The sequence below is a fragment of the Pyrus communis genome, chromosome 13 (genome assembly GCF_041283825.1).
Source record: "Pyrus communis isolate YQ-2024b chromosome 13, ASM4128382v1, whole genome shotgun sequence".
Classification (NCBI taxonomy): Eukaryota; Viridiplantae; Streptophyta; class Magnoliopsida; order Rosales; family Rosaceae; genus Pyrus; species Pyrus communis.
Genome location: NC_142577.1, coordinates 20,595,196 through 20,656,143, shown reverse-complemented (window position 1 = coordinate 20,656,143; position 60,948 = coordinate 20,595,196). Strand labels below are relative to the sequence as shown.

Genomic DNA, 60,948 nt, shown 5'->3' with positions numbered 1-60,948 from the left:
GTCTAACGAGGACCATGTGGTTCGGGGGCATCCTCGTCTGTTACGGAATACAGATGCTTCTCGGAACTTAGGGGATGGGGATATAGGTTTTGGTTGTTTTTTTTTTTTTTTTTTAAACTTTTGTTTAAATAATTATTTTAATATTTTAAATTTGTTTATTAAGTTTTTAGTCACGTGGCACAAATGTGGCAGCCACATCAGTACAAATAGGGACCCCATATTTGCCACATCATCACTTAACGATTTACTTAACAGATTTTCTAACGGATGTGTGAAATTGAAATAAAATGATAAGTAAATGTATGAAATTGAAACGTTTTAAAGATGTTGTAATGAATTGAAATCGACCTCAAACCTGAGGGAGTACAATGTAATTTACCCTAGAAATATTGGTGCGATTAACATTGGGTTATTAATAAGGGGCATATTTGAAAAGAGGATAAAAAATTGAGTGGAATATGCAAAAACCATTGGTTACCAAACGTCGTCGTTTGACCTTTCATGTTATAAACAAGAAAGATCCTCGCGTGTGACAGCGCGCAAGACAAATGAGAAACCCCTTGAACCAAAATCTCATTTTTGCCCTCACCGCCTCAAACCTTTCCCGCCAAAATAAACCGTCAAATTTTCATCTCGTTGAACAGCTCCGGCACTGTAAAGATTCCGGCTCCGCAGAGTCACTGCATTCCGCCGCTATAAAATCCGGTTATTTATATGACACTTTCACCATAAACCATGTCATCAACTGTTATGTCAGGCTCCGAAGAATCAACTTTGCAAGCCAACTGTTTGATGAAATGCCGGAACCAAACGTTGTGTCGTGGACCTCGCTCATGGCTGGTTATGTCGACACGGGTCAGCCTGGAATGGCTCTCTGGCTCTTTGGGAAGATGCCCGAGTGTTCGGTTATTCCCAATGAGTTCACATTCGCGACTGTGATTAATGCGTGTTCGATCCTTGCTCATCTCAGAACTGGGAAGGAAGTTCATGGGCTTGTTGAAGTTTTGGGTTTTCAATCTAACCTTGTTGTTTGCTCTTCGCTGGTTGATATGTACGGGAAGTGCAATGATGTCGATAATGCTCAACGGGTTTTTGATTCGATGAGTTGTAGGAATGTTGTTTCATGGACTTCAATTGTTTGTGCTTATGCACAAAACGCGCAGGGGCAGGAAGCGCTTCAACTTTTTCGAGAATTTATTCATTTGACGTCAGAGCGCCCAAATCATTTTATGTTGGGTAGTGTTGTCAATGCTTGTGCAAGCTTGGGTAGATTAGCTTCTGGGAAAGTTGCACATGGATCAGTAATTCGGGGTAGCCATGATTCGAATGATGTGATTGCAAGTGCACTGGTGGACATGTATGCTAAATGTGGGTGTGTTGAATATTCTGATAAGGTTTTCCGGAGGATTCGGAATCCTACTGTAATACCCTACACTTCAATGATTGTGGCTGCAGCAAAGTACGGACTTGGGAGAATGTCTCTTCAACTCTTTCAAGAAATGATCGATAGAGGAATAAAACCAAACGATGTCACCTTTGTTGGGGTCTTGCATGCTTGTAGCCATTCAGGGCTAGTAGATGAAGGCCTCCAACACTTGGAATCTATGTTTGAGAAGCATGGAATATTACCGAATGCAAAGCATCATACGTGCGTCGTTGATATGCTTGGTAGAACTGGCCGGCTCAACGAGGCCTACGAACTAGCCAAATCTATCCCAGCAGAACCAAACCAAGAGGCCTTGTTGTGGGGCACACTTCTTTCGGCGAGTAGGCTTCACGGAAGGGTAGACATCGCTGTTGAAGCTAGCAGACGGCTAATAGACTCTAAGCAACAAGTAGCGGGTGCATACGTCACATTATCAAATGCTTACGCATTGAACGGAGAGTGGGAGAGCTCTCATGATCTTAGGTCAGAAATGAGGCGTACAGGAGTGCAAAAAGAACCGGGATGCAGCTGGGTTGAGGTCAAGGACTCAACTTATGTATTCTATGCCGGAGATGTGTCATCCTGTGCGCGAGGGAGCGAGGTGGTGGCTTTGTTGAGGGATTTGGAAGGGAAAATGAAACAAAGAGGGTATGTAGGAGGGAGTTTGGGACTGGTCTTTGTGGATGTGGAGGAGGAGGCCAAGGAGGAAACTGTAGGTTTGCACAGTGAGAGATTAGCGTTGGGATTTGCGTTGATAAGCATACCGAAGGGAGTGATCATAAGAATAATGAAGAACTTGAGAATGTGTAGGGATTGTCATGAAGCTTTCAAGTTAATTAGTGAGATTGTCGAGAGGGAATTTGTTGTTAGAGATGTTAATAGATTTCATCACTTCAAAAGTGGTTCTTGCACTTGTACGGATTTTTGGTAATTTGTATCCAGTTTGTGTTTATATCCTTAATAATTACGGATATTTAATATTGATCCCCGGAAGGCAGTTTTTCTCTATGCAGAACGTCCAGTCTTTCTTAAAGACATTGCGAATTGAAGAAACCTCGCTTCTCAATTTTTCGTTGACCGCGATCTCATTTATTGACATGGTTGCTTAAACTTTAAGGAAGCTAGCTTCAGTTGACTCAAAGTAAGCGCTATATGGATTGAAGCGTTCCACTTAAAACCTAAATAATAAACGACACCAAAGTTGAAGAAAATTGAGTAGATTTTTTCAAGACGTCCCAAATAGAGAATCTCTTTCTCCCAAAGGACACATGAAAAACCCATGAATTCTCCAAAAAGTAGCAAAAGACGTCTGGCCCTTGCATTGCCTTGAACAAACAACGGTTCCAATCTCCAAGTTCGGATTAAATTTCTGCCACATTCACAAGCAGCCATCTTTGCATTAACAGTCTAATGCTCATCATGTCGGAAAGTTTTCAAACAGAGATCTCCTACTCCGGCAGTCCAAGAGAGCTGTTCAACCATAGGGGTCGAAGCCTCAAGAAAATCTTCAGGAAAGAAAATAAATTCCAGAACTCAAAGGAATTAAAATACCGGAGGCAACACTGAAAAGAATACTCAATGTTGGAGTAAAAAGAAAAACAAGAGAAACAGAAAATACATGTAAATAACCAGCACCTGCTGCTGCCAGCGACCAAAGTCAGCACCCAGTCTTCTCCTTCCTAAACCAAGATCCCGCTTTGTGAATCAAAACCGGTAGAGTAACACTGATTCGATAAAACCTGTATCCTGTGGAAAGTATCCGGCTTCCTCATCATAAAAGAACAAAACTTGATATTAATTCAAATCTACATATTTAACGTTTCAAGGCAAGAATCAAATCAAGAAAAACCTTGCCTATCTAGCACAATTGATGTACTACACCTACATCACGGAAGAAAAACCGTTATCTTACTACGTTTAAAAATAACAGAAAGAACTATTCGTATATAAGCTGATAGAATAACAATCAACTGAGAGAGAGAGAGAGAGAGAGAGAGAGAGAGAGAGAGACCAACACCACCATGGAATTATGGGAGAGTGGTTACTGAAAGTGGTGTGCACAGGTATGAACACCCTCAAGCATGGCTACCTAACTTTATCATTAAACAAATCAAAACGGAACTCAGCCATTTAAAATTGTTGTGCACTGAAATTCAATATAAAGCAGCCATATCAATCACCAACATGGATAGATCTACAATTTTGCGAAACATAAAAGGTAGAACCTCATTCGCTCATTGTAAATCTAACGCTGATAACTCAACAATCAATGGCGACATTGGCAAAATCAAGCTTGCAAAACAATGAATGACACCACATGGAATACAAGTGAAAGTAGCATGAAAACCAACAAGTTGAGTGCCACGGAAAAAATGAACTCGTTCACTCAGTTGATGCGGTAAGCAAACCAGTCTGACCAACACCAGGACCATTTGAACTGAAACTACAGTCACGGCTCATGAACCACAGCATAAGATATTATTACTGATAATAGAATAGCAAACTGCAAGCTTAACATAAACCAAAAACAACAATAACAAAGCCTTCTCCCACAAAAAGGAAAAATATATTTCTAAGTTACTCGTTAGCAACCAACTCCAACCGAGAAAAAAGAACCCCTTGTAAATTTTTGAAACTAGATATAGAACTTCAACTCTTAAATCTCAGTGTATCACAAGCAGATAGCATGAATTGCAAAAACAATTTCATGTGTCCACATCAAAGCATCACAAGTTATTGATGCAGAAGTAAACTGACACATCCTACCACATACAAGGCAAAATTTATTATTAGAATAACACATGAATAATATAGGGTAATTCTTGCAAAAGAAAAACATTTGAAAACCTGTTTTTCTTACACTTGGAAGTCTTGAACTCACAGGCAGCGATGGTCCTAGAGTGCACTCCACCATGTAGGTCACAAGTCTGAACTTCTCAGGGGTTGCTCAACCAAAGTTCTTTGATTATCACCTACACCAACATAAAAAAGTTCCAAGGTAACTTCAACATATTGAAAAATACATTACTCGAAAGACTCCTCCCTTGTTGCCATTAAAGTGAAGTAAAATATTACATACCTGAAGATTTCATTCATGCATCGGTCCTTGGAAAGTTGGCACAATCAACGTATACAAAAGCTTAGGCTTTTGTTCTACAAGTATAAGGGGAACCTTGCCCAGGAATTTGGTTTGCATTCCATCAAAATTTTAATAAATAGTAACAAAACAGAAAAATGCTTGATAGAGCATTGACCAGTCACCACTATATCAGTATTCAACCTTCTCAAAATGGTTGCCTAAGAATATTCTTCCAATCCCTATAGACATTTTTTAAACCCTCAAGCTCCAAACTACAGGAGCCTAAAAAAAATATGTAACTGAACTATTACAATATCTCCCAGCTGTGCTCCCGAACAATGAATTCCTCTTTTCCCAACCCATGAAAACTTATGGCTGAGCATGATGTGCCCTTATCGGCATCAAAAATAGACTTAACTTGCAAAAAAATACATTACAAAAGTTGGTAATCAATCTCACTTTGTACACATGTACAGAAGAGTAATGAACTGTCAGTAACCGGCCTTCTATGAAAATTTTCAAGTGAAGGCCCAGGCGGGCATCCTTTCTCCTTTTTTATTTTCCTGATGCCTGCCTTCTTAGGAGAGAAAGCATGAAAACGTTCAATATATACAGGGTTGACTTAATCTCTGGCACCACCAAATTTGGATTGACTTATGGCCTCCATTGCAAGCTTAACCAGACGGATAAGCTCCTCTAAATCTTGGAAGCTGAAATCAATGACCCTCCTAATAGAAGAAATAGAACCATTCTTATGTGCATCTCCCAGTTCTGCGCAAGCAGTTGCAAAAGCATTCTGGGATTTCCTCGAGGCTTCCATTGCAAAATTTACATCCTGTGTCTGCAAAATAATATATACTCATCTTAAAACCATTACCATACACTTAAATCTGTGCGAAAATATCTTACTGGTCTTACATGAGACGGGATGACCTATGAATTTATAATCCAACTAAGTATTTTAAAAAACAGAAGTGAAAAAGAAACTAGTATGAGCCTACTGTCGAAACCCTGCCAACTAAAAGTCCTAGATATGCATTGAGTTAGCTGTCAATTAAGAAATAATCAACTTTCAAGATAATCACAAGTCACTCAAGATGCTTATAGGAAAAAAATAGGCTTGCTTGGAAGCTTTCATACAATAATTTTTTTTTTCTTTTTCTTCGCTGAAACTCCAATAACAATTGGCTCATCTAGGAAAACATGCAATACCCAGTGGCTGGAAATTTTAATTCAGCTTCCTAACACTTTTATCCGGTATACATCCATGATTCATAGTACTGAATCTTTGGTCCTGAATAAGTGAGTATCAAAATACCTTGAAAGAATAATTCTTAGCAAGTTCATAAAATTCATATTGAGATTGAGTGCGAGACTGAATCAACTTACAAAGTCAAGCAGCCTGACAAAATTAGAGCGGTTATGAGCAGCAACAACATGGTTTCCAAAAACATGAGAACCAGCTCCGTTGGACAATATAGACTTGTCTGCCATCACTTGGTTGTTCAAGTTATCTAAATCTGATGCAGAAGACGATGGAGACTCACCTGAACAGAGAGTTTAAAGACAGAAAAAAAAAGTTGAGTTGTTTGATATTCTTTCTCAGTAGAAAGGTCAGAACACACCAGATTTGGACCTTCTGCTGTTTTTATCAACAGAAGCTATCAGGTACATTTTTATCAGAAATGACAGATAGATAATGGTAGATATTACATTATTAGTTATATGATAAGTATGGTTCTGCAAATAACAGTAACAGACAGTATCTCTAAAGACTTGACATTTTCAAGTAAACATGTACTGAATTGTAAGTGATAAAAGCAAGGGGACCACATGATTGTTCAGTAACATAAACGATCAAACTAGAATAAATAACCTATAACTTGAAATCGCAACCATCTCCCAGTGGAAGAACAAAACTGAAACTTGGCATGAAATCCAAAGATTATCACATAAATCATTCATAACCTCCTTACCTAGAGGAGCCATATTGAAAGTCGCTTGCAACTCATGCCGATCTCTGTTTGTACTAGAATGTTTACAGTAAACCACCCTCATGTATGCCACCTCCATGCATTTGTAAGCCAAGGCAGCAGAGGCCACTTCTTGGCGGCTTTCATATTCATGGGCACATAATCTGTCAATTCAAAAGGTTTAGCACAGAGAAAAACACCAGCTATAGGAATGCAGAAACAAAAACTTCAAAACTGTATAGTACATTACATATTTTATAAAATTAAAATGGGCCATCTCTGCATTAAATAATAGCTAATTGAATCTATTGGCTGAGAAAATGTCATCTGGTCAAGAAACAGGTATTTCTCTTAAAATTTAGAGCATTTAACTTACTCGCAAAGTTTAGCTGTAGTACTGTACACTTGCAACGTAGTTATATCTCCATGTTTGCCATTCTCACTACTGCAACTTTCTAAAAGCACGGCTCCTTGGAGATACTTCAGGGCAGCTTGGAAATAAGCCTCACTACTTTCAAAATCAAACCCAGAGTTCTAAACATAGTAAAAACACAGTATGAGTTAAGAGAACAGAAAAATAAATTTGTATCCATTATGTTATGTACTAAAGATGACTAAAAGTCAAATGAGAACAGGAAACCTTAAGATAATCAGCATAGTCTCTAAGCCTCTTGGCTTCTATCAAGGTATTAGTAGCAGTTTGGCCTGAGGAGTTTCTCACAGGACTTGGCGCACTGACATCTAATGCTCTCTGTTGATCAGGCATGAGATGTACCAAATTGCAATTAACTCCATTCTTGTTAGCAGCAGTCCCAGCCTGCTTTAGTGACTTTGGCACATCACCATTGACAATGGTATCAACTAGAAGCCCTTCAAACACTACTACTCTCTCAAACCCTGCAAAAGGTCTAGGGCAAAGAGATGGTGTTTCTTCTTTCCTTTCACCTTGGCAATGTGAAAACAATTGTGGTTTCCCACGTCTTGACTCATGTTGCATCTGACCGCCCTCATGATTCTGAATCAGGTTCTGTTGCAAGGCGCCCTTCCTATTGGGGCTCTGTGTAGAACTAAACTTCACATCTGACGCATCATGGTCCTTTCGTTTTAGTTGAGTTTCCACTCCACTGTCACTTGACCCATGTCCTGCTTTATCCCCCCTACCAATATGATAGTTTTCATCCTTGACCTCAACCCACTTAGTGCTACACTTTTCTGGAAGATCGTGTCTAAAATTATTCCCTTTTTCATGAACATTATTGGGTTCCATCTCAGACACATATCTTTGACTCTTCTTCGAGTAATCATTCACTGGATCAGAAACCTTCATCCTGTTCCTATCCAAATTAGAAGTGCCACTTCTAACAATGTCCTTAGACTGCAAACAGGAACCCTTGCCAGATTTTTGCACACAAACAGCATCTCCAGAGTAGTTCTTGTTCTCTCTATCATCTTCATGTGAATGATTCATGCCATGCTGATTACTGAGGCACTGACCATTTTCCAAACCATCATCATTACCACTGAGCAAATGGCTATTCCAAACTTCACAAGAAGGTTTGGCTGTGACATTGAATTCACCATTGGCATCTCCATCCTCGTAGCCTGCTAATGAAAATTTATGGGATTCAGCATGACTACTACACAAAATCGATTCCTTCTTGGTTGTCCCCAATCTATCAATATTAACAGTTCCATCCCCACCCCAGCATCTTTCGGAATTATTTGTTAAAGGAAAACCACCATAAGCGGAATCATCTATCCCCAAAGCATCTCCCCTCGCTGAAGTAAGCCTGTCTGCATTGGAGGTCCTCGAAGGAGATGAAGAAACTGATTCCACAGGTGAGCCTTTTACTTCTTCAAGGTTAACTCTAGTTTTATAGGAACCTGAAACCTTTGAAGAGCTTGAAGTGGCAGCCAAAGAAACATGCCCGGATCCCAAATCCCTTCCCAATAAATTTACACCATTGAATGTTTGTTTAGATGCATTCTTTTTACTATGTTTCTTGGGTTGCTGGTCTTTTACAATACTCCTATCCTTTTCCGCAACATGAATTGAATGAACTTTGGTGCCTGACATGACAATCTGGGTTGCTCTGCTTTTTCTATTTGATCTATCATCTCCATTGCCAGTACTAGACTCTTTACGATCAGACTTCAAAATCCTGGACTTCTTCTCCTTCCGATATCCGCTTTCACCACTTTCTTCCTTGGTATATACCTTCCCTTCATGCCCAAAATCTTGAAATGTCTCCACATTATTCTGAGAATCCTGCCACTCTCTCATCTTTCTTTTCTTCATGGAACTATCTCTAGTACCTGTTCTCACGTCCAAAGCCCCACCATGCAATGAGACCTGAATTTGGTCTTTCAATTTCTTTGCAGAAACTTGTAATTTGTCCTTGGCAGGCTTGGCTACATCCTTTGTGTCTTCAGAATGACAGAGGTCATTGTTTTTGGCGTCCTGACCATGTGCCTGGGATAACAGACCAGCACTTGAACCGACACAAACCTTTCCAATGTCAACATTAGAATTCGGGTTCGTATCAGCATGCCCCATATCTCCTCTCTTCGGTTTCTTAGAAGTTCCAAATGTATGCTGATCATCCTCCTTCTTGTTTTTCAATCTTACTGCCTTGGCATTACCTGCAGATATTGAACAACCCAAATAAATAGAGGCACTGGTTACTACTTTTGCACAAACATGTTATGGCAGTAGGAAGGGGAAACTTTACAGATAATCGCATACCTCCACTTGTTTGCTTCTCCTTTTGCTTAGGTATGCTTTTTTTGATTCCCAAGTTTTGCAGCTTGCTCATATGTCGAGAACTAGATTTCTTTATCAGATTTGATTCTAAAGGAGGCTGGTTTATGTCATTTGAGCTTAAACTTTTTACAGCTACTTGCAGGTGGTTCTTTGTAGAGTTCAAGAGACCACTTCCATTACCTGCATTTGGTATTTCCCTTGAACCAAGTATCTTCTTCCCTTGATTAGACATGGCATGAGAACTGAGATTCCGATCATAATGTAGGGCATCAACTGCAAGTACTGCAGATGCTGTTCCATTAGCATGAGTCTGCAGCTTATTTATACCTTCTGAAGATGGGATCTGGTATAATGCATAGAGTGCTTTGGTTGTTTCCTCTTCACTTATTTCGCATCGATTCATCCCAGGCCTACAAAACAATTTCAATACCACAGTGAAAAGGCAGCAAAACAGGCACACATACGCTCATGTGATTACTTGAATATCTGAGTGTGTGTGTGTGTGTGAGAGAGAGAGAGAGTGAAAAAGAAAAGGGGTGCAAATGTTATTGTCAACCCCAACAATGAGAAGGAAGCTTACAGCCAATTAAGCATGCTACACAACCACTTCTCAGGGAGTTGCTCCGGCTTAGTACCGTAGGGTAGAAGCCGCCACTTATGACAACTATCACAGCACACCCAATCTTCTTCTATAATGACAGGAGCTGCAGCTGTGGGTACGAGCTCCAAAGCCAGTCCATTTTCCTTTGTTCCTTGGCACAGAATGGGAGCATCTTTTGACAGTAACCTATTCTCGGACTTTTTGCCACTCAATTTTTCCTTCGGTTTATCCAAACATGCCCTCCCTTTTATATCAATATCAGCGGCAGGTCTTTCTGCTAGATCCACTTTATCCCTTTGTTCCAATCTTTTGCCCCCCACTGAGACTCTTTGATTACCTCTGACCTTATCCTTCTGTGACTTTGACTTCTGAATTTTTATATCAGATGGACGAACACCATGACCTCCACTCAATTTATCTGTTGGTAATACACCTATTTCAAACTCCATGCGTTCCTTTGTTGAAATATTAGGTGGCTTTTCATTGCTTTGATTTTCCTTTGATTTGATCTTGCCCTCAGAAGATAGCTTTGCTCTCTTGCTATGCACATTAGTTTTTGCTTGTTCACGTGATGGACCTTTCTTACGAGCATTGTGTTTGAGCAGGTCATGCTCTTCCTTGCATTTGTATACATCAGAATCATCTTTTGAGGCTGAAATCTTGTAACCCTTGCACTTGACATCATCCCTGAGATCAACTGGAATATCCTGATTAGATATCAACTCAAATGACTCTTCCTTCACTAATTCAGAGGAAGATAATTTTCCTTTCACCTCATTCTCATTGGCCTCCCTGGAAGCTTCAGGTGTCTTACCAATCACTTTCAAACAATTACCAACAAATATTGAATTGGACAAAGGTGTCGCTTTCAAGTCATTGGGCACAAGCTCCTTGTCTTCTTGACTCCCAGCTTCTGATTTCTTTTTCATGATAATTTTTGCGTTATTCTTGATACCATTCTCAAGCTTCAGCGCTACCGGACTTTCACCCTTCCTGGATACTTTCATTTTTATCTGCTTTGACACTTTGGCGTTGCCCTGTGTGAAAACAGTGTCATCTACAGACAAAGATGAATGTTCTTGATGACCCTTAGATGAAGGCACTGGTTTTTGTTGATAAAGCTTTCTCTTTCTTGCTAAGCAAAGCAAACTGTCATGGAGTGGTGATATCAATGCATCTCCAGGAACAGGGAAGGAAGTCATAACCTGTTACAAAACATAAACAACGCCCATCAATGCAACAGATCATTTTAGGTCCATCTACAGCAATAGAAACTGCACTAAAACATCTGAGCTTACCTGAATAATGTTAGTAGCAGTGTCATCCACAATCACTTGAGATGGAGGTATCATCTCCTTACTTTCCTCAGGGCTGTTCTCCAAAGATGAAGATGGAGAGCTAAGTCCAAGACCACTATATATTGCTACATTCTTCCGAGCCGTGTTATCAGGGTTCATTTTGATTCGAACCTTCAGTGTCCTTTGATCAGTTGGATTGCCCTGTCTGTTTGAAGTTTCATCTTTCAAGGAACACCTCTCAGCTACTTGAGCAGAAGTTAAGCATGAATTCTGCCTAACTGAAATATCTCCAAGCAGGACCCTTGAATTATGTGACAAATTAGCATTGTTAGCAGTTCCAAGCCTCACATCTGGGGCTGCTTTTGAATAAGCTTTCAGATTCTGAGGAGCACCCTGTAAGTTAACATAACCCATGAATGTCCACTAAAATAGAACTTTCCAATCTGACAAGATCTCAGCCATAAATAAATCCTTCCTACCAAATAACAAATAAGAAGAATTTTATCACATACCTCTGTTAAACTTTTAGGAGATCTTGATGTGTTGTAGTTTATCTGCGGGGTCTTCGGATGAGACAAAATGGATGAAGACCTTTCATGGGATGGTAAAAAAGAGCCATACCCACCGTACTTTGCCCCTGACAGAACAATAAAGTCCATCCACCTGATGAGCCACTAAATTTACAAGTACAAATATGAAGCACTGTCTACTACTTTCATGTATGTCACTTACCCAAAGTCTCAACAGAATTCCCGCCCTCAAAATCCTTCAGGAAATGGCCCAGAGCATTCTGAATTCTCTCATCCTTGAAAAAATCAAAAGATAGTGCCGTTACATACATTTTTTATTTATTTAACTGTCATTACATAGATAAGATCATAAAAAAAAGAAAGACTATAAGCACATTGTCTGCACAGAAACACAAAGGGTAATTACAGAACGTTGCAGAAGAAAATCCTACTTTACTTTCTTTCTTAAATTTCTAAAGACGCCGATTTTCTAAACTTGTCTTACTGTTACCTAAAACTGGCTTAGCCCATCATGGGATTTGTTCACGTATCTGGCAATCAATAACGCTTTTCAAAGGTATTTTGATAGCCAAGACGACAGAATCGAGGAAGTGAAAACTAAATGTTAGTTTCAGAGACAAAATTTGGCCTACTAATCTCAACTCAGCTACTCAGCATTTGGAAATTTATAGGGGGTTTAAATATTTTGTTCTCTTGGACACTGAACAAACAAGTATTGAGTTCAAATTCACTAATGCTTTCCTTGGATCAATACCCATATAAGTAATCTATGAAGCATCAAAATGAAAAAAGAAAACTTCGGCTCATTTAAAAACTCTATATACCACAACTCATAGTCAATAAATGGCACGTACGAATAACTCCAAGAGTTCACTATAGTAATGCTGTTGCACAATCAAATATTCAGCAATCAGCCATGAATGTACTTTTTCTATACTTGAACCAGAAAATAATCTACATTGTATCTAAAGCCAGCCGAAAACACCCAGAAACTTCACTGGCAGTGTCCGAAGCATTTGTTTATCACGATGTGTTGGAATACAGCGCAACTTAAAGACAACTAATTATTGCATTACGTTTTACTATCCAAGGGATAAAAAATTCTACTTCACCCTGCAAACAGTTGCCTGCAAGTCTAAAATTCCAGTTCAAACTCAATTTCCTATTTTCCTTACGTTCTTACATTTTCTCGGAAACCAAACAAGCAGTTACAAATTACAATCCACCATTGTAATACAACATAGACATACATCAAAGACAGCATAGAAACTCTGTCTTAAGAACAAATTCAACACCCTATTATCTTCTTAAGATGTTCATATATTGTTAATCAACTCCAAAGCTTTCAGTAAAGATTCTATGGAGAAATTCGAACACGAATGAATCAATGAGACAAAGATGCCCTTACAATGTAAGAGAGATCGTTGTCCGGGTCAAGGTTTCCCTCGTCATCATCCTTGTAATTGCGAGGAGCCTCACCTTCTTCAAGCTCAGTATTATTCCCCTCCATCACAACCAACCTTACCAAACCCTAACCCTAACCTACCTCTAACCCCAAAACCCCAACCTTTTCACCCCTTCACGCACCGACCTTCCCTAAAGTCCAGCATCAGTCCAATCCCCAAAATACCCTCTCCGACCCACCAATGCTCTCGGAAAACCCAACAAAACCCAGAACCAGATTCTCCGATAACCGAACTTTCACAGTAGGAATTTCAAAACCCCCCTATGAAAAACAATCCCCAAAAATATTAAATAAAAATTCACTGGATTCATATTATGTCAAAGCTCTTCCGGTGGAAGTCTCCGATCACCGGGTTCCGGGATCGACGGCGGAGATTGGTCGGGGCCGATCAGTGCTGATTATTGATTGGCTGCAACGGGTTTCGACGGATTGATTCAATTTTACGCACACTCTCTCTTCTTCTTCTCTTTGTTGGTGTACAATTTTATTAATTTATTATTTTATTTTATTTCTGCCTTGCTTTCCTTATTTTTGCCCCTTTTTCTATTTTTCTATTTATTTTTATTTCTGATTTGTTTCTCTTTTTGGTTTGCGATTTTTTTTTTAATTTATTTTTCACGTATAATTTTGGCGCATGAAAGAAGGGGTGTATTTATTACGATAGCTTCAAATTCTGGGAAGTCGGAGGCACCGGTTTCTGATGAAACGGCGCCGTTTGCCACGTGTTGTCAGTTGGGCGAGATATGCGCCGCGTACTTGTCGCGCGGAATGTGGACCTTGGTTTTGTTATGATATCGAAACGTTGGATTGGGACATGACTACGTAAGCAACGTGGTGCAACAATAACATAGTTGAAAATAACTCTCTTTTAATAAATAAGTACGTTAATTAACATTTAAGTAACAATCTAATCATCGATAATCACTTCATTTAGTTTACAAAATTTGGTCTCACTAGCTTACTCATTTCTTAGTTAATCGTTGTCTTGTTCATCTTTGAGATTGTCCACTTAGATTTTGTACATCCTCACTTTGACCATCCTGCAAAGCTGCAACCAAGTTAAAACATCGTTCACCATCCTCTACTCCGAGATTTTTAAATGTAGAAATGCTGAATGCATTTCTCAACTTTTATGTTTTTTATAATACTTATTATCCTAAACATATGAACGAGTTAAAAGTATAAGTTAGTAAACTTAATAAACAATAGTAACTAATACTGTCACTAGTAATTCACCCATGTCGTGGTTGCAGCATAATTAAAACAACGTAAGTTCATGATCCCTTCAATCCATCAGTAAATCACCCATGTCGCAGTTGCAACATAGTTGAAACAATGTCTACTATTGCTGAGTGCAAACATCGACGCCCATACTATAAAGGGAAAACGATCAATTACAAAGACCAAAGATACGCCTAGTAGATAAGAAGGAGCACAACTTCACATAATTGTAGATTCATAACTTCTGTTGCTTTAACTACCTCTAGAAACCCTTCACTGCTTGAAATTTTCTTGTTACTTGAGCTTAGAGGTCAGAAAGACATTATTTCCTTTGAACCATGTTTCTTCTTCCCTTGAGATTCTGATCAAGATGTAAGACATCAACTGCAAGTACTGCAGATGTTGTTCCATTAGCATGATTCTGCAACTTATTTATACCTTCTGAATACCGCATCTGGTATAATCCATGGAGTGCTTTAGTTGTTTCCTCTTCACTGATGTCGCATCGATTCATCCCAGGCCTACAAACCAATTTCAATACCACGGTGAAAAGGCAACAAAACACGCACACATACGCTTCATGCAAATTTTATAACGTGAAACCAAACAACCGAGCAGGAAGCTTACAGCCAAACAACCGAGCAGAAAGTTTTCAAGACTTTTTAACCCAAGTTCCAAGTAGAAATTCAAACACTAATCAATGAGACAAAGATGGCCTTACTTACAGCGTAAGAGAGATCGTTGCAGATCAACGTTTTCCTCATCAGCGTTTATAGCAAGAAGTCTTGCGGCTTGTGGACGGCTCAGTTTATCCCCCTTCTTCATAGTAGGGGACTTCTTTCGCTTGTGGACGGCATTTCTCGATGTCCTCCGGCGTTCATCACTGATGCTGAAGGACGATTGACTGACGAAATCAATCCTGTCTATGAAGCATGGATTCAACTGAACCAATTTGTGATTGTGAACAAGATATTTGCTCCTGATGCCTGGAAAACCCTTCAGTAACGTTATGCCTCCTCTTGGCATAATCGTGTTGTTAAGCTTCGAGGTGAGTTCATGAACTTTTGATCGGTGATCTTTTTGTCACTGACTTTCTGGATCGGATTAAGACCTAGTTTGGTACTGAGGTGATTCTGAAAAAAGCTGCTATCAAAAAAAGCTGGGAGCTGTTTTTGTGTTTGGTAAACACTCAGCTTCAGCTTTTTTTCACAGTTTTGGATGAAAAAAAGCCAAAAACAAGAAGCTGCAAAACCTAGCTTTGAAAAACCGGCTTTTTTTCACATCTGTTTTACATAAAAGTTTACCAAACACTCTAATACTGCTTTTTTTTTTTCAAAAGCACTTTTACAAAAAAGTTTACCAAACACTCTGCTGCTTTATTTCACAGCTGCTTATTCTCACAGCACATCAAAAGTAGCTTTTTTTCAAAGCACAGCAATACCAAACCAGCCCTAACTCTTTGGCTTACCAACTTGCTTTCTCTGGCTCACCTATTACCGATGACGGTTTGGTGGCTGCTATCACGAGCAACGTTGGCCCCTTGTATGAAAACACAGTAGCCTCTATAAGCCCGGGAGTCTCCCATAACCCATGCTGCCACACGTGGTCTTCGGGTCATTGTATAAATATCCATTCTATGAGAATAGTTTTTAATTTTTTTTTCCTACACTTTTATCTATGCTCCAATACTGTATGCATTGTAATAAGATTCATCCACTCTGTGCACTCTTATTTATTTTAAATTTAGAATTTGATTTTAATTTATTCGTACTTTTACACACCACTTTCACATTATGGCCTTGTCATCCTTCAGATGTCGTTAACATGCCTCGATTGAGTATTCATATGGATATTCGAGTTGGGATGTGTCAATTTTTATCCTCTCACATCATATTATTTATTTGTGTTGCTATCGAATTAAATAAATAAATAAAAAAACAACCATAATTAAATTAGAGCACATGTAAAGAAAAAGATTGTGCGTTTTATCATTTTACAAGCCTCCTACCACAGGCGTGCGTGTGTTTTTTTTTTTTTTTTTTATTTTTTTATTTTTTTTAATGTTTTCACTTAAGTTATTGTTGTTTATTATTATTATTATTATTTTTTGAAAAAAACATGAACTTACTAACTACCCAACGTGGTTTGTTTTTTGTAAAATTCTAATGGGAGAAGGCAATTTGCATATTAGGGAAGTTTCACATTTTTTAACTTCTTTTTATATATACTAGCTTCTTACCAAACATTAATGCGTGTGGTAATTTTTTTTTAGTTTAAACTTTATATTATTTTGAATATTAATTTATTTGAAAGTTAATTTACAGTGTATAATTTTTAAAAATGGTTAGTAACTCCATGTATGTGGGTTTTTTTTTTTTTACTAATTTGTCCTTATTTAATTAAATTGTCTCTTTAAAAGTAGTAAGAAGAAGGGGCATTTTTAGTACTATGAATATTTCATCAAATTTACCTTCTTCTTTTATATATAGAGATAGATTAACAAACGTAAGGAAATTGATTTATTTTTCTAATTTTTTTACGTGCCATGTGGTTGTAGTTTAGCAGCATAAATAAACTTTAAACTTTTGGACGGAATAATCACGTTACGTTTAATATTTTCACTCTAAATTGTTACATACAAGTCTATCTTACGATTACATGTGAGATGAACCAAATCCTCGCTCGTAACGACATGAAAAAGGAAACTTGAATGACATCTCACACCGTCCAAAACTTTTCTGCAGTTTAACTTTTATCATTTATATTTTCATGATTACATCACAGTAATGGTTTGCACACCATTGTTCATTTTCCAGAGTTTTGGAAAATTTTCGAAGCTCCTTTGGTAGTAGTTGCTTTGCTTCTGTACAATTTTTTTTTAGTGCTAATGTGCCCATTCATAGTTTTATTTCCCCCACCCAAATTAACTCCATGTTAAAAGACTTCCAAAATTAAGTTAAAAATTACTCATTTTATATATTCTCTGTAGTTTAAAAAAAAAAAAAAACAGTAGAAAAAAAAAAATGAAAATGAGAAACGAATTAAACCTCTCCATTTTCTTTTCTCATTCCTCACTCTTTTTACCTCCCCCCACCACCCCCCAAAAAATATTCTATCTCTTCTTTTCTTTCTACATTTCAACCTTTAATTCTGAACTGGAATTTAGGAATAAATATAGAGATGAATCTTAAATTCAGATATGATAGGAGAAAAAAGAAAAAGATAGAAAGGAATAGAGAAAGGAGAATAAAAAGAAAGGAATGTAACTTTCCTAGCGGCAAAGAGAAAAGGAGTTGTCGCAGTCATATGTGGTGCTTGGTTGTGGTTGCTTTGGGCTGGATTGGGAGGACTTTCATGACTGCTTTATTTTCCTAAAATCTCCTAAATTCAGTCATTCTTTATATTTATTTTATTTATAACTTAAACTGTTACGAATATTTTAGAAATATAAACCGATGAAAAGAGAGTATTTGGTATTTTAAATTTTCTAAGTGAAAGAAAATATCTTAATGTAGTTAAAAGAAATAAGACCATAACGTGGGCATAGTAGCAATTTTTTAAGGAAAACAAAAAGCAAAAAGAAAAATGGAAAAACATATCGTTTTATGATTTTTTAACATCACTATCAGAGTTTTCTGTCTTTTAGGGTTCGTAAATTAGATTCGATCGTGTCGCAACCCCTTTCTCGATTTTCTCACCCAATTTTTTAAATTTTCCGTCGTAATTATTTCCGCTAGGGTTTCCATTCCCCCAATTTAATTTCATTTGCCTTTTTCATCGATTTCTCGAAATGGAGGGCATTTCGCTGCTGTAATTGGTAGGTTTTCTGCCCCCAATTTCCACGTGCTTCAGGGTTTTTCCTGTTCAATTTTAGCTTCCATAAGTAAAATGATTTTTTTGGTTGGTTTTCTTCTGGGAGTGTGTTGAATCAGCTCAATTTTTTGTTTCTTTTGCTCTGATTTTGGGATTTTTATCGTAAGTTGGTTGAATTTTTGTTTTTGCAGTAAATAGATTGAGCGGGCATGTCATTGGGAGTTTATAGCTTGGAGGGTTGAATTTTTTCTGAGAATATTTGTATGAATTTGGGGACAAATGTTTGCTACCAACATGGATTCAGCGCGGGATGTTGTTGGAGTTCCGAGCACGGTGTTGATCCCAATGCGCTTTGTGTGGCCTTATGGGGGCAGAAGTGTGTTTTTCAGTGGTTCATTTGTCCGGTGAGACTCTGAGTTTTCGGTCTCGAATTTTGTTTATATATAAATGCAATTTAATTATATCTGATTTGTTGGGCTGCTGTTATATTTGTGTGTGTTTCAAATGGTATGTTCTTTGTGCAGCAGGTGGTCTGAACTCATTCCTATGACACCGGTTGAGGGTTGCCCCACTGTGTTTCAAGCTGTTTACAGTGTAACGCCTGGATACCACCAAGTAAGTTTTTTCGTTTCAGAATTGAAGTATTTGAATTGTTGTTGTTGTGTAAATTCACGAGCTTTCACTTTTGAGGGGAATATGAGTAGTAGCAGTCAACCATGATTGATTCAGTGATCATAGATGATGGATTCATTGATAAAGCTTGTAATGAATCATATCAATCTTTACATTTTATAGGAGCAAAGTTGAGAAAGTTGATTGCAGGCCATGGAAAAGGGTGTAATGTAGTTGAGTTTTGTTAATAATTGATTGAAATGTAGGTGAATTTAGTTAGTAGAATCAAGTCATAGTCTTCATACACTCAAACTTGATATTGATGAGAAGAAATATGAAGGGTTAATATCAGGTATTACCATTATGAAGTTTCGTTTGAATTATACTATATTAATGTGGTACTGAAATGGTTAAAGAAGTTTATTTTGGTTTGAATGTCCTTTTGGAATTGGAATATTTTTGTTGCCCACCATAGTTGAATTTTGAAGCACTCAGTGATCATAGGCATAGGATGATGAACTAAGTATATGGTATATAAGAACTAAGAGTTTGGAGACCTGTATCACAATATGAGCTTATGGAAGACAAAATTGTTGTTAATGAGCCTTGGCTCAAGTGGCATTGGATGGGTAGGGTGAGACGTAAGGGTAGACACCCATGGTTTGAATCTGCATTTAAAAAAGCTGTGAGTTGTTTGAGGCAGTGAAGTTAGCATTGTCAACTTTTGTATCTTTCTTGCCGTGTTCCTCATGGGATTCCTGTTTATGAATTTTGCTCATTTTAATCTTCCATATGGTGATACTATGTGATTGTAGTGTGGAAATCCCTATTGGGTGCTTCATTAAGCTGAATTAGTAGTAATTTATCAAGTAATGGAGTCAGTGCTGAGAAATTTTAGTCTAGGAGGTGATGTAGTAGTTGGTATGAATTCTGGATAATTGGCTTGGCTCACAGATGTATAGAGGAATATATTATGAATAATCTATGGATATCATATAATTACCATCGGGCTTTTTTATTCTTTTGAAATTTGAAAATCACATGTTCATCTCAAGTGGATCACCAGTTTCGTACTTTTTTGGTTGAAGTGATTGAATATGTGAATTTTTATCAAGCCTGCATGCAGTTTGATGTTAGAATGCTAGTACTGGGGTGTTTTGTGTTTACATTGATAGGACTTTAAACACATCATCAAAGTCTTACTTTGCATGTGTTTCTCATACTACAGTACAAATTTTTTGTTGATGGCGAATGGCGACATGATGAGCACCAACCTTACGTGAGTGGTGAATATGGGTTAGTGAACATTCTCTTGGCCACAGATCCTAATCTCTTTCATCCGAATGTAACTTCAGAGATGACTTCGGGACCTAATTATATGGAAGAGGATACTGAGGCCTTTAAGCGTTTGGTAAGAGTCATTCATTCCTTATCATTTAAGATTATGTATGTTTTTTCCCTGGGGCAGTATTTAAGATCATATCATTGTTACCTCGAAATGTAATTCTCTTTCTATTAACCTTTCCTATAAGATTGGGTGCTTCAACATTATCCCATCCATGTGATGTGTTTGTGATTTGAGTTACTAGGTTGCTTATGGAATTCATGGTCTGAGTCACCTTTTTTCCCAAATAAAAAAAAATCTTCCTTGCACTTTAACACTCATTTTATGCTTCTGTAAGCTGTATTTACTTTCTGTTATTTTTCTCCAATGAGTTATTGGTAAGAGTGGATTGTGATCTTTCTTACAATACAGGTCCGGATTACAGACGGTACTTTAACTGATGTAGTACTGAGGATATCAGAGGCTGATTTGCAAAGCTCTCGTGATCGTATTTCTGTCTTCCTGTCCACACACACCACATATGAACTACTCCCGGAGTCAGGCAAGGTTTGGATGATTTGTCATTGCCCTCCTTTATGCATTCTACATTTGGTTGGTGTATATGAATTTGATTCATTATGCAGTAGTCTCTTTTTTTTTTCTTTTTTTAATCACATCAAGTTTACAGGTTGTTGCATTGGATGTTGATTTACCTGTAAAGCAAGCATTTCATATATTGCATGAGCAGGTATGTACAAAGAAAAATACATTTCTCATTGTTGGTTGAATCATGCTCTGCGTATTTGATTTGTGGAGGAGGAAATGAATACATTCTAGCTTGATCTCTATTAGTATCAGTTTTAGTGGGCATTGTGGTAGTTCTAAACTCATATTAAGTTCTATGTCATAACTGGAGGATCACCCTCATATATCTTTATGGGTCCCTTATAATTGTTTCAATTTGATATTTTCACATCATTTTTATAAACCCAATTCAACTAAGGAATTTATCTAAGCTTTGCTAGTTGTCGAAATTTGCACAGTACCTTGGTTCGTTCATTTTTTGTTGGCGTGCTTGCTTGATGCTGATAATGAGCCAGCATATGCATCTTTCTGAGCCAATTTTTTTCCAGGGAATCCCTTTGGCGCCTCTTTGGGACTTCAGCAATGGACATTTTGTTGGAGTTCTCAGTGCATTGGATTTTATTTTAATATTGAGAGAGGTATGTTTGAATCTGAAATGATTTTTTTCCTTTGGTGAGTTCTTCAAGATGCAGTTATATCATTGTTATTTTGAATTCTTGGATAGTAATTTGATGACAAAAGTTCAAATATATTAGTTTGAGATTTCCATCTCCTGTTTGTTATTTCTGTCGCTCTTCACTAATGTATACATTCTTAGGGAATTGTGAATCAGACTTTGGTAAAATTTTATCAGCTTACTTTATTGACCAAATACTTTTTAAGTAGGATTTTGCTATTAGTTTTGTGCAATGCTCGCACCCACATTTGAGTGATGTATGATAATTTCTTAAAGTAGCTAACTTTATTTTTGTCTTTTAGCTTGGGAACCATGGATCTAATTTGACAGAGGAAGAGCTTGAAACACATACTATATCAGCATGGAAAGAGGGAAAAGCATATCTAAATGGACAGATTGATGAACATGGGAGAGGAGTGCCGAGACAGTTAGTCCATGTGAGTGTTTTATGTGACTCTTTGTATTTCTGTCTTGTAAATGCAGTATTTACCGTTGATCAGGTGGGTTTTTATTTTAATCTGTCGCGCTAGATTCGTAATTTGACAACATAACACGGCAAGTATCTGGCAAAGAACATCACCTGCTGCTATACACAAATATATACATCTTGCATATAATATACACAATTTTATATCCTAGGTATTCATGCAATAATAAGGTCTTTATGTGTCTGCGTGGTTTGGAATTATTTTGAGATCTTATTTAAAAGACACAAGAAGAAACTTATAATTTGATGCCTTTAAGAATCGCTTCTTGAGTACAGAAGCAGCCCTCCTTGTGAAGTTGTTTCAATGACTCTTCTGTTGCGTACGATGCAAACTCATTAATGATCATTTGGAAGCGTTCAAAACATTGTCACAACTTAAATCAGTAATAGTTTGTCTCCAAACAAGTAAAACAAATGTCAAAGTTAAAACTTGAATTCTGTGGTAGTATGACAGACCCACAAATGGGCCGTCGCATGCAACCACTGTCAAACTGATGCTCATGTAATCGTAGTCCTCGTTAGCATAAATGTGAATGTTTACATGGTAAACTGTCTGCGTGACCATATGGTAGTTTTTGTAGCATGCTAGGTTTAATACTTTTGCTTTGACTGGTTCATTATTGATATTTCAGGCTGGACCATATGATAATATGAAAGATGTTGTGTTGAAAATTTTGCAAAATGGGGTTGCTACGGTTCCAATTATCCATTCATCTTCAGAAGATGGCTTATTTCCGCAGCTATTACATCTTGCTTCACTGTCTGGTATTTTAAAATGTAAGCTCTTTGGAAACTTATTAAATAATACCGTAGGTTCAGTTCGTAATTGGTACTGATAAATGTCAATTTGCAGGTGTTTGCAGGTACTTTAGGCATTCATCTAGCTCATTACCCATACTTCAAGCACCAATATGTGCACTTAATGTGGGTACTTGGGTTCCGGAAATTGGAGAGACGAATCGTCGACCATTAGCAATGTTGAGACCAAGTGCTTCGCTTAGTGCAGCTCTAAACTTGCTAGTTCAAGGTAAGCCTTGTGGTTGAGCTGTAGAATTTTTGAGTGTGCAGCAATTGTCATGAAGTGGGATGCCTTCTCCAATAGATGTACACATATCCATGCATTGTGCTGGCATCTGCTAGCCTGCTACTGTAGGAAGTGGATCAAATTATCTGAATTTAAATTGTGTTTAGGGATTTGTTACGATTAATTTTTAGGTTATGCATGGATGACCTTGTATTGTAGCACCAAAGTTTTAGGGTGAGCGAGTATTTTAGATATGCATCCCATCATGCTAACTCAAATGCATTTTTTTGTTTGCTTTGCAGCTCAAGTAAGTTCAATACCTATAGTTGATGATAATAACTCTTTACTGGATATATATTGTCGAAGGTTAGTTGTAATTCTATTTGGGTATAATTAGTTGTTGTCTTGATTGATTGAAATAAATAATCAGCTGTTTTTTATTTTAACAAACAATTATTGATATTTTTCCATTCACATTTTCTTGACAGTGACATAACAGCTTTGGCTAAAGATAGAGCATACGCACATATTAATCTCAATGAAATGACTATTCAACAGGTAACTGGTGTAATTCCTGAACATAGTTGTTTTCCGGTTTCCATACAAATTTTCTTCACTCTTTTGTGCATCTTAAATGTCATATGGAATGGGAGTTCTTCAGATGCATTAGAGACAGATTTCCAATCATTTATTTATTTTGGAGGTCGGGAGATTTAGGGGCTTTATGGTTTTTTGAATTTAAAGTTGTGGTTTAGTTAGGTGGCTCCTCTTTCAGTTTGAAGGAATATTTCCTTTGACATTTTCACTACATATTCATACATTCTGGTGGAAGAGACCGTCCAGGGTGCTTTTGGCTTTTTGGAGAAGCTTCCAGGGATGTAGTCTTAGTTCTTATCTTTGTTTCTGTAGGCATTGCAGTTGGGACAAGACTCATTTTCTCCCTTTGAACCAAGAGGTCAAAGATGCCAGATGTGTTTGCGCAGTGATTCTCTGCATAAAGTGATGGAGCGATTGGCCAATCCAGGTATTTCTCTATTCACTTTTATATTTAGAAATGTTAAAGACTTAATGTTTCGATGATGTTACGTAAAGGTGCAGAGTTGTGATCATGTAGGGAACGATATGTCCAGCCAATCTTCCCACTTAACTTAACTTCCCTCAAATCTTGGATTTCAGGTGTCAGACGACTGGTTATTGTAGAAGCTGGCAGTAAGCGGGTTGAAGGCATTGTTTCACTAAGTGACGTTTTCAAGTTCTTGCTTGGTTAGCTCCTAAAAACAAGGGTTGATAAAGCTAGGAGTTCGATCAGTGGTTCTCGACTTCACGCATGTGTAGATGGGCGCCATCTCCTCCTACCCCAACTGTTGATTAGAGAATCCAGTACCTTGCAGGGTGACTTGTTCTCATTTCATTCAAATATACAATTGGATTGGCTTCTTGGCTTCGCCTGGTTTTTTAGGATTTTGAAGAAAGAGGCCTGTAAATTGAGAGGAATTCATTTCCTCAGAAATTTGTTGGGCTTCTCCCTCCCTTGTTATTTATATTGTGCTGCCGATGTAGATGTGATGTAGCCGAATACAGCGGGGCTCCTGTATTACTTTTCTGTTGAAAAATTAGGGGGCAAATGATGGAACAAAATGATGGGGGGTGGAGGAATGCTGAACAATTGAAGCCATTGGGTGCCTACTGCTATATGCTTACTTGTAGTTGTTAACATGTAATTGGCTTTTTTCGATTTCGTTTCGTATTTTTCGTCTATTGGTTTGATCCTCAAACGTATTGTAAGTAGCAGGCAAATGGAGAACTCAATAAACAGAACCATGTTATGCTGTGTATTGGTTACAAAGTTTATCATTTGTAAAAAGAAAATTAAAATAAATTATCTAAAATCACCCAAATGTGGGTGGGACTTGGATTATTTGATGCCAACTTTCTTGTAAGATTTTAATTATTGGTTTTATTTTTATTTTTAATAGCCAAATTAGTCCTTGAGATTGGTATAACTATCTACTTTGATCTTTGAGATATGAAATCGATAGAAGTGGTTTATGAGTTTGCTCAAAGTCAATCACTTTGGTCATTTCGTGAAAATTGTTGTCATATAAGGATCAAAGGGACAAAAATACAATCATTTTAATAGATCTGGGCTAAAATGATTTAACAAAAATTGAAGGTGTTTTTATCCTTCTATTCTTATTTGACGGAATTTTTGGCAAAATGATTGAAATTGATCGTGGACAAACTCAGGGGTTAATTCTATTGATTTTAAAATTCAGGGACCAAAATGAGGATTTATAACAATCTTATAGACTATTTTGACTAAAAAAGGGATAAAAGGTTATCACGAAAAAGAAAACTGAGTTTTACACTCCTTTCTTCTTCTCATTGACTCTATTACTTGTTTTTGTACCTTAATTCGCGGTTGGTTGATTCAGTCTTGTAGCTATGAATAAGAGAGGGAGTGCAGAATATAAAAAAAGAAGCGAAAGTTTATTTTACAAAATGATCAAAGTGTGACGAAATTTGAGTTTTATAAATGATTGAGGCAAAATTGTGAGTCCATGGGAGCAATGAATAGTCAAGCGCGCCCATTCCCAAATATAATTATCTTTTGGAAGGTTGACTTTTGGGGTACAATGAAAATGGAAAAGTCAGGTTTGTAGGAAATCTTTGTTTTTAATATTAGTTTTATCTTTATACAATAAAATGTCCAAATACCAAATTCGACCTTTATAAAACTTCTTCAAAGTATAAGAAGCTCTTGAGAATATTAAAGAATCTGTTCTTCTTCCGTAAAGAATTCGTCTAATAATTTATAAATCTAACTTTTAAAAAAAATTTGCATTGCACTTTTATGTTTATGAGCCAAAAGTTTAACACAAGAAAGTTGAAGTATACATTATATGAACTAAATCATAATAATTAAGTATCAAATGAATCCAACCTAAAATGACTAATTATATCACTTTCTCCAAGTGTTTGGACTGAATTTCAAAGTAGTCTATAAATTTTTAATTTTTCAATTTGCACCATTGGGTCTAGTTTTAACATACACATTTTGATCAAATTGATTGATCATTCATTAAATTGATGACATGTGAGCTATTTTTCAAGGAACTCATCAATTTAACATAGAATCATATGCGCTCAAGATAAAAGGTATAACCACATTATTGCTGGCCCATTGTAAGCTAAATCCACTCATTTTCTCTTAGTGTAAATAATATCGTTTGTTAAAAAAAAAAAAAAAATTATTGTTGCAGTCATATTTAGAATAGAAATGTGATTGTGTAAATCCTAGTGTATCTATGGATATATTTGAATATTCCTTATTAGTAGTTAATATCTTATTAGAGTTGTAATCATAAAAGAGTAAGGATTTAACATATCCTACTACTATGGCACAATGGGTAATACAACACACACCTCAAAATTAAATCTCTCTCTTCTCACTCTTATTGCCGTCTACCTCCCCCTCTCTATTCACTTAGAATAGTTCAGTCAAATAGGCCTCCAACAGTTGTAAATTAATACAATATTATTTACCCTATTAAAAAAATTATATAAAAAAAAAAAAAAAAAACAACCAAACAAAACAAACCCAGAAGCCCCCCACCACGACCCATTTCTCCATCTCCTCCCTCTTCACCTCTCATCCCTTCTCTCTCCCCAAACCCACTCATTCCTCTTCAAACCCCCCTACCCCCCCCCCCCCCCCCCAAAAACCCCGACCCCACCCCCACCTCCCTTGCAATCCCCCCACCCCACCCAAAACCCCAAATACTCGTAGCTGCACACATGGCGGTCGGAGTACTGGTGCTCGAAGCAGAAGAGCTCGCCGCATCGGCACCAAAATCCGATCAACCAGACCTTTCACCAGCATCCGGAGCATCGATTGACCAAGCACCTATTTGGCGATTCGCCCGATCTCGCAATCTCCAACGCCGTTGTCTTATGGAAAGTCTCGGCTGGGGCCTCGAAGCTGAAGGTGGGTCGGGGGGTGAAGAGGGATGAGTGTGTCTAGGGAGAGAGAAGGGATGGGAGGTGAAGAGGGAGGAGATGGAGAAATGGGTCGCGAGGGTTCTAGGGTTGTTTTGTTTGGTTGTTTTTAAAATAATAAAAAATAATAAAAAAGGGTAATAATATTATATTTTAAATGCATAAAAATTATTATTTTTGCTACGTGGCACAAATGTGGCAGCCACGACAGCATAAATGTGGATCTCATATTTTCCACGTCATCACTTAACGATTTACTTAACAGATTTTCTAACGGATGTATGAAATTGAAATAAAATGATAAGTAAATGTATGAAATTGAAATGTTTTAAAGATATTGTAAAGAATGGAAATTTACCTCAAGTTAAAATGTAATTTACCCAGAAAAAAAAAAAAAAAAAAAAACCCCCCTCTAATTTAATGGTTTTTGAGGAGCGACCCAAACAAAAGGCACGGGAAAATATATTTTAAAGTTTTGTCGGATACAAAATTAGTCGGAGTCGTACCGTCCTCTTCCCGATCTGAATCGTAGCTGTGATATCAGTCGCATCAACCACCGCCGGCGGAGGAGAAAATGGTGAAACAAAGAGGAGAAGAGTTGACCGAGGACGAAAAGAAGGCCTTAAGAGGCAGCAAATTCGCGCCTCTCCCATCCTTGCCCCCTCCTCGTTGCCAACCCAGGTTTCTTTTCCATCCTTCTTCTCCCTCATTTCTTAATTTAGGGTTTTCTTTGTTCCGGTGAGTGATTACATACAACTATATGTATGGATATATGTATGTGTATCTATAGGTTGTCTCATCCTGGAGGTCCGTTGACAACGAACAAAGCGGCGGCGTTGGCGAAATTTCTCGAGAGAAAGCTACAGAATCCCGATGGACTGGACTCCATCAATCCGCATCTTCTCGAACGCGCTGTTCAGAACGCTAAACGCACCGTTTTTGCAAGTAATTACACTCTGTTCGATCGAGCATCTTGTTAATCACAGGCATTTTACTCCAATCAAATGTGATTAAGTTAAAATTGGGATTTTTTTGGGTTAATCAGGTGGCGCATCGAATTCTGGAATCCGAATACGACATGTTGACTCCTTTGATGACTCTGAGACTGAGGTAATTATGTGTTTTACTCTTCGATTACCATGGTGCTTGTAGCTCAAGTGATTAAGCGTAGTTAGTAGTTACCGTTGCACCCGTGGTACTCCGTTTGATTTCCTCGCCCTCGATATCGGTTGTATGGAAAGAAAATGAGATTACTTCCTTGAGTGTTTTTATGAAATTTGGGTGAAAAATGCAGGACCCTCGACGGGAAGAAAATGTGGAGAATTCAGAGCCCAAGAAGGTGAAGAAAAAGAATAAGAAGAAGAAGAAGAAGAAGATGAAAGGTGAGAAGAAAAAGAAGCAACAAAAGGTTGTTAACTTATCACAGGCAATTGTCTCATTGACGGGGTTTTGTTTCTCGTTTTTCATTCGTTTTCTTTACGTGTTTAGGGAAGTGAATTTCCGCACACCCCTTACTCACACTACCTACCGATGTTTATCTTTGGACTTTGGATTGAATAAACCAAAGGCGGATGATCTTATGCTGAAATCATTTCTTATATGTTTAATGTAGCCTCGTTTCTTTTGATACTAACTTGTAACTTGTGATGCGCTGCAGGTTATGGAAGACTCGGGGTGCGGTGTGGTAAAAAGGCCTAAAAAGAAGAAAGTAAAGTTGTGATGGGGGGTGAAATTAGGGTTCAACTTTTGTGCCTGCAAGTAGAGGCTTCAGAAGCAAAAGCTAGGTGGAAGCTGTGAATTGTTCACTTTTGTACCAAATGTAAGGGGCATCATTCTTTGAATTCTACACTGATTTTCTTGTCTCTTCTTACATCACAAGTGTTCTGATATTTGTTTTGATACGTTTTTTAATTGTGAAATCCATTGATCTCTAAGTACTTGCTACAGTAATCGTAGGGAGATTTTCTATGATGCTTTTGAGTATCGGATATTCCAAAATTTTCAACCATTAGATCTTAAGTTAAGAACACAAAAATGGAGATATAACCATAATATCTGTCCAATTAACCATTTAGATTAACAGTTTAACTATAATAAGCAGCTTTTATTGACATTCTAAAAAATTCATTTTGCAGTTCATTACGAACAATACGAGAGATTTTGTAAGAGTGCATAATGATCTTCTTGAAGTGTCAATGACATTTCTCGTATAATATGAAAGGATTTACACCTATCATTTGTTTGGGATTATTTTTTTGAAATACAAATGATATTACAAATATAATTTACACTAGAGGGAGGGGAGTGTTTGAAACGGAGAGAATTTTATTGAACAATTATACTATTATATATACATACAAAAATGCTTCAAGATACAACTCTACGGGCATTTGATTTTGGTGATGGTTGATGGATATCATAAAGAGGGCAAAAAGGATGCACAAAATATGCACAGCACATTTAGGGTGTCAAGTGGAACCATGTAGGCACCAACGCCAGTGTCTGATTCCTAACAATGCCCATGCACTTGTGTATTTCTCCGTCAACCGAAAGGTTCTGCAGACAGAATGGCTGCAATCTAGTCACGGCTTCGTCTAATACTTGGGCGACGTCAGCCGGTGGAAACTGCCGTGCTGTACATGTCTGCATTTCGGGTGAGAAAAACCAAAATCTATAACCTCCTCCATCCTCTCAAGGTTGTCTTCCTTCCTCAAGGATGAGATTTCCTGAAATTGTAATCACGATGAAATTGTTGTCAGAGTACCAATGTCCTTACTCACTGCAATCATACTTCTGGTTTAATAACAATAACTCATAGAGGGCAGCAGGACAAAGAATCAAAGAGCACTAGATGCCCACCTGCATAGCTGCATCAACCATTTTGCGGGGGCTTTTGCTCTTCAACTTTCAACAATATCACACACCTGACCTGCCGACTCTTGGGCATGACAAGAATACCCAGAAGAGCTTGAATGGCCACCAGGGTCTCTTAAAAAAAAACCAGAACGAAGCCCACTAAAATGAACATAAGAAGGCCCAAATCGGTACAAACCCTAATACAACTACAACTAAAATACCTTGTGGTGCAATATAAGAAAATAAAACTTTTTTTTTTTTTTTTTTTTTGTTGAAGAAAATTAAAACTTTGTAACTCATTTTAAAAATCACCCCAAACCTAAAAGGTATAGAATGTAATTTACCCAAAACCTAAATAGATTAAAAATACTTTAGTGAATATAAATGAGTGGGGATCCTCTTTGTGAGGATCTTGGAGATCCTCAAATCACATCCGTTCATCGTACATTGTGCAGTCAGAAATCATTGTAAATTTTTTTTATTTAAAATTGAATATAAACAATACATGATGAAAACTGATCACATGATGTACGATGAACGCGAATATGATTGGAGAATCCCTAGAATCCTCACAAAGAGAATCCGGATCCGTCAAGGATCCCCTCTCATATATAAATACAAGTAAAATACAAATTTTCAAAAGAAAAAGGGAAAACATGGGTTTTAAATATAAAGCAAAACCAACTAGTTGTAACTTGTGGGAGACGAACACCTTTTTTTACCATTTTTGGTAAGAAAATGAAACCCACTAGTGGAAAGGAAAGCTAGATATTTGTTGACAGCCCAATATTCTCACATGCAACACAACACAACACTCATGGATCACTAAAAGCCCACCACACAAATTCACAACAAAGCCTAATCCTTTGGACCAACCAATAAAATTACAAAATTAAATTAAAAATAATAATTAAATTTAGAAAGAACAAAAAAAAAAAAGAAAAAATCACAGAGACAAACACAGCTCGCCGACATTTGATGACAAACGATTGCTACAGTTCAAATCAGAGCCATTGCCACCAAATCTTAAAAAGTGCCACTTGTGGCCAAATCTCGCCCAAGTCAAACAAACCCACTTTCCCACCTGGTCACCGCCCCTTCCGGTTCCGCCTCCTCCCAGTCCATCCTTGCCCAACCGGGTGCACCCGGTCACACGTCTCACCTGCTTGTGCTGAATAATTTGCATTTATGGACTTCTCACCAACTACGCATGTACGCATGTCTTTCTAGTTCAAACACTGGGCGCTGACGTCCCGGAAGATCTCAGCCGTACATTTCACGGCAAGGGAGGTGATCCGTTGATTTTATCCGACTAACCGCGTCTTATTACACAACCAAATCTGTGGGGTAGTTCCAACGGAATAAAGTCTGGAGAACCACGCGCTTTAACAGTGCGTGAACAGCACACTGAACAAGTTAGACAACTAAAGCTGAAAAAGAGGCTCGGGTTTCCAAGCAACGACTGAGCTTTCGTACATGACGTACGGCCCGTTGACGTCACTCTTGGCGAGGATACACTCTCTGTGCGGGAGCGTGGTTTTCGATGCAGTTGAGATCTTTAATGCGTTCGTGTCGGCTTGTGGTTGGTTGATCGAGAAAGTTGCTTTTCCTCCTGTCTGGCTGCGTCGGTTCTGCTTGTATGGGTGAAACCCCATGCTCCTGCTGTAGTGCTGTGCTCTTACACTCTCGGTTGGGGATAAGGAAAATCCAACTTAGAACATTATTACAAGTCTCATAAGAAAATATATATTCGGATACTCACTAGTGTATTATGTGAGCGTGACGATAATATGATGAGATTAATAGGAAAAATAATAATAAAAAAAGTTTAAAAACTATGAGTTTTAATCAAAAGGACAAAAATGTGTTGTAAGTGAATAGTATCAAGAGTGATTTTTAAAGTAAAAATATAATTTTCGTTAAAAGTCAACAATATCAAAAATGTTTCGTTAAAACTTCATAGATTAATCTTAGTGTAACGTTGCTAACAAGTGCGTTGCATGTGTGCAAGGTGCCTAATTGGTTATGCTGTATTTGGTTTGTTTTCTTTGTTGACGAGATGCCAACAACCATTATGTTGTGATGGTAGTATCATCTGCAGCATGCTCATAAAATTCGTTTTGCTCTTTTTTAATAGTGGATTGAAGTGTATTACGCGAGTATGGCGTTAATATGGTTAGATTAAACGAAGCATTATCTCTACTCTCATATGGTTAGATTACAAGTGGACAGTGCCACCAAACAAGCTAGTTCATTAGTTTTGAAGGAGGATGCAAGTGTATTACGTAAGCATGACGTTAATATGGTCAATTTCAATGAACCGTTATCTACGCGCTCATAAAATCTTTTTTCCATTTTAAATAATTTTACAATAATAAAAAATGTAATTAGTATGATTTGGTGGTCATTTTGCAACTGACGCATGTAGTTGTGATTTGGAACGCTAAATTTTGGGTTTGTAAAAGTTTCTTAGTTTTGTTTATGGGTTGAACTCTTGTCACACTTCTCTTGGTTTTTTTTTAGTACAACGATATATTTACACTAAGGGGGTATAAGAATAAATTGGTTGCGACCTCGTTATTTTCGAGATTCGAATTTAAGACATTTCACTTAAAAATGAAAATAAATATCACTAGATTGTAGTACTAACTAAGTGGCCACATCTCTTACTTTGTTATTCTATTTTTTGTTATTTTAGTGTAACGTTAACTATGTTATTTTTTTCTTCCAACTGTTATTGTAATCGACTTCTATTGAACCCTAATTGAGGAGTTTTTTTTCTTCCTCTAGTTTGAATTTTAGTTGTTTCTTACTAAAATGAATCTCTACTAATTAATGAAACCCTATTTATCAACCAAAAGATGGTGAAAAGACAAATTAGTCTTCTATCACACACAAAAAAAAATGATGGGTAATAATGTAATTTCACAAGTCCAAATTTTACTATTTTTTATTAAAACCTCACCTACAGGTGATATTAAAATATCTACAATATTAAAATAAAAAAATAGTCCCCAAAAACAAAAACCTCCCACTCCCCCACGTTCTCTCTCTCTCTCTCTCTCTCTCTCTCTCTCTCTCTCTCTCTCTCTCTCTCTCTCTCTCTCTCTCTCTCTCTCTCTCTCTCTCTCTCTCTCATTTTCTAAAAAAATGTGTTCATACACACAAAGTGTGTAGGCAATGCTAGTATAAATTATTATAAGTTCTAAACTAATGATTAAATATGATGAAATTTCAATTGTGTATTTACACTTGAATCGAATGATTAAATATGATGAAATTTCAATGTTAAGTAACATGTAGAGATTCTAACACCAAATCTACATGTTTTGTGCCTAGTATAACACGACCCTTGAATATTTGTCATGCATACTCACATAAACTTGTAGAACCTGCACAACCCAACCCACTTAAATATTTGTTCAAGGTGACAATGCGTTTCAACAATGCCAATCCCGACCTATGTATATTTGTCACTCATTCTCACATTACACATAAGGAAACAAGCAATTAGGCGAAATCCATAAAACCTGCCTAAAAATGGTTTGGGTGGGTGCGTTTGTTCATTTGCTTAGGTGACAATATGTTTCCACAACGTCAACTTGAATATTTGTCATTCATACTCACGTTAGACATAAGACAAAAAACAATTAGACCCAATCTATAGAACTCGCCCAATCCAACCCACATAGAAATGATTTGCGTTGGTTTGTCCATTTCCTTAGGTGGCAATGTGTTTTAACAATGCCATCCCGAATCCTTTGGGTTGGGCAACAGGTGGTTCCATTATGTACAGGATCCGACGCAATGCCATCCCGAATCTTTTGGATTGGGCAACAGGTTGGAATCCAACCATAGTGGAACCACCTGTTCCCCTCCCTCCCCACATCCCCTATCTCTTAATATAAATAATATCGTTTGTTAAAAAAAAAAAAAAAAAAAAAACTCGTATTAGACTGTCACGCCTTATTTCCTATGCATGTATTCGAGTGATAAACTTCAACTTGTAATTTTCTATCATCAAACTATTTTCCATATTACAGAAAATGTCATTATATATAAAGTGAAATTATGTAAAAGTATACATTTTGTTTGACAAATTTAAGGTTAGATCTTTTGATCCTTCTACCAATGCCACGTTGGGCAGACAACATGACCATCAGTCTCAATATAAAATTTTACAAACTTCATTTTTTGTTTTGATTTGATGAGAAATACTAAAGAGATTCTTAAAAATAAAAAATTTCATAAATTTTTGTTTTTTATACAATATTTTATAATGTTGCGATAATTGACGTTAAACTGTAAAATAACATAAAATCATTTAATAGTCTCACTTTGAAATAATCTTCTTAGCACTTCTCATTAATTTATATAATTTGGATTCCTATTACCATGGCATGTATTTTGCAGTAAACGAATTCGGATCCTCGTCGGATCCTTTTTGTGAGGATATTGGAAATCTATGAATCATATTCGTTCATCGTACATCGTGCGATCAGAAATCATTTTAACTATTTTTATTTAAAATTATATACAAACAGCACTTAACAAAAACTAACAGACACGATTTACGAATCTTTAGAATTCTCAAAAAAAAAAAATCCGAAGAAGGTTTTGTTGGGCAATAAACCTGCAGAGGATTAGTTTAATCACATCATTCCCTGTCTCAGAGGACACTGTAATAAAATCTTGCCAGCATGGACCTCTTTTAGTCACATGTCGAAAAGACAGGGGCATTACAGTCATTTTAACATTCCACCACCACTAACTGTCATGGTTTACCTGTTATGGGCAGTGCTGGTTTCTTCTTTATGGGTTCTCGTTTCTTTTTTATTTATTATGATTTATTTAAATTAATTATATATATAAATAATTTAATTAAGGAAAAAGAAATAATGGATGGTAATGTTGTTGTATGTTTGGCGCGTATATAAACCACCAACGGACCTCAGACTCAGAGGAGAGAGAGAGAGAGAGAGAGAGAGAGAGAGATTAAATAAATAAAAGAAGAAGAAAAAGTAACCTCTCAAATTAAGGAGGATAGAAAAGTAAGAGAACAAAACCAAAAAAGGGTTTGAAAACTCAGAGAGGAACTCAAAACTGAAACAGAGGGAGACACACATACAGTGTTTGTGTGTGTGCGTGCGTGAGGAGAGAGAGAGAGAGGAGCCCTGAAAATCCAGACCCTTTTCAGAATTCCATCTCACTGATAACCCCATTTGATCATAATCTCTCATTCTCCCTGTACAGATAGAGATTGAGAGGAGAGAGAGAGGAGAGAGATTGTGGAAAAAGTCGAGATATTTAAGTGAAGAATCGAAGTGATTTCAGTGTGACCGTACAATGGAGCGGTACGGTCGGGCCGCAGAAGGGTCACAGTCCGATCCGCCGCCGGAGTGGAACTTTCCGGGACCCGAAACAGGGCCGGAAGGTGAGACCTTTCTAACCCCAAAACACTCTGCATTTCAATTTCGTTCGAATTCGGATTCGGATTCGGATTCGGATTCGGATTCGATTTCGGGTTTTGGGGATTGCGATTTGGTGGGTTTTGGGGCGAATGCTGCTCCGTTTTTACAAATTGGGTTTTGATCCTTTGGTTTTTGTGATAATGCAGAGTCCATGTGGCCGTTGGGGCTCCGTCCCGGGGAATCGTACCCCGAGCGACCCGACGAGGCCGATTGCAGTTATTACTTGAGGACTGGGATTTGTGGGTACGGCTCACGGTGTCGGTACAATCATCCCCGTGATCGCAGCACGGTAATTTTATTGAATTACCCCTTTTTTTCTGCTTCAATTGGTTGAATTTGGGGCTCAATTGGATCGTGATCGATTGATTCCAGTGCGGTGATTTCGTTTTCGGGTCGAATTTTGTTTGATCTTGTGTGTTAGTAGAGATATCGTGGCTTTCGTCTGTAGATTTGATGATCAAGTTTATGGTATTTATTCAAATCGATTAGTGGGATTGTTCTGAATTTGTTGAATTTCAAGTCCTTGCGGAGAAATTTGTAACTTTTTTTTATTAAGATCTATGTGGTTAATGCGCATATGATTACCTGTTTAGAAGTAAAGTTTGAGTGATACATGTTTCTCAGGTTACCGGAGCGGCAAGACCCGGAGGATTAGAGTACCCTGAGCGAGCGGGGCAGCCTGTGTGCCAGGTACTTAACCTTTTTTGGGGTTTAGGCCAAAATGTTGTCTTGTTATCGTATATATTTACGTGATTCCAGCAGATCACATATTCAGCTTCCAGTCTTATGTGTTCCGCATGGAGTAACGTCCTCTATTGATGGTTGCATGCTTTGTCTGTTTTGAAAATATGTGAATTCCCTTTGTTTGATTGTACTGTAATTTTTCAATGGCAGTATTATATGAGGACAGGGACTTGCAAATTCGGTGCTTCGTGTAAGTTCCACCATCCTAAGCAGGGAGGAAGCTCTGGTAGCCCTGTTTCGCTAAACTATTATGGATATCCATTGCGGCCGGTATGTATTTCTCAAATTTGAACTTCTAATTCTTCAAAATGTCATATTGTAAGTCCCATTTCACGACTGTGAGGTAAAGTATTGCAACCGTGGATTTTTTTTGCAAATAAAACAGGGTGAGAGAGAGTGTTCCTACTATGTGAAAACTGGACAGTGTAAGTTCAGTGCAACTTGTAAATTCCATCATCCACTGCCGGCTGGCATACAGCTTCCAGTGCCGTCACCAGCACCTCAAGTTTCACCTGTACCCGCTACACATACATTGTATCAAACTGTGCAATCGCCATCTGTTTCATCACAACAGTATGGAGTAGTATTTGCAAGGCCTCCTTTGCTACAGGGGTCGTATGTTCCAAGCCCCTATGGTCAAGTGCTACTTTCCCCGGGCACAATTCCTTTTCCAGGTTGGAATCCGTATCAGGTAAATAACATTTCCTGCTCCATTATCTTTTTAGTTACATGAATTTCCCTTAAGCTGTTAGTCATGTGGTGCAGACACAGGCAAGCCAATTGCCCTCGAGTACTCAACCTGGTGTTGGTTCTGGGACACTTTATACTCAACTATCGCCTTCAGCGCCTGCATATACTGGAATGTATCAGCCTATACCTTTACCTTCCTCTTTTGGTCTTCCAACCACTAGCCAGAAGGAGCTTTCATTTCCAGAAAGACCTGGTCAACCAGAATGCCAGTATTACATGAGAACAGGGGATTGTAAATTTGGTTCCTCATGTAGATATCATCATCCACCAGAAGCTGTTCAACCAAAAGCAACTGTTGTCCTTAGCTCCAGTGGTCTTCCTTCGCGCCCGGTGAGCCACCCTTACAAATCCTTTGCATTATGATTGTTTTAATAGACATCAGGCATCAGCTTGTTTACATAGCAACACTTAATTTTTGTGGGAAATATGTGCTGAAACAAATATGTTGTCTGCTGCTGGATAGTTGGTAATTATTTGGTTTGAAGTTATGTAAGTCAGCCGTCAGGGCTATCCGTATCATACTAATTTTTGGACCCAGGGTCTATTTTGGGGAGTGCCACTTAATTATGGGTCCCTTTCGGTTTCTTATTTTCCTTGCATTTATGTTTTTTTTATTTTTTTATTCTTCTAGGTGATAGTGTCTGTGAAGTCTGCTTGCGCATTATACAACTTTTATGTGTTGGTTGTCACGATCTTTATTTTTACTACTTAACATGCTCGCCTTCTTTCTCAACATGAAGTCTGTTCAGTTTTCTTTCTTGCATGTTCTTGTACTGTGAATGCCTTCTTGGTAAGTTATGCACCTTTCTTCTTGCGCATGCTAATTTTTCTGCTGTGAATTTGAAATTCCATGTGATAAACAGGGTGCACCACTTTGCACTCACTATCAACAACGTGGAGCATGCAAGTTTGGACCCGCATGCAAATTTGACCACCCAATTGGAACACTCAGTTACAGCTCATCAACGTCTTCTCTTGCTGATATGCCAGTTGCACCCTACCCAGTGGGATCATCAATTGGTACACTAGCCCCATCATCTGCGTCCTCAGAGTTGCGGCCTGAGCTTAGTTCAAGCTCTGGAAAGGAATTAGTTTCAGCCAGAATGTCTTCGTCGCTGAGCACTTCGAGTGGATCAGTAGGTTCAACTGTTTCTAAGGGTGGTGTTACCCCTGTGGGTGTCCAACAGTCTTCTCAGGGTTCTGGTCCTTCGGTTGGCAGTGGCAACAATACAGAGTCTCAATAGTTCAAGCTAAAGCAAATGTCAAGCAATTTTTCATTCTTCCTTTTTTATCAACTTTCTCCCACAGCATCATTTTTTCCCTTTTTCAAGTCCTCCAACAGAGGGCTTCATATCTCAATGCCTTAGCGTACATCAGTCATGTTCATCTCTGTGTTTATATCATCTTTATACGGCCATCCCTTTTATCCCAAATAAGCCATGGCCGACCTCCAAAAGTTTAGCAAAAACCCCATATAGCTTTCCCAGCTTTCTCTTCAATAACCTCGAAAGAATCTGCGGTTCCTTCAGGCAAATCCGTGTCCATTTCCAATTTTGGAGCTCATTATCCTCATTTGTGCTCCATCATTTTTCAGAACGAATACATTAGTTCCATGGCATTCTTGCCCTTCAAATGACCGTGTATTCATGTCTGTCCTTTTCTGAATTTTCCTTTTTTAAACTGGGGAACGAGCTTTCAGTTAAAACATGGGAGTTCGATTTCATGTTCCCCCACTTTTTGTCCAAGGTCTATTTTCGAAAACAGAAGCAAAGTAAAGACCCAAAGAAGAAGGCATCACAGTGGTTGCTACTCTGTGGGATCATCATATACATATTTATATGCTGTTGTGTCAATTGAAATGCTTGACCATGTTATTCATAAATTTTATGTTTATGAAATACAAAATATATGAAGAAGCACTCTTGACTCTGTAATAATCCTTCTCTTCCATTTTATCCCACATACATACATACATGCCAAATTACTGTTGAACTTATTGGCAGGTAGGTCAATCTTGGTTGAAGGTTTATGAAAATGAATGTGATCAACTATGGTCAAACTAGAAGAAAAGGATGATATGTTCATGATTTTATTTTACTTTTTCTTTTTCATATCAAGTTGCTTCTTGATACAGTTTGACCATTTCAGACACAGATTGCATGAGGGTCAGACCAGTTGGGTAAGAGAACTGTGTCCTTCCCTTTGTATTTAAGTTTAAATACGTCGTCCTTATATTAGAGTAGTTTAATATATGTATCATCTTGTAAAATATATATATATATACATATATATATATATATATATGAGCATGCACTACCCTTTGTTTTGGGTACTTGTTGACTACTCTTCCAGTTTGATATACGGCAGCATGGCCCTTAACCGAATTAGCAAGTTGGAAATCCTTTTTCATCCCCTTTTCTACCTTACACTAAATAATAGGAAAGTGATTTGAACTTCAGTGCATAAGAGAGAAAACATTCGCTTTAATCAATGTGACTACACCCACGTCTGCAATCTGGTTCATCAAAGGGTACAAGTTTTGCCTTAAAACTTCTTCCATTCTAAATGTGGACTCAGATTGAAACTGATGGGATGTGCGAGTTTAGGAACATTATGGCTTTGGTCATGTCTTCACACCCCTCCCAAAGATTTGCCCAACTACCATATGATTGAGCTCAAGATATTCCCAAGGAAAAAAGATTTCATTGACATGGGGTTTATATATGCAGGAATTTGCTAAGCATTCCAAACAGCTATATAATGAGTCACATTTTCCACAGCCTAATTCATTTGATGGAGTGACCGACAAAGAGACAAGACGAATCCAGGTTTGAAGGCAATGAACTGTGTTGGCCAAATGGATCTCATTTCATTATCTTCCAAACCATTAGTGCTTGATGAGCATCCCTAAAGAGAAAACCAAGGGGACAAAAAGCACTAAAATGTAGTGTGCTTATGTATCCTACTTTAATCTTGGAGTGGACAAGAACTCTTGAGATATATTTAGGAGGGGTCTTGTATGTTACCCTTACTTCCATAAATTTAGGCGCATACATATATAGATTCTAAGGAACTTTAACGAAAAGCTCCTTATACTGTTCACTTTAACGAAAAATCACATTTTTACACTAAAAAGTCAATTTTGGTACTATGCATTATTCCCTATATATGGTCACCTTATAATATAAGTTGACGGTCGAGTTTTAATCATTGTAATACATCACTTTCAGATACGAGTGATATTGAGAGAAAAAAAATTGACCAAAAGAATGTATGAGCGAATGATAATAACCATTTAATCTACAAGCTCGTTGAAGAGTACCCATATGAACTACAACTTTGTGTAGCATAGAAACTAGAAAGCAAAACAAAAGAGCTAGAATCGTTATTGCGAAAGCACTAATACTTTGCACTTGTGTGGATAAGAAGCTTAGGGCATGTTTGATTGAATCCAACTTTTTAAACTCAAAAACAATTTTCAAATTTTAGGCCTTAAAAACTTGTTTGGTAGGACTATTTTAAAAAACTGAACTCAAGACTAACTCAAAAATATAGTCTATTCTTTAAAAACATAAAAAAATGAGTTTCTAGAGTTTTTAAACTTAAACTTACTCATTTCTTTTCTCTCCCTCCTCCCCTCTCACTCCAAATCTCTCTTTTCTTTTTTCTCTCTCCTCTTTTTTTTTTTTTTTTTTTATTTACCATTTTTGTCTCTCATTCAATCCGCTCTCTTCATTCTCTCACTCCTCTTCCTCTCTATCTCGTCCGATCCTCTCTTTTCTTTCTCTTTCTTTCCTCTTCTCTCCTCTTTCTCCCTCTCATGCGACCCTATTTTTTTATATCTTTTTGTCTAGTTTAAGTTGTAAGATTTAAATTTTTAAAATCGCAAACCAATCAAATTTTTTTAGTCTTAAAGAAAATTGTTTTTAAGAAATGTTTTGAGAAATAATAAAAAATTTCAAATAAGATACCAAACTAGTCCTTATCGGTCCATGTCTCTTTCTGCATCCAAATTAAGTTGCATGCATCTTTTTGTTAGGCTACGTTGTCAGTCAAAGGCCAGGCAGATAGCCGTAAAGATAGACATATAATGCAGCTATTATATTATGCAATAAAGCCATTAAAGTAGTAGCTAATATTATCAAATACAAAATATATATACGTGACGAAAGACGTAGAAATTACAATGAAAGAAAAAGGGTTGCAAGAAAAGCTCAGGACACAAGAAAAGTAAGTGCACATAGTTAAATTGAATGATTAATTGATAAATCCATAGGTGCACGTACGCTCCAAAAGTTTATCAAAAGAGTGAGTGTCCAAAGCAAGAGAATGAAGAAGAAGATCCATAAGCACTCGAATTTTCGACGATTGGATACAACGCTCCCATGCATCCATCTTCAGTCATCATAGGATTGAACTCCCATGGCTGCTGGTTATCCCAGAATCCATAACTGAATCCATCAGAGCAAGAAATCTGATGATCTCCATTGTTGTTGTTATTAGGAGTTTCTAAATCAGCTTGCACATTCATAACATCTAGAGGAAGTGTAGCACTAGTGGAGTTATTAGGGTTTGCAAAGCTACAATTTTGATCAATGTTCAAAGCTTTTGAGTTTGTGTAATTTTGGGGGTCGTCATTATCCGAAGGAGGCCTCAGGCAACTATCAGGAACAATGCAAGCCAAATAGCCCGAGTTAGAATTACTCGAATTGCCAGAGAAAAAGAAACACTCATCATCCTCATGATGTGCCGATGATGATGACCTAATATTATTAGGGTTTTGAAATTGGGTTTGATCAGACTGAAACGTGTTAGAATGATGAGGTGGACTGTTTTGATTGGTGAATTGTTGTTTAGCAGTCTGAGTGGTGAAAAACTGTGATTGCTGTGGTAATAGGGTTTGGACATCAAAGGGTGAGAGGAGAGAGTGGAAAGTTGTGTTGTCAGAGTAAATGAAGTTGGTTCTTGCTTGTGAGCCTTTCATGGAGAGGGCAGCTCTGTCATAAGCCAAAGCTGCTTCTTCAGCAGTGTCAAATGTGCCAAGCCAGTGCCTTTCTTTAGTGTTAGGGTCTCTGATTTCAGCAGCATATCTCCCCCAAGGCCTTCTTCTCACACCGAGAAACCTCCCAGGCTCGGCCTGCTTTCGCCTTCCTCTTCTCTCACCGGATTGAGAGGACGGAGTAAGTGTGCTTCTCTGCAGCACAGCAGCAATACCCACCTGTGCCTGACCTTGCTCAAAAGCTTCGAAGGGTTTTTCTAGGGCTTGGGAGGTGGACATTGACATGGTAGTGGAAATAATTTCTAAAGAAAATGTGAGTGAGTGCAGAAGGATATGAGAACTGAAGGTCTTGGTTTTGGTTTCTGGATTTTGGGTGGTGAAGTATGTGGAAGTTGTGATAAGGGTTTTAAAGACTGTGATATATAATCTTCGAGGAGGAGAGATAATCTCGTGTAAGTAAAGATACGTACGCAAGTATGTATTAAACGGACGGTATTTTGGTTGCAAGAAATAATACTCAAAGAGATCGGAGAGGGGGCAAGGAAAAGCACACTGCAGATGTCATCCTGTGGACTGTGGACGACCATCCTTCCCTTTCCACCTACTTTTTAAAAGTCTTTCTCTGTTTCTGATTTCTATTTAATCCTACACCTCTTCAACTGAAAATAATAATAAGCTAGCACTTGTAGGTGAAAAAAATGTGTAGATTCCAGCAGTACTTGTCAAAAACTCGAAATGGTGGTCTAGCTAGTAACTGCTCTGGGGTTTTTCATTTTCTAGCTACAGTCACTTTCTTCCAAGTCCCAGTGAAACCCTAGAATATAAATTCTCTATCTATATATAACTTGCAATTCACAGGGGTTTGGAAATCAACTCATTTATCCCACTGTAGATTTCAAACATGTGATTATTTTATGAGTAATTATTACATCATGTCTATGTAACTATTGGGATTTGTTTTACGAATTTAAGGTTTTGAATCTTAATGGGATCTACTCACGTGGGGAGCTACCGTCCAATCTAGATAAAAATATTAGAACTTTGCAGAGCAAACCAAGTTGAAATTAATGTCAGTGTTTGAGGACTAAGAGGGACTTGAATCAATGATGACTGGTAGATTAAAATAAAGTGGGATGTAGACACTCTCTTTTTAACTTCACTACATCCTGGTTAATTTCTATCATTTGATCTTATTCAATTTATTCAATTGAATGACAAAAAATTGAGAGAAGCGTGTGGGAGATAAAAAGAAGTGTGTGGATAGTAACACCCAAAAAAATATATACACTGTTCTTGGCTCCTACAATTTTAGTCATTCCTTTATACTTGCGAATAACAATTTGATACATTAAAATCATAAAATGAAAAGTTTCTAGATACATATCAAAATACGAGTTGTTTGCACATTAAAAAAGTAACTTCTTACACATAAGGAGCTAAGTATTTTCTATTAAAACTTTCTCAATCCTGCAGATATAAAACCAGGAAACGAAACCTACTGCATGGTTTTTGAGTACCTACTCCGAGAAATGACGTTTTAAAATCTTTTGAATATTCATAATGTACCAACAAAAATTATCTCCAATATTCACATGTAAATCGGCATTTTGTGCAACCAAATTCTTTGTAACAATTCGCATTTTCAAACGGAGCAGTTAAGATTTTTCTCAACTAAATCGAAATTATCAGAGAACCAAACATCTTCTATTGAGTTTTTTGGTCTGCATCATGGAAACAACCCCACACCAGACTATTAAAACAATAGGCTCCCTCATAAGGAAGGGCCCATATCACTCAAGGTTTTATGCTTCTTGTGTTTTGTTGATCTCTATGTGTGTGTGTGTGCCTCATCATATAGGATTTTATTTTTTCATTTTGTTTTCGTAGCAGAAGAATTCTTAAATCATGCAAATTCCACTAACCATATATTTCGTTTGTTTTTATGTTATTAATTGGGAGCGGGAATTCGAACTTAAAATTTATTTTAACATTGAAAGAGATTTATTGCTAGATAATGAACTAGCTAGTTTGTTGTCGTTATTATTCAAGCTAGTTCAATAATAAAGGATGTTTTAAAGTCCTGAAAATCTCCCAATTAAGTTGTCTAATTTTTTTTCGTCCTCCAAAGTTATGCACTTGGTCACGTATTTCCTAAAACTTGTATAATTTATTTTTAGTAAAAAAAAAAAAAAAAATCCCTTTTCATACTATAAACTTGGACATATGCCACATCGAAATTCACAGCACGGTAAAATAAGTTGATTTCACTAACAACACAAGCATTTATTTATAGGGAAGTGTTATTCACACTTCAAAAATCTCATTCTACACTGCCCACAAGTGTATTTTTTTTTTCAAATATAGAAAGTTTGGAGTGTAGAATGAGATTTTTGAAGTACCAATAACAATTCCCTATTTATATAGTAACATAACTTTGGCAAGAAAACATCATTTATGTTTTAACTTTGAACTTAGTATACATTTGATTTTATATCCTGAATTATACTATGAAATAGTTTGGGATATTAGACTTTCTTTTGCCACTATTGATCGATGTAATTTTGGTCCAGTTATATATATTTTTTCCAGTATCAAAGAAGAGATTTGAGTCTAAATCGAGCAGATTCTTAAATTTCAAACAGAGGATAAACTAATAACAAATTTCAGTCATTACCAAAACCTTAACGGTAAAGTTTGGAGACAAAGGACTAATGTATACTGTTGGACAATCTAAATTTACTATTAATTACTCACAAACTACCTTCTTTAGTAACATCTTTCAAGTAAAATATAGCAAAGTTGGATTGAGACTGGGTCATTGTTTCCCAACTCCGAAAGTAATAGAAAAAAGAGGTCAAAAGGCAATCAAGAGCTTAAAAAACACTTGCAGAGCAAGGTGGAATAAATTGCCCAAACAAAGATTTATAAGTGGGGCAAGTGTATTAACAACTTTTATTAATTAGCAATTCCAATAGGAAAAGTAGTCTTTATTCCCTTTGATTAAACCTCACATTGCCCAAATGGCATCGGGAATGGCATAAACTAATCACCATACCAAATGGGTCAACCTACTTTCAGTTCATTTGGCATTTCCAAATGTTGCAATGCTTTGCCACTGGTCACTGTTCGTGGTTATTGTATAATGAACCTAACAAATGATAATAATAAAAACTAACAGATGCCCACGCACACTGTATGTGAACAATTTCATTTCATTTTGTTTTTATTATGAAGCGGGGTTAGTTTTTAAAATTTTAAGAAAAAAAATCAGTTATAAAAATTGGAATAATGATGAGTGGTTTCTTCTAACGTGGGGATACTTTTATTTTTTATTTTATTTTATTTTTAATTTTTAAATATGACATGTCATACTAACTTGGCTGTGAGGTTGCTATAAAAAACAGCAAAATTTATATTCATGTAATTACTATATTGCCGATATTATTTGTTTGAGTTTAGTGTTGGTGCGAGGGTTAAAATGATAATTTTTTTGGATTTTTGATTAACAACCAAGATTTTATTAATAAGTAATTTAAATTATTATTATTATTACTACTAGCATTTGTCTACACACTTTGTGTGTATGAACATATTTTTTTAGAAAATGAGAAGGAGAGAGAACGTGGGGGGGGGAGTGGGAGGTTTTTGTTTTCCCTTTTTTTATTATTTTTTAATTTAATTTAATTTTTTTTAATATTGGAGGTATTTTAACATCACCTGTAAGTGAAGCTTCAATAAAAAACAGTAAAATTTGGACCTGTGAAATTACATTATTGCCCCTCATTTTTTTTGTGTGATAGAAGGCTAATTTGTCTTTTCACCCTCTTTTGGTTGACAAAGAGGGTTTTAATAATTAGTAGAGATAAAGGCATAATTGGATTATTAGTCTCCGTGGTGATAAGGTAGTTGGAAGATAGCCATGTGGTAAAATAAAAACCTAGGATTTAAGCCTTTGTGGTGAAGTTTGTTAGGATTTAGACCCAAAATTGAAAATTCCGTCAATTCTCCGTTAATTATTAGCATGTGAGCCACACATATTAGGCTAAAACGGAACTTTCCGTTAATTGTTAGCACGTGGGGGTACATGTGAAGAAGTTTTTCATTGTGACCAGAACACGGATGGTACACCACGTGTTTTTATATGAGTGGTGAAAATTTTTATTTTTTAAGTTATTAACTTTTTAACACACATATCGTCATATCCCATAATTTGTATAGTAACACGTGGTGTACCACCCCCTGTTCCGATCATATTGAAAAATCTCTTGTACATGTGAGGCTACCTTTATCTTTTTAGTCTCATATGTGAACCTTATGTGCTAACAATTAAAGAAGAATTGACGAAATTTTCAAATTTGAGCTTAAATACTAACAGACTTCACCACACGAGCTTAAATCCTAATTTTTTTATTACCACATGGGCTATCATCCAACTACCATATCATCACGTGATTAATAATCCAATTAGCCTAAAAATATATTCTTTGGCTCATTACATGTAAAATGCTATTTTTCATTACATGCAAATCGTAGTCTCATACATAACTTACTAAATTACAGGAAGGAAGAAGAAAAATTGTGTGCATATGTCAAATAGTAATTTATGTACGATCATGAATGACTCTTTATATATAAAGGACCAAATATTTTTTTAATAAAAAATGAGAAGAGGAGGGCCATATTTTCAAATAATATAAAAAAAAAAGATAAAGAGCCTTACAAGGGAAAATAGTATGATTATCTACAATAAATTGGTTCTTTTAAGAATGAGATGGACTCAGTTGGAATCTATGACCCTTGACTCCTCCACTACGGATTTGAAGAAACCCAATAAGATAGGATTGTTTCATGAAACCCCATCTTAATAAATTGTGAAAAACGAGGGGTCTTTTAAGAATATAACAATAGAAGAGCAGAAAGGTTTGGTCTTTAGTCAAGCCCCATCTGAAAAAAGTGTTCAGCTAGTTGGAAAGGATGGAGTGTACTGTACCATACATCAACATGACTAAGTACTTATTAGATTTGCTTAAAATGAAACTATAAAAAAAGTTTGCTTAAAATGGATGGGGTTGTAATAACAATTTGGTATTAAAATTGACTAAAAAATAATAAGAGATGGGGTAGGGGTCTCTTTGTGAGATGGGTCCGGATTCTCTCTTTCCCATTTTCTATCCCTTTTAATTTTTATTTTATTTAAACCATCATAATTAAATTACGTTAACATCTTATCTTATAATAATTTTTTTTATAAAATGAGAAAGACAAAGAAAAATGAGACCGCTCATTTCCTTGTTCCAAGTTTTTTTCTTTGACGTGGGTCTGTTTTTTAGTCAAATGAGAATTTCGCACATTCCCCAAAACAAGCACGACACGCTTTTTATTAAGGTTAAAGGTTCCCCCGGGATTTAGGGAAAAAGATGGATGTGTCTTTTGTTTTTAGGTCTTGGACTTTGATACCAGAGAGAGAGAGAGAGAGAGAGAGAGAGAGTTTTGGGGTTTTGGAGTTTTGAGATTAGTGGTGGTCTTCCTTATATTAATTCAAGAAATGTTTTTGCGCTTTGATTGAAAATGTCCCAATCCCATGTTAGATTTTAGTCTTTCGTGGTTCAGCTACTTTCTACTTTCTAGTAAAATGCAACACGCTCGTGTATTTCCACTAAAATGCAACACGCTCGTGTATTTCCACTAAAATGCAGTCACACTATGTATATATTAACGCCATTCATTTTTTCATTTAGCGTTTCAAAAAAGATGAAGTGTTAATTTAGTTTTTAAATTATCATCTTGGTAAAAATTAGGTTCTTGAATTATTTTTTTGGTAAAATAAATCACTAAATTCATAAAAAATTGCTAATTTCATCCCTATTATTATATTCAAAGTTTTTTTTTTTCCTTCAATTTTTCGTTAACTTAATTTACTTGACACACTTTAGAGTGTAATACCGTCATTTTCTCGCCTATAAGCCCTTAACATGTCATATAGGTTGCGAATCTTAACATCTAATTTACTCTCCAAAGTTAAATCTATACTTTATTTCTTTATGAAAAATTATCAATCTATCATTCAATGTGTATCACATACAAGTACCGTGACTTAAATTGATGAAGAATTGAATATAGTAGCTTCGAATCTAATATTGGAGATGTAATTGGCAAATTTTTATAATTCAATGACATATTTTTCTGAAGGAAAAAAAAAATAGTTTAGGACCTAATTTTCACTGGTGATTATTCAAGGACTAAATTGACAATTCACCATTTAAAAAAAATACTTGGCATTCACGAATGACTGCATTATTTTGTCCACCTACTTACGATTAATATATTTTAAATGAGTAAAACTTCCTAATTGAAACGGTGATTTCTTAATCATTGTTTAAAGATCATTTATGCGAAAAATAAATTAAATGATAAATTGTTACTCATTTGTACGTGTATAAAAGATCAACCATTTTGGAAACAGTTTGAATTATGAAATGACCTATAAATGATGATTATAAAATTGAATGGTTTCGATTATCAAACAAGTACGATGAGTCATTTAGTATTATGGTCTAGTGATATTCATCTTCATTTGTAAGTAAAAAGTCTTAAGTTTGATTCTCGTCAAAAACGAATTTGAACTACAATATTATAACAAAACTACCTTAATCACTAGTGAGGCGGATGTAAGTTTGTCCTTTTGTTTGTTTTGGTTTTTTGACCAATTTTTTTATCTTGGGAATGTCACTCTATTAGTGGTTGTATAGCTTGTGGGTGTAATGCTATTTGCCTGCCTAAATGATGATTATGTTAAATTTTCCGTAGAGTGATTCGGCGACGTGTAATTTGTTCCTATAAACCCCATAGTGCAGCAGACCACTTCTTTTGCTATGATTGTTTGTTTTATTACCATTTCATCATGCAATGATCACTGGTCTCATGAGTTTGGCAAATCCACGCTTTCATGTCCAAAACTGAGCTTGATGGCATCTAACTACAATACTCATATTTTACAGATATACTAAGGAGGCTTTTCAAAGTTAGATTATTTAGGAGTTATTTATCATCTCACAGTTTAACGTTAATTTCGTGTGAACATTATAAAACATTGTGCAAAAAACATGAGGTAGTAGAGAGTCGATAAAGAGTCTCACTTTTGAGAGAGTTTCCTAAGCATTTCTCTGTTTTACTAGGTATTGATATACTAAATTAACAAATGAATACATAAGGATACCATCAAATAACACAAATCGAATCTAACACCAAGTTAAATTATTTTGAGTGGATTACTAAACATGTCAAGTTAGTATTAATCTTTGTTTAATAATCTTAAACAAGATGCTCTGATTTTTAATTACATGAAGAAAAATGACTAATATTCTCCATTTATCCATACACTTGCATTATATGAATGTACGTGAGAATAGAGGATTTTTTTAATAGTTTTTCTAGAGTTAGGATGAGTGTATTTTATTTGTTAGGAATGTAATGGGAGATAGACTGTAAATTTTTTGTTCAAATATACAAAAATCAAGATTTGATGGTTAAAAACCTAAGAATATCTCATACTCTGAGCACCATAGAATTTTTGTAGATTTCATTTAGAAACAAAATCATATTTGGCTCACAAGATACAACACAATGTAGAGGTCTGCTAATACATACGGTAGAGTGTACTGACTACTGTTTGAAGTAGAGGCCTGCTAGTCCTGCCATGTGGACTACTATATACCTCACTCTGCAATGCAGTAGCCAATAGGGACAATTGATCATCCATTTATTTATGGATCTCTTCCACCAAATCCACACAATCAATTAATTCGGGCCCTTAAAATTTGATCAAACGGCTACAAACAGGGGGCCTCTTTAAAAGTTATAATAATTTTAGCCGTTAAATCAAATTTCAAGGGCCTAAGTTTAATGATTGTGTGGATTTGGTGGAAAAGATCCTAAGAGGATCTCTCCATTTATTTATGAATTAATTGGAAACGTGGCGACCTCTCAAAGCGTTTGCTGGTGTGAGGATAACGTTGCAAGGAAGAACAAGATCTTAGCCGTACACATGTAAGTACCAACGAGGTACGTAAATCACAAAAACATCCAACACCACACAAGATACGAGGTTAGGGAACGGGAATGAATGAAGGCTGTAGCAGGCAGGTGCATCTTCATGCAGAGAGAGACTCAAGCCATCTCTAATTGAATGAGGGCCGATGGACTATGTTTAGCCCTATAGCCTTGCAAGAAATTATATTTTAATGAACAGTGCCATGCCATATTTTACACCATCTCCAACCGAGGGGGCCAAAGGGCCATAGGCCAAATATAGCCATATGACAAAAAACTCATCTCTAACTGAGGGGGCCAAAGGGCCATAGGCTATAGGCCAAACATAATTAATATATATTTTATTATTTTAATTGAGTTAATATGGTTAATTAAATTAAACTACCATATGAAAATAAGGTTTTTGGATATATTTTGAGTGTCACTTGTCGCTAAATGAACAAGTCTCCGGATTTCTTATCTTTATATAATCCCAATAATTTTTGGATAGGATTTCGAGTGACACATGTCGCTAAAGTGAGTAACTATCCAGATTTCTTATCTTTATGTGACACATGTTGCTAAAGTGAGTAACTCTCCAGATTTATTATCTTTATGTAATCTTAATAATTTTTCAGATAGGATTTCGAGTACCACGTGTCAAGATGTAACTGGTTGTACAAATTTTAGATAAGAATCTTATCTACACGACACTTCTTATCTTTAGCTTCCAATATTAATAAATTGGTTGGATATTGGGGTAGAATTCACACACCTTCATCTTTGCCCTATCCAATATCTCTTTCAATTTTAGTTTGCAATGAATTCCAACTTTGGATCCTCTTCGCATTCCAACGCAGGCTCCTCATCCAATTCCGAATTGGAAGATAAATGGGCGCAGATGAGACGAGAATATGAGGAGTCCGATGAAGAAGATGAAGCATGGCGCAACACAACATATATGGCAGTAATGGTTGGGGTCATGTCGTGTGAGGAAATTGAAGAACAACCTTAATGGGGTGGCTCTATTGCTGGTTGCTCTTACAAACCACGAAATAGAGATATTGTACGTAAGACTTTGATGAATAACTATTTTAACTCAAACTTGGTGTACACAGAAAAGAATTTCAAATGTCGCTTTAGGACGATGCATCATGTCTTCGAGCATTTGCTTCATGATGTCCAACATGTCAATCCATACTTTCGGCAGAAGATGGATAGAGTAGGCCACCCTGATTTTTCACCTCACCAAAAGGTTACTATTGCACTCCGAATGCTCACTTATACCTCCTCAGCTGATGCGATGGATGATACATATGGTATGTCTGAGTCTACATGCCTTGATAATCTTGCTGAATTCTGTCACACAGTTGTTCAAATTTACAAAGAGGAGTACTTCCATGAACCAAATCAAGTAGATATGGTTCGGCTCATTCACAAAGTTGAAGACCATGGCTTTCCGGGAATGATATGGTCATTAGATTGCATGCATTGGCAATGGAAGAACTGTCCCACCAGATGATTGAGAAAACCAACTATTGTGTTAGAGGCGGTTGCCTTGTTTGACACATGACATGCTATCTTTGGAGTTCCAGGATCCCAAAATGACATTACAGTACTCGGGCGTTCACCCCTCTTTACTAACTTGACAGAAGGTAAATCACCTCAACTTGACTACTACAATAATGGGCGTCAGTAAAATATGGGGTATTACCTGGCATATGACATCTACCCAAAGTGGGCGACACTTCTCCAAGCAATTGCAAACCCTATGGATGACGCCCAAAGGTGGTTTACCTTTTACCAAGAGGCGTACCAAAAAGGTGTTGAGAGAGTTTTAGGTATTCTACAAGCACAATGGAAGACCATTTAGGAACCAACAATAGGGTGGAATCAAGATATATTGAACTTCATTATGATGTCGTGCATCATATTACACAACATGATTGTGAATGATGAGTGAGATTACTATATTGATAGAGAGTCTGATGACGACTAATAAGATCCAAATAGGTCAATGAGAGCTCATGCGAAATATATGATAGGCCTAATTTCCCTTTGGATCCAAGAACTGGTAATATCTTTTTAAATGAGTACATGAGGCGTTATAGGATCATACATACGCGTGCTACAAACAAGTACCTACAACAGGCTCTTGTTGCATATCTTTGGGCCAAAAGAACAATGGAGTAGTCGTTTAAGTTTTATGTTGTTAAATGTTTTGTTTAATGTTGTTTAAGTTTGAATAACTCCTCTAAGTAGAATTAGGGTAGAGATTGTGTTGTTTAGTTGTTTAATGTTATTTAAGTTTCATATTGTTAAATGTTCTTTAACTTCAAATTCCAACGACTCAACAACCTAAATATTAAAAAGTACAACAACTTAAATTTAAAGATTCAACAACTTCAATTTAAAAACTACAACTTAAATTTAAAGACTACAATTTCAATTTAAAGACTATAACTTAAATTTAAAAACTACAACTTAAATATTAAAGACTATAACAACTTAAATTTAAAGACCATAATCATCATCTTCATCCGCCATTGTAGGAGTATAGTCAGATGTAAACAATTCCTGTCGGGCCATAATTTCCCCATTTTTCCTATTAAAATATGCCTTACTCATTGGAGTGTACTCCGAAGTGTTCTTTTGCATGTTCCTGTCATCCATCTCTTCTTGTATTTGTTTTGCTCCTTTTTTTCATGCCTACGCTTTCTTTCTTCCGAGGCAATGGCATTTTGCTCTGCCATTAATCGCAACAAGGACGCCATTGCCTCTCGAAAGGCTAAATCCTCATTTGCCTTGCCCTTTTCTTTTAATTTTTGGGCCTTGTTTCATCCCATAGTCCTAGGTATGGAATATTAACCCAAAGAAAGATTTTCTACCCTTATTTCTTGAATGATAGGAGATCCTTGTTCATCCCCAACTGCATTTGAGGAAACATTTCTGAACATCGGCATAGGACCAAATCTTTCTTGAGGTGGATCTTGAAATAACATCCAGCCTTTACAAATTTTCCAATAATCGTGATGAGTAAAGGGTTTTTTCATGTCCTCCATATACAATTCCTCCGCTTGGCATACTTGGAAAATATAATTACAAAAATTAAAGGAAATTCATTTATGAAATTAAATATAATATAATTAAATAATTAAAATAACTTGTGAAAACACTTACTTCGTCGTAGTAATTGGCCCCACTTTCATGTTTGCTTTCGGCCCTTACCACGGTTTGATGCCATTTATTCAAACTTGGTTGTTTTTTCCATCTTGAAGAACAACTCTCGTGGTTTCGGGGATTTGGTGGAGTGGTGCTTCGTAGAACTCATAGTACTTTTTGGACGTACAAGTCCAAACACCTTCACTTGTTTGAGAACTACCCTTGACACTATCTTCCGAGACCAATCTATAAGTCGTGCAAAGAGTTTCATCTTCTTTTTGGGTCCAAACCCTTCCTTTCATTGCAGGTGTGGCTATTTGAAAATTATTGAAAAAAAATTAAAGGAAAGATTATTGGAAGAGGTAAGAGAATAGAATGTGAAGATTTGAAATAAAATAAGGTAAGATAGTATGGAATGGTGAAAAGTATGTGAGAGACGGTGTGGGAATGACTTAGGTAATTATAGGAAAAAAAATAGAATTAAAAAAAAAAGGTCAAAAACAAAAAAAATCAAATTTTAACGGTAACCTAACGTTAGCTAGCCGTTGTTAGCTGCGTCATGTTAACGCCAGGTAGCTGTTGCATTTGAATTGGGCTGGGTTGGAGGGCTGGAATAGGCTAGCCCGCTGGCTTGATTTCAATTTTTTGGCTCGATGGGCACCACAAACCCTTAGGCCTAGCCCTTGATTGGAGACTTGTGTCATTTCGAGCTATTTTTAGCCCTATGGTCCTTTGGTCGGGTCGGTTGGAGATGGCCTCAGAGAGAAATGAAACAGTAAAAAAGCGAACCTTTAGAGAGAGAGAGAGAGAGAGAGGGATAGAGATGGAAAAGGAAGTTGAGTAAAAAGTAAAAAGGTCAAAAAAAGGGAAGGGTTAAAGATTGAATAAGAACTGTCGGATCCTGAGATTGGATGGCTAGAAAGGTTCTGTTGTCGTTGCCTTGGGGTGCAAACCACGATATCCACTCCTCAAGTCCCAAACCTTAACCCTTCCCATCAGAAACTAAACTAGAAACTAGATTTCTTTTTGTTGACTTGTATAATATTTCCCTTTAATTCTGGGATTCCTATAATATTGGGTTTCCTGGTTTAGGTTAAAGATTTCTTGTAATTATTAGTTCCTGATTGTAGTAGGATTGTACATGATTATACATACCTCAGAATGAGAAGAATACAATTAACACATTTAAAGCATTATCTTTTTGGCACCAAAGCCATGTTGTAGAAAAAGGAAAAAAAGTTTCGAACCCCTAACAGGGTTTGTTACTGTGCCATGCCCAGCATCATTGTTGTGCCTCTGACAAACAGCGAGCGACGTGAAGTCATTGATGTGTCCTAATTTTCTGCCTCGAATTGCGGTGAGCAACATATGTTGTTGCTGCCTCGAGTACCTTTGCTATCGAATAGGTTTCCTATTCTTCGTGAAAGATGTCTGTTGAGAACAACCAAATCGTTTATGCTATAGTTCCGGTCATGATTTAGCCGGATAATTCAAGCTTCAACATTGGTATGGTTTTAGATGAGAAGAACTATGATTTATGGGCTTATCTTATTCAAATTCATATTGCTGGAATGAAGAAGATGAGATATCTTTGTGGGTCCATTAAGGCCCTTGTAGAAGATGATCCCAAATATGATGATTGGTTCTCTGAAGATTAGAGAATTAAGAGTTGGCTCTTATCATCAACGAAGCTGGAAATCATAAAACGTTATATTCAATTGTCAACTTCTAAAGAAATCTGGGATGTTCTTAAGACTGCTTATTTTGATGAGAATGATGAGGCTAGAATTTATTCATTAAATTAGAAAGCTTCACATCTCAGGCAGAATGGGTAGTCTTTGGCTACTTACTTTAGAGAATTGACGGAATTTTTTTAAGAATTAGACCACTTTAACAAAGTGGCCATGGCTTGTGGAAAAGATGTTCTGATTTTCCAGAAGATAATCGAGCGACAAAGGTTGTGTTTGTTTCTTGGTGGGCTTGATGATGGGTTTGATTAGGTTCGTGGAGAAATACAGTGCAAAGACCCACCACTTGGACTTCAGACTACTTATGCGTATGTCTGTCATCAAGCAGATCGCAAAGAAGGTATGAAGATGGAGGGCAAAGCTCAAAACCGGCTGGAATGGCAGCCAAGGCCCAAGACCCCTCCAACCGCACAGACTGAGATAGGTCCGAGAATAAAACTGGGCAGCCAAGAACCTGCCAAATCGGTTGTGATCATCCTCAGGGTAAATGTCCCCATTGTGGTATGACGGGACACTCCAAAAGTCGATGTTTCGAGTTTATTGGGCATCCTGAGAATTGGGATAAGACACATGACCATCACTGCAACAAACCTTAAGCTTCTATTGTAGAAACCAAGGATGATTCAGCGGATGTAGCAAGCAAAGCATCAGATTTGATTGTTGCTGCAGGTACCGATGGTAAGGCACTTAATGTCTCCACTTCTGTTATGAATAATACATGGATAATTGATTCTAGAGCTACTGAACATATGACTTGTGATTCTAGATAGGTTTCTTCAGTAAAAAAACTCTGCCTACACTGAGGTTAATGTGGCTAATGATGATGCCGCCCCAGTTCTTGGGGAAGGCACGGTTTCCCTTTCTGATACCATTAAACTTGATATTATTTTTGTGGTTCCCTCCTTGAATTATAATTTATTATCAGTTGCCTAAATAACCCTTACCTTACATTGTTTGGTGGTTTTTTGGCCTTATTTTTGTGTATTTAAGGACATTTGGACGCAGAAGACGATTGGTTATGGTATTAGACAAAGGAAGCTGTACTTCCTCAAGTTGAATTCTAGTAGCTCGGGATTGCTCACTTAAGCACTGTCAGTGAATGAGACTCTAGCCGATAATAATAAAGGGTCCGATATGTGGCACCGTCATCTTAGCCATGCTTCGTTTGGTTATTTGCATAAGTTATTTCCTAGTTTGTTTGTGAAAAACGATGTTTCTCAATTTAAGTGTGATGTGTCTAAAATGGCTAAGAGCCATCGAACTTCTATTCCTCCAAGTTTAAATAAGAGTTCTGTTCCTTTTATGATTGTGTACTCGGATGTTTGGGACCCTTCCAAAATCACCTCTCTTAGTGGAGCTCACTGGTTTGTCACATTTATTGATGATTGTACGAGAATGACTTGGGTTATTTTGTTAAAATTGAAAAGTGATGTTAGTGTGGCCTTTCAAAAATTTCACAAAATGGTTTCGATACAATACAATATGAAAATTCAGGTGGTTCGAAGTGATAATGGAGGCAAGTATGTTAATACTGAACTCCGCTCTTTCTTTAATATGCACGGTGCTGTTCATTAGACCACATGTCCGTATACTCCTTAGCAGAATGAGGTGGCTGAACGGAAGAATCGACACTTGTTAGAAATGGTTCGTGCTTTTCTGATTGAGGCATGTCTTCCCTTGTATTATTGGTATGAGGCCCTCACGTCGGCTGCCAACCTTATTAATCAGCTTCCCTCTTATACCCTTAAGTTTTAAACACTATTTCAGACTCTTATGTTTCTGCTTAGCTACCCATTGGTCCCTAACTTTTCCTCTCAAGTTCTCGGTTGCATGGTTTTTGTCCATGTGCATCCTTCTGTTTGGACCCAAAATTACACCATCGACCTCAGTAATCAAGGATGTTGAATGAGTAGAAATTTAGACCGTTGAATGACAAAGTGGTTGAAATGATTTTTAGTTATTATTGAGAAATAATATTGTGATTTTAATCATGACATTATCTTTTAGTAATATATTAAATTATTTAAACCTAATAGTTTTCTAAATCCCATTTGAATGATGATGGAACGTAGGGATATGCGCGACATCAGATAATGAAGCATGCAGGATGAGATGATTATCATACAAGTACAAATGGTATATGCTTTTTGATGTTGGCCATGTGGAATGCATCAGTCGGAGATTATATTGGATGGATTTGATAAATGTACTATGGATAAAACATCAACGATGGAATTATATTCCATTTTATTATGTATGCATGGGATAAAGGCTACTGATGGACTTTTGATGATGAGGTAAGAAGCCTAGGTGGGCTAGGCTTTTGATGTGATATGATAAGCCTAGATAGGTTTTTATTTTGTTTGAAAAGTCAACCATCTGGAAGATAGGGTTTAGCCTATGCCACGGATCAGTCTTTCATTCTACGAGTTTAAGTTTCAGTAGGTTTCTACGAAGTTATTAGGCCGTGCCAAGCAAAAAGTATGGATGCTATAAATACAAAGTTGCAGGCAACATTTAAGGCCCCTTCCAATTCAACACACAAATTGCCTTGCGCAAACTTCTCAAACACCTTGAGATTTTTATTTTCTTTTTCTACCAATACATCTTCAATTTGGATAAACAACACTATGAAGGCAACTGGCGACATCTTCAGTTTGGATAAACAGTGTTGGAGCCATATAATCAGTCGATCAAGGAGCACCTTTAGTTTGGATAAACAGCACTGCTTCGAGACTGACTGATTATTTATGCAAGTCTCAGTTGACAAGGATTTTCGAGTCCTTGTTGGTAGAGGTCATCTCATTAGCCTTCTTAGCGAAGTGAGGTGTTACATGTTACTGCATTCGGCACATTGAAAGCCGAATTTGATATTTAAACTTTGCAAAACTAGCAGCCTTATCTTCAGGTTCTAGAACCCGAAGGTCGAGACGTGTTCCTTCCTTAGCAGTAGTTGCAAGATCAGTCAGCAGCGTGCTCAACGCGACATCAACATATTTTACTCCTCGATCGACCTCGGCCATAGAGTTGGCACGCCTGCACATAACTGTAGACGTAATTAGCTCATTAGTTACTCGGCCTGCGTGCCACGTAGGCTTGGTAGTTTTTTAGGGTCAACACCTTCACAGCGGCAAAACAAATTTGAACCTCGAGCTCTTTGATGTGTGTTTATAGGGTATGCTACTACTCAAAAGGGATATCAGTGCTATCACCCTTCAACTAAGAAAATGTTTATCACTGTAGATGTCATTTTCTATGAAACATATATGTATTTTGGTTCCTCAAAGTCCTCACTTCAGGGGGAGTTTCAAGGTGATGAAGTTCGTATGTTTGATTATGGAACCGAGTAGCAAGCTACAATGCAGCCATCTATCACTGAACCGTAGGCCACTGCACAAAAACTTGTCACCGGGTAGCCAGCTACGGTGCATTAGCCAGCCGCCGAGTAGCAGGCCACTGCACATCAGCTTACCACCGAACCCGTGTCAACTGCACAGCAGCCAAGTTCCAAGTAGGTTGTTGCTGCACAACAGCTTCCTGCCGAGTCCAAGATAGTAGGAGACATGGCCCCCTCGACCCCCTTGCAGTTGGAACCTACGGTTGTAAAAGAAACGGTACATGCCGACTCATCTCTTAGTGATTCTTATAACCAATCGTCTCCTACGCTAGATGGACCACCGCTCCGTATTTTCCCGAAAAGAATTAATTGAGGTATTCCTAAACCCACTTATAAGGCAGACCCTAAGTGTAAAACTAAGTATTCTGTGAGCGAACCAATCCATAACTCAAGAGTGAGGTTCCCATTAAACAACTATGTGTCCACTTGTCACCTGTCTGAATCAAATAAGTCATATGTGAATCAATTATCTACTGTATATATTCCTAACAGTGTACAGAAAGCCTTAGCCGATCCTAGATGGAAAGAAGCAATGAATGAGGAACTAAGATCGCTGAAGAAGAATGCTACCTGATAACTATCAGACTGGCTAGCGGGCAAGAAACCTGTGTGATGCAAATGAGTTTATACAGAGAAATACAAAGCAGATGGAACCGTTGATCGATTTCAAAGCAAGACTAATGGCAAAGGGGTACACTCAAAAGTATGGCATAGATTACACGAACACCTTTGTGTCAATAGCCAAGATCAATACTATCTGAGTTCTCTTGTCCATGGCAGCAAACCTAGACTAGCCACTTCAACAGTTCGATGTAAAAAATGCATTCCTACATGGAGATTTTGAAGAAATTTATATGGAGCTTCCAGAGGGATGTACCGAAATAGACATGAACAAGGGTAAGGTATGTAAGCTAAAGAAGTTACTATATGGGTTAAAGAAGTCACCAAGGGCATGGTTCGGCAGGTTCACTAAATCAATGAAGGCATTCGGGTATAGCCAGAGCAATTGGGATCACACCTTGTTCTTGAAACGAAAGAATAAAAAGATTACATCACTCATTGTATATATGGATGACATGATGGTTACCGAGAATGACCCAATTGAACAATCGGCTCTAAAGAAGTATTTGTCTACGAAGTTCGAAATGAAAGATCTTGGATCTCTAAAATACTTTCTTGGGATTGAGGTATCAAGAGGCAGCTCTGGGATATTCTTGTCCCAAAGAAAGTATATCATTGATTTGTTAAAGGAGACCGGAATGTTAGCCTATAAACTTGTAGCAACTCTGTTGGCTGAAGGAACGAAGTTGAGCCTCGACAAGAATCAAGTACTAGTAGACAAAGGAAGATATCAAAGGTTAGTTGAGAGATTGATGTATTTGGCATATGCAAGGCCTGATCTTGCTCATGCCTTGAGCGTAGTTAGTCAATATATGCATGATTCGGGAGAACAACATATGAGTGCGGTGATGAGGATATTGTGTTACTTGAAGGGAAGTACAGATAAAGAAATTCTGTTTAAGAAAAATGAGCATTTCAGAATCGAATGGTGTACCGATGCCAACTGGGTGGGTTCGGTAGATGACCAACACTTAACATCAGGATATTTCACTTTTGTTGGTGGTAATCTAGTAACATGAAGAAGTAAAAAGCATAATGTAGTAGCTCGTTCAAGTGCAGAAGCGGAATATAGAGGTATGGATCTTGGTATTTGTGAACTATTGTGGCTTAAGTTTCTATTACAAGATTTGGGGGTCAACCATAGTCCGCCGATGAAGTTGTTTTGTGACACCAAAGCTGCTAGGGATATTGCTCATAATCCGGTACAATATGATAGGACAAAGCATGTGGAGGTTGATAGGTTCTTCATTAAAGAAAAATTGGAGAAAAAAGTAATTGAATTGCCCTTGATTAGGACCAAGGATCAAGTGGCTGATATACTTACAAAGGCCAATTCTAGTGACAAGTTCTCAAGTTTCTTGGACAAGTTGGGCATGTGTGACATATATGCACCAACTTGAGGGAGCGTGTTGACTTGTATAATATTTTCCTTTAATTCTAGGATTCCTATAATATTGGGTTTCCTAGTTTAGGTTGTAGATTGCTTGTAATTATTCTTTCCATATTCTTTCCTGTACAGTTTCGACATCCTTATTGAGCTTCTACCTCTTTATACACAAAGAAGCTTCACATGGTTGCATGATCAACTGCAAGCAGTTGAAGGCAAACGGGTACATATTGATCAGTTCAAGTCTGCTTTTATCGAGGGATCCCTCAGGTATCGTTTGGTATGCAGACGGGACGGGTCGGAATGGAATGGGACGAGACGGGATGAGACAGGACGGGACGGAACGGAGCGGGAGCAAAGATGCCCTCGGATGGAAACAAGGAGGAAGAAGAAGGAGACGGAGAGATTATAATTTTGTGTTCCACGGATGTGGAACAAGTCGTTCCAGTGGAGTGAGGTGGAACGAAAATTCACCCAAAACTCGTCCCGTGGAACAGCTCGTTCCACCCGTTTTAGGCGCACCAAACATGGATGGAACACCTTGTTCCACTCTGTACCGTCCCGTCCCACGTACCAAACGGTACCTCAGATAACATCATATGAGGGACACTTTGTCGGGTCCACTCCTAATTTTGTTTCAATAATTTAAACCGTCATTTAATCCTGCATTCACAAATTGGCATTGCCAAAAGTTTAGACAAAAGAAGAACCATTAAGACATCTAATTGTAGGAAAAAAAACATTTCAAGAAAGCAATGAAAGGACAACCATTTGATTGAGAATGGTTTTGCATTTGAGAGATTTTTTTTGCATTGATAATTTTTTGGGGTAGGCTTAAGGAAATGGTTAGGATTATTGAACTACATGGCGGTGTGGGCCGTACAAGGGCATCCCTGAATTTCTCTATG

The 60,948-nt window shown here is 37.2% G+C and overlaps 6 protein-coding genes and 1 long non-coding RNA gene across 9 annotated transcripts; 4 read left to right on the top strand and 3 right to left on the bottom strand.

Annotated features, from left to right (window-relative positions):
• Nucleotides 1-519: 519 nt before the first annotated feature.
• On the top strand, nt 520-2,419 carry LOC137738454 (Tetratricopeptide repeat (TPR)-like superfamily protein). Its single transcript, XM_068478085.2, has one exon. It carries the CDS (start codon nt 549-551, stop codon nt 2,355-2,357), a length of 1,809 nt encoding a protein of 602 aa, XP_068334186.2. The 5' UTR covers nt 520-548; the 3' UTR covers nt 2,358-2,419.
• A 362-nt stretch (nt 2,420-2,781) lies between these two features.
• Nucleotides 2,782-3,404, bottom strand: LOC148691923 (uncharacterized). Its single transcript, XR_015954945.1, has 3 exons — nt 3,276-3,404; nt 3,062-3,172; nt 2,782-2,931 (listed from the first exon to the last, which is right to left on the bottom strand). It is a non-coding gene; the product is annotated as an uncharacterized LOC148691923 (long non-coding RNA).
• A 1,195-nt stretch (nt 3,405-4,599) lies between these two features.
• LOC137738430 (cysteine-tryptophan domain-containing zinc finger protein 3-like) lies at nt 4,600-13,616 on the bottom strand. Its single transcript, XM_068478064.2, has 11 exons — nt 13,080-13,616; nt 11,874-11,946; nt 11,654-11,778; nt 11,142-11,534; nt 9,823-11,048; nt 9,225-9,652; nt 7,119-9,121; nt 6,855-7,012; nt 6,482-6,642; nt 5,895-6,052; nt 4,600-5,346 (listed from the first exon to the last, which is right to left on the bottom strand). The coding sequence occupies exons 1-11, from the start codon at nt 13,179-13,181 to the stop codon at nt 5,128-5,130; spliced, it is 5,046 nt and encodes a 1,681-aa protein (XP_068334165.2). The 5' UTR covers nt 13,182-13,616; the 3' UTR covers nt 4,600-5,127.
• Nucleotides 13,617-17,831: 4,215 nt separating this feature from the next.
• Nucleotides 17,832-24,807, top strand: LOC137737801 (sucrose nonfermenting 4-like protein). Of its 2 annotated transcripts, none has more exons than XM_068477358.2 (14): nt 17,832-18,174; nt 18,362-18,574; nt 18,695-18,785; nt 20,011-20,193; nt 20,539-20,673; nt 20,795-20,854; nt 21,240-21,329; nt 21,670-21,804; nt 22,487-22,631; nt 22,708-22,881; nt 23,181-23,244; nt 23,367-23,436; nt 23,788-23,902; nt 24,055-24,807. In XM_068477358.2, exons 2-14 carry the CDS (start codon nt 18,450-18,452, stop codon nt 24,144-24,146), a joined length of 1,479 nt encoding a protein of 492 aa, XP_068333459.2. In that variant the 5' UTR covers nt 17,832-18,174; nt 18,362-18,449; the 3' UTR covers nt 24,147-24,807. The 2 variants fall into 2 exon arrangements, with proteins under 2 accessions (XP_068333459.2, XP_068333460.2); XM_068477359.2 differs by having other exon boundaries at nt 17,896-18,174; nt 18,698-18,785.
• A 2,500-nt stretch (nt 24,808-27,307) lies between these two features.
• Nucleotides 27,308-28,747, top strand: LOC137737802 (E3 ubiquitin-protein ligase). 2 transcript variants are annotated; one of them, XM_068477361.2, is made up of 5 exons: nt 27,308-27,558; nt 27,668-27,822; nt 27,923-27,987; nt 28,172-28,259; nt 28,535-28,747. In XM_068477361.2, exons 1-5 carry the CDS (start codon nt 27,452-27,454, stop codon nt 28,573-28,575), a joined length of 456 nt encoding a protein of 151 aa, XP_068333462.2. In that variant the 5' UTR covers nt 27,308-27,451; the 3' UTR covers nt 28,576-28,747. The 2 variants fall into 2 exon arrangements, with proteins under 2 accessions (XP_068333462.2, XP_068333461.2); XM_068477360.2 differs by having other exon boundaries at nt 28,172-28,285.
• Nucleotides 28,748-34,679: 5,932 nt separating this feature from the next.
• Nucleotides 34,680-38,679, top strand: LOC137736955 (zinc finger CCCH domain-containing protein 58). The gene is made up of 7 exons (XM_068476282.2): nt 34,680-35,167; nt 35,351-35,493; nt 35,829-35,894; nt 36,099-36,218; nt 36,334-36,639; nt 36,714-37,028; nt 37,562-38,679. Exons 1-7 carry the CDS (start codon nt 35,080-35,082, stop codon nt 37,940-37,942), a joined length of 1,419 nt encoding a protein of 472 aa, XP_068332383.2. The 5' UTR covers nt 34,680-35,079; the 3' UTR covers nt 37,943-38,679.
• A 2,319-nt stretch (nt 38,680-40,998) lies between these two features.
• PUCHI (Integrase-type DNA-binding superfamily protein) lies at nt 40,999-41,994 on the bottom strand. The gene has a single exon (XM_068475502.2). It carries the CDS (start codon nt 41,980-41,982, stop codon nt 40,999-41,001), a length of 984 nt encoding a protein of 327 aa, XP_068331603.1. The 5' UTR covers nt 41,983-41,994.
• Nucleotides 41,995-60,948: the final 18,954 nt, after the last annotated feature.

Coding starts and splice junctions, on each gene's coding strand:
- LOC137738454 (XM_068478085.2), top strand. CDS start 549: ATGAGAAACCCCTTGAACCAAAATCTCATTTTTGCCCTCACCGCCTCA.
- LOC137738430 (XM_068478064.2), bottom strand. CDS start 13,181: ATGGAGGGGAATAATACTGAGCTTGAAGAAGGTGAGGCTCCTCGCAAT. Junction 11,535..11,653: donor CTCCTAAAAGTTTAACAGAG/GTATGTGATAAA, acceptor GTTAACTTACAG/GGTGCTCCTCAGAATCTGAA. Junction 11,049..11,141: donor CTGCTACTAACATTATTCAG/GTAAGCTCAGAT, acceptor GTTTTGTAACAG/GTTATGACTTCCTTCCCTGT.
- LOC137737801 (XM_068477358.2), top strand. CDS start 18,450: ATGTTTGCTACCAACATGGATTCAGCGCGGGATGTTGTTGGAGTTCCG. Junction 20,194..20,538: donor CTGAGGCCTTTAAGCGTTTG/GTAAGAGTCATT, acceptor CTTACAATACAG/GTCCGGATTACAGACGGTAC. Junction 21,805..22,486: donor TGCCGAGACAGTTAGTCCAT/GTGAGTGTTTTA, acceptor TTGATATTTCAG/GCTGGACCATATGATAATAT.
- LOC137737802 (XM_068477360.2), top strand. CDS start 27,452: ATGGTGAAACAAAGAGGAGAAGAGTTGACCGAGGACGAAAAGAAGGCC. Junction 27,559..27,667: donor CCTCCTCGTTGCCAACCCAG/GTTTCTTTTCCA, acceptor GTGTATCTATAG/GTTGTCTCATCCTGGAGGTC. Junction 28,286..28,534: donor AGAAAAAGAAGCAACAAAAG/GTTGTTAACTTA, acceptor GATGCGCTGCAG/GTTATGGAAGACTCGGGGTG.
- LOC137736955 (XM_068476282.2), top strand. CDS start 35,080: ATGGAGCGGTACGGTCGGGCCGCAGAAGGGTCACAGTCCGATCCGCCG. Junction 35,494..35,828: donor ATCCCCGTGATCGCAGCACG/GTAATTTTATTG, acceptor CATGTTTCTCAG/GTTACCGGAGCGGCAAGACC. Junction 36,219..36,333: donor ATGGATATCCATTGCGGCCG/GTATGTATTTCT, acceptor CAAATAAAACAG/GGTGAGAGAGAGTGTTCCTA.
- PUCHI (XM_068475502.2), bottom strand. CDS start 41,982: ATGTCAATGTCCACCTCCCAAGCCCTAGAAAAACCCTTCGAAGCTTTT.